Genomic DNA, 72,089 nt, shown 5'->3' on the forward strand with positions numbered 1-72,089 from the left:
ACTCCTCGTTTTGTAGATCCTGTGGGTTTTGACATATATGCACCATTACATTAGCACACAGAAGAGTTTAACTGCCCTAAAAATCACCTGTGCTCCACCTATTCATCTCTCCCTTCCCCCTGAACCTCTGGCACCATTAATCATTTTATTGTCTCCACAGTTGTGCCTTCTCCAGACTGTTGTATAGTTGGAACCATACAGCATGTAGTCATTTCAGATTGGCTTCTTCCACTTGGCCATAAGCAGTAAAGTTTCCTCCGTGTCTTTTCATGGCTCAAGAGCTCATTTCTTCTCACTGCTGAGTACTAGTCGGCTGTATGGATGTGCGACAATTTGTTTACCCACTCACCTCTGCTGCTTCCAAGTTTCAGCAATTATGAATAAAGCTCTATAAATATTTGTGTGCAGTTTTTTGAGTGAACTTAGGTTTGGGGTTTTTGTTTGTTTTTTAAAAAAGTATGTCTATTGATTTCAGAGAGAGGAAAGGAGAGGGAGAGAGAGAGAGATAGAAACATCAATGATGAGAGAGTCATTGATCGGCTGCCTCCTGCACGCCCCCGACTGGGAATCGAGCCCACAACCCAGGCATGTGCCGTGACAGGGAATCGAACCCCGATCGCCTGGATCCTAGGTGAACTCTCAACTGCTGAGCCACACTCAGCCGGGTTGAACTTAGGTTTTTAACTCATTTTTAGTTAACACTAAGAAGCTCAACTGTTCCTTGGTTGATAATATGGTAAGAGTATGTTTAGTTTGTTGATATCCATAAGTGGCATTTTGATTGGGATTGTGTTGAATTATGGATTAAATTGGAAAGAACTGACAACTTGAAAATATTGAGTCTTCCTATCTGTGTATATGGAATATCTCTCCATATATTTAAATGTTCCTTGATTTCTTTCATCAGAATTTTATTGTTTATCTCATATAGATCTTGTATATCTTGTTAAATTAATACTTAAGTATTTTTTGGTGCTAATATAAATGATTTTTTAAAAATTTCAAATTCCAATTTTTTTCTTGCCAGTATATGAGAAAGCGATTGACTTCTGTATATTAACCTTGTATCCTGCAACCTTGCTATAATTGCTTATCAGTTCCAGGATTTTTTGGTTTATTCTTTCTCACTTTTTATATAGCCAATCATGTCACCTGTGAACAAAGTTTTATTTCTTTCCAATCTGTATACTTTTTACTTCTTTTTCTTGTTCTACTGCAGTAGCTAGGGCTTCCAATATAATGTTGAATAGGAGTAGTAAGAGCAGACATTCTTGCCTTTTTCCTGATCTTAGGGAGAGAGGATCCAGTTTCTCACCATTAAATATGATGCTAGCTATAGGGTTATTGATGTTCTGTATCAAGATGAGGAAGTTCTCCCTCTATTCTTAGTTTGCTCAGAGGTTTGTTTGTTTTAAATCATAAATGGTACTAGATTTTGTCATTTATTTTTCTGAATCTATTGATATAATCACGTAATATTTCTTTTTTAACCTGCTGATATGGTTATGTTAATTTATTTTTTAATGTTAATCTTGCACACCTGAAATAAATCTCACTTGGTGATAGTGTATAATTCTTTTTATACATTGTCAGATTCAATTTATCAGTATTTTGTTGAAAATTTTTGCATCTATATTTTTGAAAGTTATTGTTCTGTAGTTTTCCTTTTTAGTAATGCATCTGTCTAGTTTTAGAGTAATACTGGTCTCATAGAATTAAGTAGTCTCTTTGCTTCTATTTTCTGAAAGAGATTATAAAGATTTGGTATCATTTCTTCCTTAAATGTTTGGTAGAATTCACCAGTGAACCCATCTAGGCCTGGTGCTTTCTGATCTGGCAGGTCATTAATTATTGATTTAATTTCCTTAATAGATATAGGCTTATTCAGGTAGCCTATTTCTCCTTGTGTAAATTTTGGCAGATTGTGTCTTTCATGAAATTGGTCCATTTCTTCCAGGTTGTGAAATTTGGGGGCATTCAGTTATTCACAATATTTTGTTGTTATTCTTCTAATGTCTATAGGATCAGAAGTGATGGCCCCTCTTTCCTTTCTGATATTAGTAATTTGTTTCTTCTCTCTTTTTTTCTTAGTTAACCTAGCTAGAGGTTTATTGATTTTATCAATCTTTTCAAAGGTTTGGTTTTGTTGACTTTTTCTCTATTGATTTCCTATTTTCAATTGGTTTACATTCTAGTTTTTATTAATTTTCTTCTGCTTACTTTTGGTTTAATTTTTTTCTTCTAGTTTCTCAAGGTAGAAGCTTAAATTATTAATTTTTAGATGTTTTCTCTCCTAAATACGCATTCAATGATATAAAAGTCCATCTAAGCACTGCTGTCACTGTACCCCACAAATCTTTGTAAGTTGTATTTTCACCTTCACTTAGTTCAAACTATTTCTAAGTTTCTCTTGAGATGTATTCTTTAATTCATGTGTTATTTGGAAGTGTGTTGTTTAATGTACAAATATTTTGGTGATTTTCCAGCTATCTTTTATTGATTTCTAGTGTAACTGATTGTGGTCTGAGAATATACTTTGTATGATTTCTATTTTTTAAGTATCTGTTACGTTGTGCCTTATGGCTCAGAATGCAGTCTGTCTTGGTGAATGTTCCAGATGAGCTTGAGAAGAAGTGTATTCTATTGTTAGATGGAGTATTTTATAAATGTCAACAATTAGATACAGTTGATAGTGCTATTCAGGTCAATTGTATCTTTACTTATCCCTGCTTGCTTGATCTCTCAATTACTTGAAAGAGGGGTGTCGAAGTATCCAACTATAAGAGTGAAGAAAATAGCGAACAAAAAGACTACACAAAAAATTGATAAAACAGAGATGGTTCTTTGAAAAGATTAATAAAACTGACAAACCCCTGGCTAAACTCACTAAAGAAAAAAAACGGAAAAAGAACCATATAAGCAAAATCAGAAATGAGAGAGAAGTTACCACAGACACCACAAATATACAAAGGATCATACTGGAATATTATGAAAGACTATATGCCACCAAATTCAATAACCTAGAGAAATGGATAAGTTCCTAGAAATATATAACTTTCGTAGGCTAAATCATGAAGAACTGGAAAATCTAAATAGACCACTCAGCAGTGAGGAAATTGGAACCACCATCAGAAACCTACCATAAAAGTCCAGGACCAGATGGCTTCACCAGTGAATTCTACCAAGTGTTCAAAGACGATTTAAAACCTATCCTTCTCAAAATCTCCAAAAAGTTGAAAACGAGGCAATACTTCCTAACACATTTTATGAGGCCAGTATAACCCTGATACCAAACCTGGCAGGGATAACACACACAAAAGAACACTATAGACCAATATCTCTGATGAATACAGATGCAAAAACCCTAAACAAAATACTAGCAAATTGAATACAGCAGTACATTTAAAAAACAAAACAAAACATGATCAAGTGGGGTTCATTCCAGGGGCACAAGGATGGTTCAATATACGTAAATCAAGCAATGTAACACCACATTAACAAAAGAAAGGATAAAAGTCATATGTTCTTATCTACAGATGCAGGAAAAGCATTTGATAAGATACAACATCCATTTATGATTAAAACATTCAATAAAATAGAAATAGAAGGAAAGTATCTTAACATAATAAAGGCCATATACAATGAAAACTCAGCTAATATCATACTCAATGGTGAAGAGCTGAAAGCTTTTCCTCAAAGATCAGGAACAAGACAAGGATGTCCACTCTCACCACTCTTATTCAATATAGTTCTGGAAGTCCTAGCCAGAGCAATAAGGCAAGAGAAAGAATAAAAGGCATCCAAATGGGGAAGGAAGAAGTAAAACTGCCACTTTTTGTGGACGGCATGATTCTGTATATAGAAAACCCTAAAGATTCCACCAAAAAACTTAGAAACAATAAACAAATACAGTAAAGTGCAGGATACAAAATCAATGTACAAAAATCCACTGCCTTCCTGTATACTAACAACAAAACTTCAGAAAAAAGAATGGGGGAAAAAATTCCTTTTGCAATTGCAACCAAAAGAATAAAATACCTAGGAATAAATTTAACAAAGAATGTGAAAGACCTATATACTGAAAATTACAAAGCATTATTAAAAGAGATTGAAAAAGACACAACAAAATGGAAAAATATCCCGTGTTCATGGATTGGAAGAATCAACATAGTTAAAATGGCCATATTACCCAAAGCAACATACAAATTTAATGCAATCCCCATCATAATACCAATGTCATTTTTTAAAGAAATAGAACAAGAAATCATCAGATTTGTATGAAACTGCAGAAGACCCCGAATAGCCAAAGCAATCCTGAGAAAAAAGAATGAACCTGGAGGTATCACCCTACCCGACTTCAAATTGTACTACAGAGCCACAATAATCAAAACGGCATGGTATTAGCATAGAAACAGACACATAGATCAGTGGAACAGAATAGAGAGCCCAGATATAAAACCACACGGATATGGGCAGATAATTTTCAACAAAAGATCCAGAAACACACAATGGAGTAAAGATAGTCTCTTCAATAAATGGTGCTGGGAAAACTAGAAAGCCACGTGCAAAAGAATGAAACTGGATTACAGTTTCTCCCCATGTACAAAAATTAACTTAAAATGGATCAAAGACCTAAATGTGAGACCCGAAATAATAAGTTACATAGAAGAAAACATAGTTATCAAACTTATGGACCTTGATTGTAGAGAATATTTTATGAACTCGATCCCAAAGGCAAGGGAAGTAAAGGCAAAAATAAATGAATGAGACTATACCAAACTCAAAAGCTTCTGCTCAGCAAAAGAAACTGACAACAAAACAAAGAGGAATTCAACAAGATGGGAGATGATATTTGCAAACAGTGGCTCTGACAAAGGTTTAATTTCCAAAATATATAAAGAACTCATAAAAATGCTAAACAAACAACCCAATCAAAAAGTGGACAGAGGACCTGAACAGACAGCTCTCCCAAGAAGACATGCAAACATCCAATAGATATATGAAAAGATGTTCAACCTCACTGGCAATTAGGGAAATGCAAATCAAAACTACAATGAGATACCACCTCACACCTGTTAGAGTGGCTATGATCAACAAGACAAGCAATAACGAGTACTGGAGAGGTTGTGGAGAAAAGGGAACCCTCATTCACTGCTAGTGGGAATGTAGACTGATACAGCCACTATGGAAAGCAGTCTGGTGATTTCTCAAAAAATTAAGAATAGAGCTACCATATGACCCAACAATCCCTTTCCTGGGTATATACCTGAAAAACTCGAAAACATGTATTCCCAAAGATATATGCACCCCTATGTTCACTGCAGCATTACGGTGGCCAAGACATGGAAACAACCAAAGTGTCTGGCAACAGACTGGATAAAGAAAATGTGGTACATGTATGTGAAGGAATACTACTCAGCCATAAAGAAAGGAAGAAATGCTGCCATTTGTAACAACATGGATGGACCTTGAGAATATTATGCTAAGTGAAATAAGTCAGTCAGAAAAAGCTAAGAACCATATGATTTCACTCATATATGGGATACAAAACTGAAACTCATGGACATAAGCAGCAGTGTGGTGGTTGTCAGAGGGAAGGGGGTGGGGGTGGTGGGTGAAGGAGGTCTTAATAAATGGAGATGAGAGAAGATATGACTTCGGGTGGTGGGCACACAGAGCAATATATAGATCTTATAAGATAGAAACCCACACCTGAAACCTATATGTTCATATTAACCACTGTCACCCAATAAATTTAATAAAGTGTTAAAAAATAAATAAATAAATAAATAATAAATAAATAAATAAATTAATTAAAGAACATCTTTTGGGTACTACTCTTTCCTTAACACCTTGTAAATTCTTATTTCTGTAAGAAGGACTTTAGGAAGAAGGGCCTTTGTAGACAGTTCCATTAGATAATAGATAGGAAAGGCTGAGACTGGAATAAGACAAGAAGCTACTAAACACATGATAGATTGAGAGCATATACTGTGACTATTTGAAACCACTATTCCTATGTACAAAATTCCAAAGGGCTTCCTATAGTTTCTACCACAAAATTACTGTGTAACAATATAGTTTTAAATGATGGCCAGAGAATGAAGGCACAACAGAGGTACAGGCACTCTGAAAAAAGTGCCATTTTACATTCCCACCAGCAATATTAGTGATTCACTTCCTTCACATTCTCACCAACGTTTGGTATTGTCATGAAAATTTTCTTAGCCGTTTTGATTGGTGTATTATATATTCTAGATACTGTAAAGAAACTTGGGAGTTTGGGGGAAACTTTGAGTTCAGAAATTAGGACAGTTTAGGCTTGTCCCCTTGGACTCTGTGCTCAGAATGCAAGGTGAAGGACGTATCTATTTTGGAGGAATTAGATGAACACAACAGGGAAGCAGTTAAGTTGGGTTTGGAATGGGTGTGGGTAGAACAGTATGAAATGGGATTGTGGAAGAACCTTGCTCTACAGTAACCAAGGAATATTAGAGCACTTGTTCTTATCCTGGACTCAGAAGTAAAAGAAAGCAGCACAATGTAGAATCAAAAGAGGAGTGAGGCTGCCAAACAGAAAGACAGGAGCAAGAGTCTGCTCTTAGAAACTTTCTCCAGGAGAAGATTCTTTTCCCCTAAGTCCGAAGTTTAGATCCAAAAGCATCAGCTATCCAAACACAGAATGGAGAACTACCTTGACAACAGCTGCATTCTCCCGTCCCTTCCTCTCTCCCGGCATCCAGTCTAGCACAAGGAAGCCCCACGCAGAGCTGAAGGCGCCGCTCAAACCCTTAAGACATAAATACATGCTTAAGTGGTTTTAGCAATAGTGTTCAGGGCAAAGAAAGAAAGTGCCCCGCTATATCCTCTATAAATCAGGCCGCGCCCACAGAAACCGATGCAGTGTGAGGCTCCACACTCGAGAAGGCCGTGACGATCCACCTTGACCTACACGGACTGGAAATTCTGCATAAGGAATTCAAAATCAAGTTGTATTCTGGTTGGAGAGCAGCAAATGCAGGAAGCAAGGATCTTTTTCCGAAGGAAGGGTGAGCGAGAACGGCCCCGGCGGCGGGGCCCCTGCCTCCTGAGCGGCCGGAAGGCGATCAGATCCGCCGGAAGCGCAGCAAGCGCGGCCGGAACACCGGAAGTGGCGCCGACGGAAGCGGTCGCGGAGGCGCGACGCGCAGAGTGGAGGCGGGACGCTGGCGGGCCCGCGTGTGTTCCAAAGCGCCAGGAGCGAGGCAGTCGTCCCTGCGCAGGTGACGAGCTGTGACGCCTGAGTGGTTGCCCGGGTGCGGGTGCGGCGCGGAGGGGTTCGGAAACCCGTGACTCCTTTCTTCGACGCCCCTCTAGTGGAGAGCAAGTGGCTGCGACTGAGCCGTGGGCGGCCGTAGGGCCGAGAACCATGAGGCCCGGGGGCGCGGGCTGCCCTGCCAGGCTGCTGCTGGCTGTTGGCTGGTTGTTCCTGGCCGGCCTCCAGTCCGCTTGCGGGGCGAACGTCACCTCCGAGCCGGATCCCGGCTTTGCCAGCCCAGGGGATGAAGAGGAGGGCGAGGTCCTGGGCCAGGGCGAGAGCATGGGCATGGGCCAGAGCAACGAAAACGACAGCGAAAGCGAACACGAGCATGCGGGCGAGACCGACGGGGAGGCCCAGAAGGAGGCGGAGCATTACACCGGCGAGGCGGAGCATTACACCGGAGAGGCTGAGCATTACACCGGCGAGGCGGAGCATTACACCAGCGAGGCTGAACACACGACCCAGCCTGAGGATGAATCTGAGGAGGATGGTGAAGGTGGGAGGCTCCTTGGTGGGGACAAAGGCACCTGTTGAGGGCAAAGCCCAGCCTTTTGTCCGAGGACACAGAATTATCCCTGTTAACATTTGTAGAGCTCTTTGGCGAACAGCCACAAGTTTATACCTTTTTCACTCACATAATAGCTTTGAAGAAATATATGTTAAATTTATAAGGCCACAGCAAGCTGAACAAGCCCATATCTAGAAGTTGCTACAGAAATACTGCTAAAAAGAAGCTTTATTTAGTTTTATTTTTTTAATTTATTTTTTGTTTAAAATATTACAGATGTCCCTTTTTCTCCCCAATGACCCGTTCTACCCCGTCCCATACCCCTCCCCAGTGCCTCTCCCCACCATTGTCCTTGTCCTTGGGTTGTGCATATATGCATATGAATTCTTTAGTTACTCTCTCCCCCTCCCCCACCCGCCCTTCTCCATCCCTCTGACATTAAGACGCTTTATTTTTTAAGTGGTAGGAGTCGGAAATAGTCTTCTACCAATTGGAATTATTTTGACGCACTTTGCAGTTGTTTTAACTTCCCATTGTAGGTTTTTGGTTTTTTTTAAAGTTCCAAATTGCTTGAGGTTTTCTTTCCATATTTGCACCGTGTTGGAACAAAATGGAATCAGAATTCCCCTCATTGTGACACATCTAGATAGATCAATATGCTAACAAAACTGCCCAGAAGCCCCATGGCAGCTTTTTGCAGCCCCAACGTTGAGCACCTCTGTAGCATGGTGGTGGTTTGTTTGCATGTTCAACTTCGAACCACAAAGAAACAGTGTGGCCTTGGAAAACACCTATCAAGGGATCCAACTAGTGCTTTTGTTAGATGATAACGTGTTAACCACGGGAGAATGAGCTTGTGCTTGGTACATAAATTTACCTTATTCTGCTGGCTCATTAAGCAATAAAACTTGACAAGCTGTTGTACATGTTATATTGATTAGAAACTCACATGCTGGTAGGTAAAAGGTCAGTTGCAGGTTTGCAGCCATCTAAAGGAGAATGATTCCCTTACCTCATAAATGACCCAGCTGAGATTCTTTTAATAACCTTAGCAGTCTCTCCTGTCTCCTATACATATAGAGTAGATACTATATTTATCAGCTTTTCCTTTATTTCCTGATGACAGATAGTGACCCTCAGTGACAGAAAGAAATTGACTATCTGAGGTTAATGATGGGATCTGAGGTTTGTTATTGCCTTGATAACATTACATTACAGAGAGCTTGGAGTGGTTCTTGACTTTGGAAATGTGAAAAAAAGGACTAGAAAGAGAAAAACATGCTCTAAAGCGTAGTAGCTATTGCTTCACTCCAGTTTTAGAAGTAATTGAATTGACATTTTTAGTATTAAACTGGTCAAGGGATAGTTCTAAGTGTAAAATGCTAAATAGAGTTTAGGGTAAACCTGGATGATGGAGTTATTTATAATGCCTTAGAGATTCAAATTCAAATGCAAGATATTTATTCTCTGTGTCTCCATTTCCTTATCTGTGAACTTCAGGGAGTCCGTGTACCTTCTGGAATTTTATATATACAATTTCATGCATAACTGCTTTTTCCTGGGGAAAGTGATAATCCAGAATTTTAAACAATCTGAGGTGTCTGAGATCTGGATATTTCCAGAGCTATTATTAAAATTTGCAAAGTCCTTAACCCTCAGTGGACCAGTGTAAAAATACTCAACACCATTTATGATCCACTGGACATTTTATTTTTTTACTTTTAAGGTATTTTACAAGTCATTTTAAAAGCAAGAATAAAAGGGTAGTGAAAACAACTTATTTGAAATTTTAATAATCTAAATATGGAAAATCCCAAAATTTTCCATTTTTCTGGTTTTGAACATGTATGGACAAAGTACTTTGAGTGCAATTAAAAGCTCACTGGTTGTTATGCATGAATCTCAAATATTTCCAGCTTATAAATACTGATTCCAGATTTCAAGTACATCGTGTAATAGATTCTAGTTATCATTATTCTTGTTCTTTTTGCACTTGCATTGTCAAGACGCAGTACTTTTGAAAATTATGAAGGCACATATTTTGTTGAAGAGAAGACCACCATATTCTTTATCCATATTTGCAAAACTATTTTATTTTAGATTTATAAAAAATTAGAATTATTGGTCCAATGAATTTATTAATTTCTACATCTGTTTTCTTTCAATCAGCGTTGTGTACACACCTGGTATTGATTTGTCTGTTTACAAACCTCCTCATGTAAATTTTTGTGTATAAACAGCTTTAAAAAGGAAAGGACACCCTCTCTATGTATCCTTTTAGCAAAACAGTATGGTCTCATTTTCACAAAGTAGTTCAAGATCAAGTCCTTCCTGTTGAAAGGGCTAACTGGATGAGAATGCCATATCTCTTTTTTATTTTTAGAAATATAATGTTCATTCATTGATTCTTGAGTTAGAGTGAATTCATCTAGGATATTCATCTAAGATATCATCTCTAATTTTGCTTATGCAGTCAATTTTAACATCACTATTAGCATCCAAAGTGCTGTTACCTGTTTCTCTATGTTCATCTTCTGATTCATCCAATAATTGTGAAAGTTTTCACTGTCAATTTTCTTCCTTTGTCATTATGGACAAAAATAAATAAAAGAAAAATTCTAAAATCTCAATTGTGTTCAATGAAAACTGAAAATAGGTTTTGAGAAAGGTGCCTCTAAACTTATATCTTTCTGAAAGATGATGTGATACTTTGGGCAAAGCAATAAGAAAACAAAGGATGATGTAAAGCTACAATTTATTTCACAATTATGTCATCTTTCTAGGCAATTCTAACCATTCTTCCATTTTATAGTCTTTTTTAAAAACATAGGAGTAATTGATAAGTAATACTGAAATCTGTTATTATGGATGATGAAATAAAATGTTTCAAAATATAGGAAAAATCACTAAGATACTATGTATACACTCTTAATCCTTTTATACCTCTATCCCTATGCCTTTTATACCTTTTATATACCCTTATACCCTTTATAAATCTAAGATTTGTAAATTTACTCTTAACCTATTCACCTTTAGATTTAGAAAAGGGACCAACAATAGACCTACATAATAATTGCAAGATAGAATGAGTTTTAGTCTATAAAATGAGGTTTATTCTATATATATATATATATAACTATACAGTATTTTCTCTTTTTCTTTGGAAGACTCTAAGACTAAAAATCATGAATACTGACTTTACAAATCAACTTTCAAAAAATAAACTCAAAAATTAAAATTGGACTGTGATGAAATATACTAACAGTTAAAGTGTCCTGTAAAAATTAAAGAGAACAATCCAGGATCTGGCCAGAACAGAAAAATAGGATCATTATCTGCATCATGGTAGATGCCAGACTTTTATTAGCACAGTCTTAAGACCCAGTAGATTTTTAGTGAAGCCTCATTACACTCTTGACTCCTATTAAATTCACTATTGAACTCTCCTTTTCACCTGTTCTAAAAAATTAAGACAGCCTATAAAGTATTTTGGGGACAGCTGACTTTTTAGCTTACATACAGGACTGTATTTCTACAAGGTTTCATTTTGTTAATTTTGCCCAGTTTTCTACCCTGTCATTATTAGATCAAGATTTATCTTCTAACATATTCACTATCCTTTCTAGTTTTCCAGAATCCCCAGATTCAGTCAGCATAAAATAAGTATTATCCAAGTCATTAATAAAAATTTTGAACAGTACAGAGTCCTGTGACACATGACTCCTACCACATTGACACCAACCAATTAATTAGCATCAGTAGATCTTATAGTTTAAGAAGTTATATGTAAAACTTTACTGACATGCAGACCATATTTTTCCTTTTTGCTCATAGGTATATAATGGGAAATTTTGACAAATATTACACTGAAGCCCAGATACATATAATCTCCCTGACGCATGATTATAAGATCCCCATCAAAAAGAAAGTCAGTGAATGACCTCATGGGCACTCATACTCAGGGCTAAAAGGAACTTTGGAGATAATCTGATTAATCTCGATTTTTTTTTTTTAAGTTAAGAGAACTTAAGTAATTTCCTAAAGTAGCATAGGTAGTAAATAGTAGAGTTGATTATGTATTTGTTTTATTGAATGGTTTTTGAAAAGAGGTTATATTTGAAAGTAGTCTAGTACTCATTCTCCTACCTATGTTTTCTGTGCTCAGGATTTGGCTTTTAATTTATATCTCATAATGTGCCAGCAGAAAGTATCCAAGCATTTCAAGCAAAAATGTTAATTCAAAATTGATCATGATAGTCTAAATAATTTATTTAACAAAGTCAATATTGATTAACATATTTACATCTAGTGCTTACTATGTATTCAAGGCGCTGTATTTGGTGCATATAAGTATATAAAAAGTTTATAAAAATATTGTCTTGCAGTAATAAAAATAGGAAAAAAACCCTTAGAATTATATGAAATCAGCAAGTACAAAATGAGTGTAAATGAGGTTATCTCTTAAGCATTTTTATAGTACTAAACAAGTGATAGAATGCTTTCACAGGCATTCTCTCATTTAATTCTTGCAATAATCAAATGAAATAGGCTCTCCTTTTCAAATTTTACAGAAAGGTTAACTAGGTCTGAAAGAGTTTTAAGTAATTTACTCAAACTCAAAGCAGCTAATTAGTGGTAGAAGCAGCAATTTGGCTCCAACTCTAATGCATTTTCCCATGTAACATTGTTGCCTCAGGATACAATGCCTTTTAAAAATTACATTCTAATACTTCATTTAATATTTTTATCCTTTGAGATCTTAGTCTTAATCTGAGCTATGAAGAATTGGTTATATACTGCAGCTAGTGGGATTCATGCCAAACTCCAGAATGATGAGAAAAAAGAAGCACTGTATTATGTGATTTGAAACCAATGATATTTAACTATTCAAATACACAAGTATTCCTAGATTATCCTGCTAATAAAGTGTTGACGTAAATTCTTAGAAATAGTAGAACCAAGCTATAACACATGATTTTAATGAACATTTGGTATAAAGACTTCTGTTTTGGATGAAGATGATATACTCAAATTTTCCAGAAAATACAGACTTGGGGGGGAGAGGGGGGGAAAGACCATTGGCTGGCTTTTTAATGTTTTTCTGACTTTCTGTAGCATTTTAAATTCATCATATATTAAACTAATGAAAAAATTATTTTTAAGTTATATACAAGGGTTAAGTATAAACTTTCTTTGCAAGTTATTTCTTAATTTATTACTTTAAAGGCTTAGGCTTCTTTTGTTGTAAACAATAAATGTACTAGGAATAGTATTGCTTTTCTGATTTAATAAAACTTTTAAAATGTCTGCTTCCCATATGATAAGTGCTTGTATCTCCATCCCCAAGTAAGAGCTTTTCACTGAGAAAAGTTTTCATGTGATTAAATAATGTGTCTTTGCATTTCATGTTTAGTTGCAAATACGAAAGTAGTCAAAGAAGTAGAATTTGGGATGTGCACCGTTACATGTGGTAAGTAGCGTAGGGTATATAAACAATATTGTAATTTAGGGGGAGGAAAGGTAAAAATAGTGTAGCAATTTTTATTTGTAATTTGTGTGCTCTCATTCATCTCTCATTGATTTCTATTTCTAATGACTATAATTTACACACAAAACACAAACATTGCTTTAAAAGGTTGGATATATCAATTTATAACCTCTAAGTCTTATTTTAAGCCAACTCCCTATATTTCTTGGCATATACACTGCCTTCACCAAAGTAAAACTTCCTCTATCTCACAGATGTTCAGAAGATGAAAAATCTTGAGATGCATCTTACAGATGTCTTCCCACACACTGTGTTGGCAAATCTATCAAGAAATTTGCTTATTCGTAATAGTCTATTCTAAATTCTACATTTGTCAATTTATATGTCATATCTTGGATAAAAGAGGTATTGACTTTGTGGGGAAGGTAATATTCAAGGATTATGACTTATTTTGATCATTCCATAAATAGAAATTGGACATAAAATCTTTTACATGGGGGTGGGATTAAGGCAACACATGCTCTACAACAGACCAGTGTTTCCCAAACTTAACTGTTCACCCCAAGTTCCTGAAGGATTTGTTAGAACACAGGTTTCTGGGCCTACCCCAGAGATTCTAACTCACCAGGCCTTCAGAGGGGCCTAAGAATTTATATTTCTAAACAAGTTCACAAACGAAGTTGATGCTGCTGGTTAGAAGACCATCTTTTCAGAACCACTATAAAGTATCATGCTGAGAAGATAATTCACAATGAAATTAAGTTTATTGTAAATAGAAACTGCCTTGGAAGAAAAAGACAATGATGAGAGGGAAAGAAAAAACCAGAGGGTAAGAAGACAGAAAAATTCATGCAGATCTAGATCAGAACAATTTTGTGTGTGTATGTGAGTGTGTGTGGTAAAATATACCTAACATAAAATTTACTATTTTAACCATTTTTAAATGTACAATTCAGTGACATTAAGCACATTCGCATTATTGTGTAACCATTACCACCATTCCCCCAGCCCCTGGCAACCACTGTTCCATTTTCTGTCTCTTGAGCCTGTTGTGTGTTTTTTTAAACCTTAACTTCTTAATGAATGAAAGAAAATGAGAAGAATCCATGTAATAAACCTGTGATTATTCACTTGCAATTTATATCTTTCTTCTATTGCTTGAGTCATTTTTGTAAGAGAATTATATTTATGACAATTCTAATAATTGATATATTGTCTTACTCTACTTCTTAAAGATGTGTTTCAGAAATTCTATATTTGTTCATTCAAGTGATTTTCTGTTTTGGGACTTTTAGAAGTTTTTTTTGTCTACAATGTGCCAGGCATTGTTCTAGGTGCTGGGAATAGAGCAGTGAACAAAGCAGAGGAAACTCTGCCTTTAAGGAGTATGTATTTTAATTGGGGCAAAGAGATAAATAAAAGTAAAATATGTACTATGTCAGATGGTGATAAGTCCTAAGGAGGAAAACAAGAAAAGATAGTGTTTCAGGTCTAAAATATTTTTTAAATATTTAAGTCTTTTCCATTTATAACAACTATTTAGAGGGGGAAAAATGCTTTTGTGAAAATCCTGTTGAACTCCCAAAACAATATTTTAGCAGTCAAATTTTTTCTTTTTCTGGAATACACAGGCAGATTTTTAAGTGTTACTTGGACTTCCAGAAAATTTTACCTATACACATCACTGAAATGAACTGTATTTGGCTAAATAAATACATAAAACACCTGTTTAAAATTTTTTTATGCATTTCAGAATAAGGGTGCACTTCTAGAGAGGGGCTTTTTATAAAGTTGAATCATGCTGTAGCCATTCTTAGGCATCTCTTTTAATCAAAAGACCTTTTCTCTTCCAACTTGCCATTTCCTTTCCCATATGGAGTCCTCTCCCTTGCTACTCAACGATTGGTCCAGAGACCAGCCACATAGCCTGGGAGCTTGTTAGAAAAGCAGACTCTCAGAACCTACTGAATCAGAATTTCATGTAATATCTCCAGGTGATCTGCATGCTTGCTGAACTTTGAGAAGCTTTACTGTAAGTCATCTCTAGATTTCAACTCTCCCCTGCCCTTGAGGATGGATTTTATGATTAACATCTTGTAGGGGTTAAAAGAGGGAATCTAGTAAACAAGGAAATCAAGGTGGATAGATCCTTAGCCTGTGACTATAAAGTCTTTTCATAGGTCATGTTGACACAAGGAACATCCAAACATAGAGAATTTTTATGAGTTTGAGCCAAACCGACAACAATTGCCAGGAAGCAAAATCTCAGCAGATTGAGAAAATGCTCCAGAGAATGCCAGTTTTGCAGCTTATTTTACAGAATAAATGGAGGATACTTCAGGAAAGTACATGAAATCCATTGCTGGTAGATTAAGGGGGCTGGAGAAAGCAATCCAGGGAAATCTCTGGGGCTGGATAGAAAGGCCAAACAGTGAAACATCTTTTACATAGGTGGGTACAGGATAGTTAGTAATTAACTGTAGAGACGGTAAGCGAGGAACGAGAGAACAATGACGGTTCTGTGGTTGTGCTCTCCCATGCCTGCGGTTGTCACTTGAGGGATCTGGAAAAGAGAGTTACTCTGACTTTTCAAATATATGTTATCTTAGATGCAAAAAGATAATAGGTAGGCTTACTTAAAGATTGACGTTTGTCAAGGAAGCTACAGGCCTAGGACATGTCTACCCACCGCGACTTGCTTTTAGTTAGGAATTTTTGTGTTCAGACCATCCTATGTCATTACTTGAGTTTGTAAGGCCCACCACGAAGGCCCCCCTGAGCTTGTCAGGTTTGGTATGTGGCCCCTTTTTCATCCACAGTTATTTATCATGGGACATGTTCAGCATGTTGCTGATCCAGCATTTTATTATCTCCATTGGTTCTGGTGATGAAAGGCAAACTCTGGAGACTTGAGATAGTAAAGGCTTGATTTCTTGTTATAAAAATGTGTGGCAATTCTAAAGAGTATGTTGTTAGAAATGGAGATTTGATCATTAATAGTTTGTCTTGCTATGTTTATTACCAATCTAAATATTAAAAAGCTTCATTTATGTTAAAATGTGATTTTGGAATTTCCTCCAGAAGCTCCAAGCCTCCCTACTGCTACTAAAATTCCATGGTCAAATAAATTTGGGGGATCCTGTGTACTACTGCATTTCATTAGATCTACCACTTTATTGGCTGTGAGAAGCACAATTTATGTACCTCCAAAAAGGAAAATGCTGCCAATTTGTGACATGCCATCAATTCTAAGATGCATTCTGATTTCAAAGATGTTAAAATGTAAAAATTTTACATGTTAGATCAATGAAAGTTTACACACAGTAGCATGTTAATTTATTAGCATATTAAAAATTCTCCTGCTTGGCTGGGCGTGGCTTAGCAGTTGAGCATAGATCTAGGATCCAGGAGATGACGGTTCGATTCCGGCATGCCGGGGTTGTGGGCTCGATCCCCAGTGAGGGGCTTGCAGGAGGCAGCTGATCAATGACTCTCTCATCATTGATGTTTCTCTCTCTCTCTCCTTTTCCCTTCCTCTCTCTGAAATCAATAAAGATGTATTAAAAAAAAATTCTCCCCAAATTCTGAAGAGGTCTTTTTAATTTTATTTAATATATTATTTTCAAATGTGTATAATCATGGAATTCTTTTTCTAATGGTAACAACCAGAAGGACTAGTGTTACATGTAACTCCCTTTGGGAAATGCTGTTTCACGAAATAATTCAAAATAAGGGGGTCTAAAAAATTCTACATGTTATAAACTTGAATTTGGGAATTTAATTTCTGAAATTAGGAGAAAAGTCTCAAAAAAGACTTAGATGGTAAAGAAAAAATCATGTGGAATTAATTTTTCCTAACATTTGCCAATTTCTTTTACCAAAGGTGTTGGTATTAGAGAAGTTATATTAACAAAGGGATGCCCTGGAAGTGAATCAAAGTGCATTGTACGGGTGGAAGAATGCCGCGGACCAGTAGACTGTGGCTGTGAGTCGGACTCTCTGTTGGAGGGAGACTGAGTGCAGAAGAGTTTACTCTGGGGAAATCTTTAACCTCAGGTTGTCATGAGTAGAACTGATAGACTGAAAGGAAATCATAAGAAAACTTAAAATACCACTCTTTTAGACAGTTATAGCTCTGAATAACTTCTGCTTTTGCTTTACATTTTCCAGTGATGTCTAAAATATATGTTCTCTGCAATACACTGTAACTTTATTGTACTCGGGGCCTGTGGTCAAGACTGTCCTATAGTGAAATGCTTTTGACACCTTGGTCATGACATTTTATCAGTAGATTGGTATACCCTAAATTTTAAGTGATGTTCTCTGTCAAAGTACATTACTATGAGATTTCATTATCTCTAATGGGGGTCCCTAACCAGTAAATTGGAAGCCACTAGTAGATCTCAAAGTCTATTAGATCACTGAGTTGGTCGCCCCTGCTATGGTTATGGTGCCTTCTACCTGCTTCTACCTGCTACTCCCCTTTGCTTTTCTACACTCAAACTCTCAATAAGTTTGATAACTTCCAGCATAGAATTGATTTTAAAATTGGAGGTGGCTTTTAAAAGTAGTATTATTTATAAAGCAATTTACAATGTTCAGTGGTATGTATGTATTTAATTTTCCCTTTTTTCAGGGGGTAAACCACTATCAGAGAGTTTTGACAGTGTTAAACTGGAATGTGTTCATACATTTCCTGAAAATCGGTTCAAATATATTTGGAAAATTCTAAGGCCAGAGCAAGTGAGTAATGAATGTATGTAATTTGGTGCTTTCTAGTGAGTGATAAAAATTGTTTCCCAGTGTTTGATGACTCCCAGAAAACTCTCTTTAAAAGCAGTTTGCAAAAATGAAGTTAATTGGGATTTAAAATTTTACATTATTTACACACTTATGTATGTTTTAGAATCAGCTATTATCAGAACTTAAAAATGTTCATTTTATATAAAGTATTTTATTTTGGAAGCAAGGTTTTCATTTGTATACATAGGAATTGTATTAATGATAACAGTAGCTAACATTAATTGAGGGCTTGTTCAGTGCCAGACATACACCGAATGCTAGTGTTTCTTTTAACCCACATAACAATCCTATGAGGTAATTCCTAATATTATACCCATTTCACAGATAAGAAACGGAAATGCAGAGAGTGACTTCTGGGTCACACAGGCAGGAAGTGGTAGAATTGGTACTTGATGTCTGGATTGTCTGACTCTAAAATCAATGTGCGTAATTAATTACTGTCCTAGACTGAGAAGCAATGGCTCTTTTTTTGTTACAGGATATAAAATTATTTCTTGATCTTAAGTTTATATGAAGAATGTTGATACTTTTTTCTTTTAAAATAGCAATCCATTATACTTTCAAATGATTCAGCAATCCTGGAAGTACATAGGCCAATTCACCCCTTGGATTTCGAGTGTAATACCGTGGAAAATAATGAAGTAGTAGCATCTATCAAATTCACAGTCTATGCATCAAGTGGTAAGTGCCTAACAATATTTTAGTTTGCTTGTCTCAAACTTTATGGAGAGCATCAAAATCACTTGGGCCCTAACCGGTTTGGCTCAGTGGTTAAAGTGTCAGCTGCAGACTAAAGGGACCAGGGTTCAATTCCAGCCAAGGGCATGTACCTCAGTTGCAGACTCAGTCCCAGGCCCCAGTTGGGGAGCCTGTGGGAGGCAACCAACCCATGTATCTCTCTCCTATTGATATTTCTCTCTCTCTTTTTCTTTCTCTCTCTCTCCCTTCCACTCTCTCTGAAAAGCAATAGAAAAAATATTCTCAGGTGAGGATTAAAAAAAAAAAAATTACTTGGAGGGCTTCTGGACACACAGATGGCTAGCCCCATCCACAGAATTTCCAATTCAATAGATCTTGGATGGGACTGACACACGAATTTACAATTTTAACAAGTTCCCAGGTGCTGCTGGCAGACACCACAGTTTGAGAACCACTGATTTATATCATTTAGACTTTTCCACAAGGTAGTGCTTCACTTCTTTTTCACGAAGTAGAGTCAGATGTGCCTCACTTTGGGAAACTAGTATATTCCTGAAATACCTCCAAAGAAAAATCCTCCAACTTGGATTATATTCTTACTTTTACTTCTATCACAAAAGTGAAAATGTATACATGGAATTCTCATGGATGCTTATAAAAATTTTGGTATAATAAAATAAAATTAAGAAGCATTATGTCAAGGCATGTCTTTTTAAAAATTACTCATTTGAAGAAAACATTTTTTGATGAAACAATAAAAGTCATCGATATGTGTCACAAAAGGCAAATCTTGTCCTGAACATAATTTCACACGTTAAAAACTGCTTCTCTTGTGAAATGGAACCATGTGCATATCCTTTTAATTTAAACTATGATATCTTCTTTATCCGAATAATTATTTCCTTTAGTTCAGTTGCTCTTAACCATTTTTATTGTCGTTGTTATCTTTGTTATTGGGGAAATGGGGGTTTGGTCACAGGATTGTTTAAGATCCAATTAAGGCTCAGGAGGCTTTTACCAGAAAAATTCCCACAAATACAATCATGCCAAAAGTTACCTATAATTTTAAAGGGATTTCATGGATTTCTTGAAGGTATTTCTTAATCCCAAGTAAACAATATATGCTGTAGTCTAGAGATACCATGCAACATCACACCTTTATTGAAATGAAAACAAGCTAAACTGCTTTGGGGATGGTTTTTAAAAATTAACTATTTATAACTTTCTTTGATATGTTGTATAGTGTCTTTAAAAAACATCTTTCTGGTGAAAGCTAATAATCTTACTACAATTGTTATTGAAAGGATAATTTTAAGAAAGTGCTATAAAAGGCAAAAAAGGACCAAACATCATCAAATTAAAAAATATCTCAATGCATCTAGTTCAGGATATTATAGGTTTCAGGGGGCATTCTTGGTCTTTGTCCCCATTCTTGAGGTGTTAGGGCATCTCAGTGGGTAGCTCTTCCCATGATTAGAAGGCGACATGCATTTGATAGTACATAAGCTAAGAGCTGGAACACAGGTCCCAAAATGTCAGCCCTTACTTACCTGTCATCACAGTTTAGGGCTGGTGGGGTAGCTCTGCTATCTCAGTACATGCACTGGTTAAGTGATAAAATATTTTCAGAACACTTAAGATTTAATAGTTTCTTTTAAAATAACAATTGGCTACACCACTGTGACAGACCCTTTGGGTTGTTTAGACATCAAACAAATGTGTTGACTATAAATGTCCACAATATGGTACTGGCTTGAAACAAATATATAACTGAAATCTTTTTAAGGTAAATATGATTTAGCTAATGAAAATTTCCCATCCATTCCCTTATATATCAGATTTTTCACATCCACAATAGTTGTCCTCCATAATTAGGCATTGTTTTGGATTGAGTTGTGTCCCCCTAAAAAGATACTTTCAAGTTCTAACTCCCAGAACTTCAGAATGTGACCATATTTGGAAATAGGGTCATTGCAGATATAATTAGTTCAGTTAAGATAAGGTCATTAGTTCAGTTAAGATAAGATAAAGTCCTGTTAGAGTGGTACTTCAATCCAATATGACTGGTGTCTTTATAAGAAGAGGAAAATTTGGACACAGACAGAGAGATACAGAGGAGAATGCCCTGTGAAGACACAAAGACACGTGGGAGAAGACAACCATGAGAAAACAATTAGAAGCTGGACTTATGCTGCCCCAGCCTGGGAATACAGGAGCTACCAAAAGCTGGAAGAAGACAGAACAGATCCTCTCTCAGAATCTTTGGAGGGAACATGGCTACACCCATACCTTGTATTCAGAATTTTAACCTCCAGAACTGTGAGACAATAAATTTCCTTTGTTTTTGAGTCAGCCACTGGTACTTTGCTATGGTGGCTCTGGGAAACTAATGAAAACATAAGCTTAGTTTTACTAAAAAGCTTAATTTTACCAAAAAAAAAGTCAGCCTATTTTTTCATTAGAAAATTTCAATAGGAAATGCAGCTTTTTTTGTTATTAGATATAAAAGCAACCTAAGTCACCCTTGCAGGAAGAGCACTATTGAAATGTGCTGAAACCTTCATGCCCTCATTCTCTACCCTTTCTTGGCCAGTATTGCAGGGCAGTAGATAAATGGAAAGGAATTTGGCATTTCTTCTCAGGTTTTAATCCTAAAAGGTGTCTTTGATTTGACCTTTAAAAATCCCACAGCTTCTATAAACTAAAATTATCAAAACTAAAAAGGTTTTTAAAGTCCAGCAATGATGGAAGATAAATATGATGTAATTCCTCTATCATTTTGGAACTATTTAGTGAGATCACTAAATTGAGTGTATAACTCTAGAATTACTAAGGAAAATGGAAAATTATACTCCATGGTGTTTAAAGAATGGAAAGAAAAATTCAGACAAATAAGCAGTTGAGATTGCCCATGTAGAAGACTACTTCCGGTAGAGTAGTACTTACCAAAATTAAAATATTAAAACACATAAAACATAGCTTGCAGAAATCATTAAACCTCGTTGGACATTGGTATGCTTATTGGTACGATTCAACAGTTGCTTCTGGTTCTTTCCCACATAAATCTTTTATGATTCTATGATTTAGGGACCAGAAAGAGCCAGAAGAAAGCTATATAATTCACAAAGTAAGCAATACTTGATGTAAATTGGCTTTGCACCAGTTTACACTGCATCAATGTTGTAACACATATGGCAGACTGACTTTGTCTCTTTAATAGCCTTATTTGCAAGAACAGCATCGGATATGGGAGGGAATGCCTGATTTAAAAGTGGTGAGTGACACAGACAGTGGTGTGGAGAGGGACTGGGGAGGGCATGGGGCAGGGTGAAATGGGTCATTGGGGAGAAAAAGGGACATCTGTAATATTTTGAACAGAAATTAAAAAAAAAAAAGTCGTGTGCGGATATTTGTCTGAAAAACAATGAACTTCAACCCCCTGTCTTACAACGTGTATAAAAATGAGAGATGTATCATAGTCCTAAAAGTAAAAGCTAAATCCATAAAGCTTTAAAAAGGAAACGAAGAACATCTGCGTGACTCAGGAGTAAGCAAGGGTTTCTTGGACATGACTCAGAAAACAATCACCATAAGAGGAAACATTGCTAAATTAGGCTTCACCAAAACGAAAAACTGCAGTTCACTAAAATAAATTATTAGAAAAATAAATAGGCAAGCCAAAATCTGAGAGGGAAAATTTATAAAACCTGTGCAATCAATACAATCAGTTTAAGAAAAAATCTTGCAGTGTCTTGGAAAACTAAGCATACCTCCACCTTACCACCCAGCAGTTCTACTCTTATGTATTTATCCAGAGAACACAAATGTGTGTTCACAGAATTTCTCCAAAAATGTTCACAGCAGTTTACTTATAATAGCCCCAAACAGGGACAGCCTAGATGTCCATCAATAAAAGAATGAATATGCCCGGCCGGGCATGGCTCAGCGGTTGAGCGTCGACCTGGGATCCAGGTGATCGGGGTTCGATTCCCGGTCAGGGCACATGCCCGGATTGCGGGCTCGATCAATGACTCTCTCATCATTGAAGTTTCTATCTCTCTCTCTCCCCTCCTGTCCTCTCTCTGAAATCAATAAAGATATATTTAAAAAAATAAAATAAAAAAATAAAAGAATGAATAAACAAACTGAGGGATACCACTCATTAATAAAAAAGGAAAAAGCCCGGCCAGCAAGGCTCAGCGGTTGAGCATCCGCCTATGATCCTAGAGATCACAGTTCGAGTCCCAGTCAGGGCACATGCCTGGTTGCGGGCTCGATCTCCAGTAGAGGGCGTGCAGGAGGCAGCGGATCAATGACTCTCTCATTGATATTTCTCTCTCTCCCTCTCTCTAAAATCAATAAAGATATATATATTTTTTAAATACAAGAATAAAAACCTATTAATACATTGCTAATATAGGTGAATCAACATATTGATTTTAAAAGTCTTACACAAAAGACTACATAATATATATTTCCATTCTTGTGAAGTTCTAGAACAGGCAGAACTAACATATGGTAGAAAAGAAAATCAGGACGGGTACGGCTTCTGGAAGACGGGGCAAGGATTAACTGGGAGGGGCTCACGGGCACTTTGTAGGATATAGTATTATTCTGTCTTGATATGGGTTTAAATTACATGTATGTGTTTGCATATGTCAAAACTAAACAAATGTGCATTTAAGATATTTGTGTGCCTGGCTGGGCGTGGCTCAGCTGTTGAGCGTTGACCTAAGATCCAGGAGATCAGGGTTCGAGTCCCGGTCAGGGCACATGCCCGGGTTGCGGGCTCCATCCCCAGCAGGGGGCGTGCAGGAGGCAGCCGATCAATGACTCTCATCATTGATGTTTCTCGCTCTCTCTTCCTCTCCCTTCCTCTCTCTGAAATCAATAAAGAGATATTTTTAAAAAAAAGATATTTGTGCAATTTATTGTTTGAAATTTTACTTCAAAAGAAAAAATATAAACAAATACTGAACTATAGTTAATAATACACCAGTTGGAGAATTTTGCTTGGAAGAATTTGCAGCATCAGCAGATTTAAAAAATGCATAAAAAAATATAAGATGGGCTGGAAGGATGGATAGATGGATAGCAAAATGTTGTTGGTAGTATCTAGGTGGTAGGAATACATGATGTTTATTGTCAAAGTCTTTCAGCTTTCTGCATGCTTGAAAAGGACATTTTAAATGTGCAAAGCAATTAATAACTTGCTGTCCACTAATTCTTTCTGTTATATGTCTAGAGTTGTCTTTCAGATATAAAGTTTCCATTTAAGTATCCATTTCCTTTTTCTTCAAGTAGTAATAATCATCAGGTATGTGTTTTCTTCTCTAGAATTGCAGATGAGAAAATCAGGACGAGCAGACACTGATGCAGTCCTAGTTTTTGTGCTGACCATAGGAGTTGTGATGTGTATATTTGTGATTTTTGTACTGATCTTCATAATTATAAACTGGTAGGTGAAGTACTGAAACTGAGTCTCACCCTTGATCGATGTCTTCCTCTCTGACCCTCCCTTGCCCCATGAATCCAAAGCCCTGTCCATGATGCCTCTCACATGTGTCTTCAAACTGCCCAACTCCTGCAACTCTCCTAATCCAAGCTACCTAATCTCATGACTTGTTTCCCAGCCATGAGAGAGCTTTTAAATGCAATTTTTACAATTTTACATAGTAGTTGCTTAAAAAAGTTTATTGAATGAATATTTGTGTTGTCCAGTTGTAGTTATGACAACCTCCAAAATTGGTTATTGTAATCTACCAGTGCATTTGTAGGAGAATATTTCTAATGCCTGCATGAGTATTACACCCTGTTACATCTGAGGGCTCTACTGTCACAGTGCAACTGATGCACCACAATCTAAAAATAAATTGTGACTAAGGAGGCACTACTATATAAAGAAAATGAAACATAAATCTAATTTTAGTTTTCATTTCACATAAGAGATTTTTTGTTTTTGTTTTTGTTTTATCTCCCAGGGCAGCAGTAAAGTCTCTCTGGGAGCCAAAAGCCACAGAAACTGAGGTACGTTCTGAGCTGACTGCAGTGAGACACAAAGTGTCAACTTCTATTGAACAGTCAACAAGAGTACATGGACGTGAAGATGATGCACTGAGCGAGTGGAATGATTAATGTATAATAGGCCAAAGGAGAGTAGAGCATACAAGATGCATTATTATAAAAATAAAATATATATTGAAATACTTTAATAATACTGTAAATGATTTACCACAGTCTGAAGGTAATTCAATATGAGAAGGACCTGTTTTAATCAGTACATCTTTGTGGTAGACTTATCAAAAACTTTTCAATTTGTTCTCAATATTTACCATTTCAGGTAATCACTTGGTAACATTTATCTAGAGGTACAAACACACAAAATCTTCCTAACACATTTTTGATCACTTTGATCACTTCTAAGATGATTTGCCTATTCTGTCCCCCCAAAAGAAAAAAATATAAAAGATGCCTTGCATATTATACTTTCTCTCTTCTGGGAGCCTTGGATTGAACTTGCTAAAGCCAACCATACTTTAGAATCTCTGCAGGGCATGAAACAGAGTACTAGTTGTCACACATGAAATAATAGCAATAATAACAAATGATAGCAAATCACATTTAGTGACTACCATGTGCCAAGCTTTTCTCAAAGCACTTTACATACATTAGGTAATTTAATTATGATTGTATATAGGAAACATGTAAAGAAGAACCCAGGAGGAACTGGAGGTGGCTGAGTAAAGGATGTGAATTTTTTTTTTTTTTTTTTGGTTAATTCTCACCCGAGGATATTTTTTTCCATTGATTTTTAGAGAGAGTGGAAGGGAGGGAAGGAGGAGAGTGAGAGAAACACCGGTGTAAGAGAGACACATCGATGGTTGGTTGCCTCCTGCACTCACCACAACCAGGGTGGGGATTGAACCTGCAACCCAGGTATGTGCCCTTGACCAGGAATCAAACCTGAGACCCTTTGGTCCACAAGCCGATGCTCTAACCACTGAGAACACTGGCCAGGGCTAAATGACATGAATTTAACATGTCCTGTATTTCTAACAGAAACTGAACTAAAAACTTTTAAATAACCACAAAGCACCTTCATTGTGTTTTGTATGCAGGAGATAACATCTAAAACCAAGGTACTATTTCTGAACATCATCACTGCCTTTTTGTCCTGTGTCATTATGTGATACAATTATGAACAACTTTCAAACAAGATACCAAGGCATTCGATAATTTGATTAGGTAGACTTCATCAGAAATTAATTTTCAAAGGTTATGAAAGTAGTAAAAAATGCACTTAATTTTTTGTTTAGATGAGTTCTATGCCAACTTCATTAACATTATGGGATTTTATCTGATGGCTGCATTAACTCTGCACATCTGTGAAGACATTGCACATGGGCATTTATACTTCCCTCTAGTAGCCTAGAAATAGGCTGAGTTGTGGAATTACCCATGCTTTCTATTATATAGCATTTGTATCGGGGAGAAGTAAAGAAAAATTGGCTGGGAAAAGATTTTGTTACCTGTTGTGGGAATTTACTAGAGACTAAGTGAGAAGTTGTTCTCATTCAATATTTCCAAAGAATTGTTCTTTTGACACTGTTCCTCGCCCCAGATAAGTGTGAAAAAAAATCAGCCTTCCCGTTTCTTATTCCTGATTAAGTATGGTCATGCAACTTTAGCAGAGGTGGTAAACATTCCTGAATAGTAATTATTATCAATTCTCATTTTTAAAACCACAAATAGCAGTGTTTTCCAACTGTATTTCAATGACCCTAGGTGTTCAGTCAGGTTAACAGGTGTAGTGGCCAGTGCTGTTCACTGACTATTTCTGGCCATCTCCTTTCCAGGCGTGTGGCAGGATAGCACCTCTCAGCCTCATGGTTGGGTGGGGCAATGTGACTAGTTCTAGCCACTGAGTTATGAGCCAAAATTTCAAGTGTGACTTTCAGACTAGAAACCTCCAGAGCTCACTGCTTGCAGACACGGACCCAGGGAAAAGCCCCAAGACTGAAAATGAAGAGAGGGCAGGGAAAGACAAAAGAAAGGGGCTGGCCACCCCAGTCTGGTGACAGAGTTTAACCTTGGGAGGCTGCAAGAGAACATGGCTCCCTGGGCCACTTCTCAGGTGCCAAAGAATTATACAGTGTGAAGACGGGGATAGTTACGGGCACTAGTGTACAGTGCTACCAGGTGCAGAAATTACATGCTTGACCAGGTCAGAACAACGGCTTGTTCCAGGAATCAGCACATAGGAGGCAGGTGAAAGGTGCTAACTTATGTCAGAATGACATACATCAATTACATCCAGACAGTATCTAAGAGGGATTTGTGGAAAGCAACCTCCATTCTGGCCCAGGCCCAGCTTATGGGACACAGTGGTCACATGCCAGAAGCCGTTCCATCCTTGCTGCTTGGCACATCCCGAGGAGGAGACATCCGCCCAGCCAGTGCTCCATGGGACTTGGTGTATGGCAGATCCTTCTTCCCATGCTTGTTCCCCTTCCTGACGCTCTGTGTCCTTACCCGAGTCACTGCACCAGAAAAGGGCATCGCCCTAGCTGGGAACTTTTCCCTGTCAGGGGAGTCGGATAGAACTGGAAAAGACAAAGATTCAGTAAAAGCCCCAAGGAGTACAGAAATATCATGTGGCGCCTATAAGGAACTCAGACTCAGGCTGTCAGCAGAGTTTAGGACTTGTTAGGCCACTGCCACAGGAAGCTCCCCACCGGGGGAGAGGCCTGGGTCCGGGCCCCTGCTGACTCGCCGCGCAGGGCCATCCACAGGGAGGCCACCAGGGAGTCCCCATTAGGAATGTATTACTGGGGGATGTTCATATTAATGGAAAACTCTGGGAATCCTCACAAGGAAAGAGCAGTCTAGGAAAGAGATTATTTCAATCTACACCTGGACCCTTATCATACACAGAATAATCACACACAGAATATTACAGTGAGGACGGACTGCTGCCGGGAATGTCAGCGGGGAGACTGAGGCTGGGTGCAGGACAGGTGGTCAAACCAGAGCTAAAAACAATCACGCGCAGGCTACAGAGCCCTTACTTAGGACTCAAATAGCCTTCACATAAGAAAAGCTGGCTGAGTTATTCTCCTTTTAGCTATATAGTAGAGCAATAAAATAGTAACTTCCGAATATAAATAACAAACTAGAGATTAACCTGTAGAATAGCCTATAGAAATATAAACAATACGTAAGACTAAAATTAACATACCTAAACAGATGTAAATTCTTTAGCAAAGGTCCGATAAGAAGGTATATTAACTGTGAAAGGCCAAAACAGAAACCGGAACAAAGCATGATGTCCTGTTGTTTCACCAGCAATAAAATCAAATAGTATAAATACAGTTGTAACGAGGCAATAAAAAAAAAGAAGCTGATTGTCCTGATGCTCTGAAGGCTGTCTCTGTGTCCTTCATTCTTCGCTGACACCGTCCACACCTTTGGGGACCCCTGGACCACCGGGGCTGGACCCCAGCAGTCACATAATGGAACAGTCCCTCCTCCCATTTACCTTCTCTGCTAGAGCACCTACAAATGCATAGATCCCAGCGTGAGGACTGCATGGCACAGGATCTCCAGTCGGCCACCAATGACTATGTAGCAGGAGAGAGGAATAAACTTTATTTTAAGCCACTGAGGGTTAGAGGCTCTTCAATACAACAGCCTTCTTAAGACTATCCTGACTGACACACAAATGTTTCCAAAATACAAGTTTTCATAGTCAAACGAGCTGAAGACTTACTTAGTTCAGGACTATCCATCAATGTGCTATGCACATTGCAACTCTCTTAGAAGGGGTTAGAGGTGAAATATTTCCCAAACTTACTAGTGGTCTGTGGGACAAAATGAAGCATGCACGAATATTAATACTACACCAACTCAGAAATACAGTTTTGAGCAGGACTGTCTGATAAGCCTGTCTACAAGGAGTCAGGTCTCAGTGAGCTAGTCTTTCATAACACAGCAAATCAGCAATGCGCCTTGACAATAGTAGCACTTTTCCTCTTAGATCTCTGGGCGTTACTTAGATCTTCCACTGGTCCAAACTCACCTTGATGGCCTTTGTTAAAATCATCCTACTCCTAAGACCAGGGGCTCCTCTCTCATAAATACTATGATCTTACTGCATTATGTTAAAATAATCAACAAACCTTATATTGAAGTAGATTATAGTATGCTCCAGGTTTCCATGAAATCATTCCAGGTCTCATGAAGACCCTTCGCCATTTGCCACTTACAGTCTATGTGTTGGGGGAAATCTCTTCCCTGCCATGGTCCATGAGATCTCCATTGCACATCAGTTAAGATCAGTGGGGCCAATCACTTCCTTCTCAAAGTAAACTAGGCCAGAGGCTTTTTCTAGTTCCCATCTAATCCTAAATTCCAGGCATCTGTTACTTTTCCTGCTCACCAAAATATTCATAGGGAAAGCCTTGACATTTGCATCTGTATCTCCAAGGTAAATAAAGCCAAGCAGTTAGATATCAAGACGAGGCTTTCCATTTGGACCCCAAGACATTAGTCTCTGCACATGCAGCAGCAGAACTTGGTAAAATATTCAAATAATACCTTAAAGAGAATCTTTCATTCATACTTTCATTCAACTAACATTCATTAGGCTATTCCTATACTAGGCACGAGGAAGACAGTTTGTGCAAAACACAAAAAAGAGAAGATCCCTCTTCTCTTAGAGGTTGTCTTTTACCCAAGACACAGACATTACAATTAATCGTAACTGGGATGACTATATTGAAAGAAACCCACAAGTTTCTGTGAAGTTGTAGTAGAGGAAATGACAAAGGAGACTTAAAGCCTGAACAGGAGTTACTCTGGTTAATGGGGAGGAGGGCCCAGGTAGAAGATGAGTCAGGATGGAGCATGACACATCCTGAGGGAAGACTGTCTGAGCTGGAGTGTAGAGAAAGGGAAAAAGAGTCGTGGGGAATGAAGATGGGGATGTATGCACGAGTAGGTGGGCTGTGTGTGTGTACATGTAAAATAATACAGCTAAAGGACCTGAGTATACATATCAAGAGGGTCAGTGTTGAGCAGGGACCTATGAACCAGGAGGTCACGGTTCCATCCCAGTAGGGGCTTATGCCAGGGTTGCGGGCTCCATTGCCAGTAGGGGGCGTGCAGGAGGCAGCTGATCAATGAATCTCTCATCATTGATGTTTCTCTCTCTCTCTCCCTCTCCCTTCCTCCCTCTGAAATCAATAAAAACATTTTAAAAAGAAAAAGAAGAAAAAAAAAGAGAGGGTTGAAATGAGCACTCCTGATTTTTTTTTGCTACACCATATTTGCCCACACCTTCCTGGAGTTCACTTGTTATTGGACTTTTGACAAATAATGACTGTCCATCCTTACTTAGATAGAGTAGTTCATACTTTAATCTGGATTCCTTTGAGTTTTACTGAAATGCAAGTTTGCATTAATTAGACCTTAATTCTCTTCCACAATTGTTCCAGCTAAGAGCTAGATACAGGAGATTAATGACCAGGCCTGGTGGGCATACCCTCTGGACCAGCGGCAAATGGTAAGGTGGTTGCTGGACATATTAGCTGCATTTTTTTACAATCTTGGACATGACATGGAATGAAAAGATAGCATTTCTCATCCTGTTGAAACACATTCCAATTCCCTTCAGTTACTATATGCATAATATCTCAACTCAAAATGGTTTTCTTCCCAGAGTAGTTTTAATACAATCTTTCTGTTCTTTGTTTCTGTCTTCTTGAACTCTTAAAAATTGATGTGATTTTTTTCTATTTTTGGTTCCACTTTATATTTTAAATGTACTTCTTCAGTCATTTTATGTTATGTTCTGGAGGACAATCTTTTTGGAATTCATAACCCATCATTGTTGTGATCCACCATCTGTTTCAAAAACTACAGAACCCATATACTTGGTTATTTAGGCTTTGAGGTTTGCGCAATTTTATTATCTGTGATCAAGTCATTTGTATGATGAAAAACAGTTTGTCTTTGACAATTTTCTTATTCTTCTTGAAAATGAATCTTGGATGTTGAGTATCAAGGGTTTCTCCTCCCCACCATTTAAAGGAAATAAAATGCAAAAAAAGAGCACATCTTTCTTTGATATTCAACTTCTACATTTCCTGAAAATATGAAGTGCATTTAAATAAATGATTCATATTCAAGTCTTTTTTCCTTGTTAGGAAGAAAACTTAAGAATAAGCAGCAATCATTTAAATCATGCCCTTAGAGACATGTATGCTACTTTATTATTTTTCATATCTACGTATTTATAAATACAGACCTTATTTGAAATTAATCCTCTAGGCTCTGTAGTGAGTGTTTTTACCAAAAATGAAGTACCTTAGTATCTCTGCTAAGGGAACCTTGCATGAGCAAAGGTTCAAAGGTAACAATGCAAATTGTTGCTTTATGTCACCACGGTAGGATATGTCCTTGAGAAAAATTTCCATAGCTATAGAAGAGTTATGCTGAGCTACCTATGATGCCCACAGAATTTCTCTTTCACGCAGATACACTTTTTTTAGTGTGCATTATTTGTTGAGGACAGTAGAAACAGCATAGTTTCCTTTCTGTACATTAATCTGCCTTTTTGAAACAGATATGATCTTCTTCCTGGTATTACTGAGACAAAACTCAAGGTGCTTCTGGACAAACAGGCTAGGCTTAAACCCTGTCATCAAAGAGGCATTATCAGATGTGTATTATTTATGCAGTACCCCGCGGTAACACCAATAAGGACTCTACAAGAAACAGAAATCATCTGACAGTAATGAAATCATGTTCTTCCAGAACGAACACTATAAGGCCCTAGAGGTAATAGGGACAGAATAGTACAGTACAAGCGATAGTCTTGTATACTCTGGGGGAAAGCAGCACACAACATAGAGTTATTAGAGCTAGCAAGCTTCATAAAGGAAGGGGATATGCTGGGATTCTTTGCGGCAGGAATAAGAGCTGTGTTGATGTGCATGGGTTGGGAGGTCTGCGTGGGAGGATGACGACAGTGTAGGGTGTTGGCCTGAAGTTATGAGGGCCTAGATCTAATAGCTACCGATGCCAGAGGAGATGACAGAGCCAGAGGAAGGAGTGGGGGTGAGGTATGGCCTGGGGGGCTGTAGGAAAGATGAGGAAGAACTGTAAGCAGGTGCAGAGTCATGGGGAGGCTGGAAGGTGAAGAGAAGCCAAAGCAGAGTGGGAGAAACATAGTCTGAACAGCAGGAAAGGAAAGTGGACTTGGCAGTAACATTTGGCAAAGACTAGAGTAGAAAACTGATGAGAAACAGGCCAATGAGAAGGAGTTTGTGTAAATCAAGGCAGGATGTGATGAGTGTTTTGGCAGCAGAGAGAAATAAAAAGAACATATTTTAGGGGGGTAAAAAGATTTTAAGTTAAACTAGATATGAGGATGTACAGATAAAGAGAATGTAAACCCAGGAGCCAATTTTAATCTCTCTTTATAGTTACCTTCCCTCTCCGTATTCCCATGTCAATTAGCCCCTATGTTGTCAAAAATCTTGCCTTGACTTTAGAGGACAGTTTTTTTCTTTTCCATCTACCTCTCTGTCATGCCTTTTCTTATGGCTTTAGTCTCTCTTTCAGATGCCTCTAATTATATGTCTCCAACTTGAACAGATCTTCAGAGCTTTAAAATTTTGCATTTCCTCTCTTGGACATTTCCTCATGGATGCACTGTTATCTCAGAGTATATAAGACTGAAGTTTTCTTTATATGCATGTTTTTAAAAAACACCTCCTCTGTGGAATCAATATCCTCCAGTCATCCAAGCTCAAAACCTCACCTCCACATATCCAAATAGTCACCAAAGTCAGCAAATGTCTCCCCTGAATCTGTTCTTCCCTCCCATCCCAGCTCAGGCTCACCTTTCCTTTACCCCCCTAGGGGTACCTCTGTAAGCTGCCTCTGGCCATTCAATGCCCTTCAGACAGGTTTTCTATTAAAACATGGTTTCCATTTCCAATGTGAAGAATTTTACTTTACTTAGCTTTTATTCAAGTGATTCCACAATTTAGCCCAAACCCAACTTGAACTTTGTTATCCCTCTTGGATGTATATCTTTAGTTTCAGCAAAATCAACCCATCAGCTCCCCCTCAGGCATGCCATGTACTACATCCACATCTTTGCTCTTATTTTTCTGCAGGTGGAAATTTTTATGTTAGAAATTGGGTGCTACCTAACAGAAGCTATATTGCAGTATTTTTATGCACATGGATTAATAATACTCCATTACTGCCCTGGCCAGGTGGCTCAGTTGGTTGCACCAAAAGACTGCGGTTTCAAATCCTGGTCAGGACACATGCTCAGGTTGAGGGCTCGATCCCTGGTAGGGGGTATGCAAGAGGCAGCTGATCTATGTTTCACTCTCAAATCAATGTTTCTCTCTCTCTTCCCCTCCCTTTCTCTCTCTCTAAAAAATCAACAAAAATCTTTAAAAAACAACAACCACCCATTACTTCAGAAGACTAATGGATCATGGCTCCCGATGCTATGCTCCTATTGACAAATTTCAGACCAATATATGACTCTTTTCAGCAATCTGAAAAGTGTTACAACTTCAAGGATTCCATCCCTCATTTAGTAGTCATGGCCCTTTTGGGGGACCTGGGGTGAACTTTATAAAAGATAAAAAACTTCCTTGGTGAGCTAACTCTTGTGAAATTTTATTGGCCAGATGGCATCTTCCATGCAATATTCTAGTTCAAGGGCAACTCAAGAAAGGAAAATCTTCTAAAATAATTGTTAGCCAAGAATGCCACTGTATTTTGCCTTGGCCTTCCAGCTTATGAGGGTGTTTACCAAAAGGGAACAGCAGAGGAGTGCTGTCTGATGCTACCTAGGGGAGGAGCTCCGTACTCTGTGATAATCTGTGGTTTACATCATCACAGATGGGTTTCTCACTGTACTTCAGAGAAACTCATTACGTAAATTTTACCCACCAGTGGGATTAGAAATCTAGAAAAGAAGAAATTTATTCTAAATCAATTACAGTGGCACCTCAGTTTTCGAACGTCTCCATTGATGAACATTTCAGTTTACAAACACCGTAAATCCAGAAGGAAATGCTTCAGTTTTTAAACACGCTTGAGAAGTCAAACATGCCCACGGCTCCTGCTGAGGGCAAGATCTGAGGCCCAGCTGTCGGCTGTGGATCCCTTGGTTTTCGAACGTTTCTGAACTTGAACTGTCTTCCAGAATGGATTACATTCGAAAACCCAGGTACCACTGTCGTTGAGATCAGCTAAAAGAAGAAGATGATGAGAGGAAAGTCATTATGCAAATATTAGGTAACCCAATAAATTTAAGTTTAAAAAAATCTTATATTAGGAAAGAAGGAGGCAGTCTCAAAAGTGTTGTTTTTTTTAAATTTACTTTCTATAATATAGTTGCTGTTGTTGTTGCTTTTAACATTTCCTGTTCTGTTTTGATAGTAGAAAACTTTTGAAACATTATTGATATTTATCAAGAGAAATGATATGGGATTTCAGGTTAGAGTGACATGGAAATTGTGTCTCTGCCACTTATTTTTGTGTCATCTTGGGCAAATTATGTACATTCTCTGAGCTTATCTTTTATTATCTATAACTATACCTACCTCCCTGGGTTTTGGAGAGGTGAGAGAGATCCAAGTATAGAGCACACATATTAACAAACTATAGAAATGATCCCCGAAAGAATGTCTTTAGAGCACCCATATTAAACACAATAAATGGCAGCTGTTACTATTACTACTACAATTTTTGTAACTGCTGTGGTACAAACACCACACTAACAAAATTAGAGCAGTGGAAATATAACATAATAAAATCTTGGAACCACATTTACCCACTATAGCAATTTATAAGTATCAATTTTATTTGCATGATTCTAGTTCTTAAGGAATACCAGAATTCCCAAAATATACTATTTAGACATTCATATTCACAATATAACTATCTAATCCCGACAACTGAGTAAGAGGACAGCAGCCTCTGACCATCAGGAGCTGACCTGGCACTCAGAACTAAGCCATGGTTTCTTCTCTTAAACAACTTCACAGAAAACAATTTTCAGACAAAAACATGAACATTGTCCAAACCACAAAAATGATCAGACATCCCTGTGTTCTGTCTAATGTGAAGGACTGATGATTCTTTGCCAATCATAACTTTAGCCTTGCTTTGTTCTCATGTTTTAAATAAGAATTATTAGGGTACCCAATTACAAAATTACTGCTGCTTTTTGACAGCATTCAATCTAAAAATAGCCCCACTTTCTTAAAACGTCCTCCAATTCTTGAGTATACTTTATTTCTTTTGGAAGTTAGACACTGATCTGCTATTTATGTCATTAATTGTAACTGAAGAGAAATCTCTGAGGTCAACCTATTTTTTGCCTCTTTGGAAACATTTTCCTAGCTGTGATTAAAATTAAAATTTATTTTTTTTATTCTTGAAGATCAGTAATTTTATCAGGATATAACTTGGTATTAATTATTTTATATCATCTTTTATGGACTGAAGTTTTTCTTTCAATTTGTAGATTCAACTATATCAATTATTCCCGAAGAGTTTTCTTCTATTGTATTATTGAATACTTTTCTCTATTTCATATGTTCTGTTTTATTCTTCAAGGATTCCACTCATCTGCACATCAGATCTTATATCTACCAACCTCTGTCAAATCACATTACTTGCATTTCCTGTAGCCACTCCCAGCTGCCTGACATGTAGCCAAATTTTGCTCTTCTGATCACAACATCCTTAAGTAGGCCTTTTTGCACAGTGACCTTTATTTTTAGCGCTCTGTTTTGCCAGAGGTCTGAGGAAGTACATGTTATCTCTCAATGTCCTCATTCATTTTGACCCAAGTTTTATAATATTTGGCAGATATTTTATAGTATGTGATACAGAGTTGTTGCCTTCTCCTTGTTGTAACCTTTTGCTATTTCGGGTATGCTTCTAAAGAAAGAAATTTCATCTTTAGCTAAAAGTAACAGAGTTGTTCACGATAATTGTTATGTAGTCCTGGCACAATGGTGGTGTGGTTGGAAATGATAGTTTTCTTTTTGACACTTGTTTCATGCCCTTACTTGGTATAGAAGTCATGTGTCTGGGAGCTGACCTCGGTTTCCAGGCATGTCCGTGAGTATGAGATTGTTTCAAGATTAGGCATGTGACAGTGAGATGTGAGATGAAGTTTGCAAAGCTTCTGGGAAATGTTTTCTCCATTGTAACAGCAAACACAGAGAAAAACAGCCCTTTGTTCCTCTGTTATTAGCCTGCATGCATGTGAGGCCCAGAAGTGATGCAACCACCTTGATTTCATCTTAAGGATGAGGCTAACATATGGTATCTTCAGAGACATGAAAAACTATGGGCAAAGAAATTGGATCCACTAAATCATGCTCTCAAGCTGCCCTGCCTTTGGACTTCTGTATTTTAGCCAATGACAACATATTTCATTATTGTTTAAACATATTGAGTTTTCTGGCAATTTCAGATTAAAACCATCCTAACTAAAAAATACTGTTATAGGTTCTTGTTCTATCTCCGTGGGGCCTGTATTGTGTGACTGGTGTTTTACCTAAGTAGAAAGTTCACCTAGAAATATGCCAGCCTGGCCGGGCATGGCTCAGCGGTTGAGCATCTACCTGGGATCCAGATGATCAGGGTTCGATTCCTGGTCAGGGCACATGCCAGGGTTGCGGGCTAGATCAATGACTCTCTCATCATTGATGTTTCTATCTCTGTCTCTCCCTCTTCTTTCCTCTCTCTAAAATCAATAAAGATATATCTAAAAAAATAAATAAAATGGCCAAAAAAAAATATATATATATATATATATATATATATATATATATATATATATATGCCAAAGTAGTTCAGGTAACTACAGTGGCAAAAAAATCCCAAGCTTACCTGTCCTTGTTTGATAGAAAGAGGGTCTATACTTTGTCTAAAAAGTGTTCTTTAGATGCCTTGGACCATGGTATACACACTGAAATGCCCCAGTGAAATTTTTAAATTTATTTCCATTATAACAATACAAGCAAAGTAATCATAGACCAAAGGCCTCATTGGCTCTATCTCTGTGATTTTTAGTAAGAGCTGTGATTTACTGCCTAAGAAAAGTAATACTTTCAGAATATATATATATATTTGTTCTCCTGACAATGTTTGATGGAAGTGCTGGTGTTCAATAGAGATATTTGGGAACTGTAGAATGATTGAAGAGTTATAGAATGAACCACATATGGCTAGAATAGGGTCTTTATTCCAATTCATTCCCTTCCATTATAACTAATCATACTGGGGATAATTTTGGTTTGAAATAAAATAATTTAATCTTAAATAAAATTGATTTTTCTGTGACAAAAAGGGGGAAAAAACTCTCGTAATTCCATCCTTGAATTTTTTTTATCCACTGGCTATATTTTTATATTGAATTATTAATCCTTTTATTCAATAACCATCTATTGAGCGCTATTTGCTTGTCACATTGCCAGACACCAGGGGGTGAAGGGGAAGTGGGACAAGAAGACAGGGGATTCTCAGTCTTTGAGGAGCTCCTAGTCTCTGAAGAAACAGACACAAAGAAACAATCCTCCTGGAAGTAGTAAGATCAATAACATAGTTAAAAACCCAAAGGTAAAAATTGTAACTAATCTAACAACTAATTTATGCTAATGCATTAATACTTTATACTGTGTTCACTCTCCCAAGGATACCCTTTTCTTTGTTTTAAAGTAGAACTTCTTGGGTAGCATCTTTTAGATCTTAGCAGTGGTGGACAGTGAAGAAGAATGTTAAAGAAAACAATCTTCAGGTAACATGATTCAGAGTCACCTCCTCTGTCCAGGTGTACTAAAGACTGGACAAATACATTTACATTTATTTTTAGCAAATGGCAATGATGGTGAGTTTGAATCATTATTTACAATAACAGACATTTTCAGCTAAAGTGAGTTTTCCTATTGCAAAACTTTTCTCAACCCTTAAATGAATGTGGAGGTTACATTCATTTCTTCAGGTTATTCAAGTGCTAATCATTAAATTAAGGCGGCAATGTCATATTTCAACACCAGGGACCCAAGGTGTTCTTTCCACTTCAAGATGTACCTGACTTGTATCCAGAAAGTAGCTCAGGATATCTAGTTCACATTTATGCTTGTGCTTTAAAGCTCTCTTTGACAGGTTAGAATATATCTTCAAACTCTATTCTCATAAACACAGGTGACTGTTAGAGTGGAATTTACAGGGCAAGGATCGTACGTCTAGCTTTGGGGTTATTTTTATCTTAGAAACTAGCACAGCTTTCCGTCCCATGATTAGCGATGGACATTAAGCAATAGTGTTCTGGAGCGGAATTAGCATATCTCTTGGTAACATCTTATAATGGTAATTGGCAGTCAGGGCAATTGATTCATCAATAAGTGATTTGTGGGAATTTTACCCTGGAGAAGTAGTTAGAGCTATCACTCTCAAGTCACAATGCCAAGTTTTCTTTGGGTGATGATTGTATGCTATTACAGAAATTTCAATCTTAACCCCAGATTTTTCTATTGAAAATGAAAACCCACAAAAGGAATGTAGAATTAAAGCTCAGAATAGCCAAAAAATATTTTTGCGAGAGTGCTGAATTTGCCTTTTTTGGAGGCTGAGCTCAAAAGCTTGCATTGTTCTTCCCTTCTGTGAAATTAGGTGCAAGGGAAGGGGAAGCTCTAGTTCGGGGGCTCAATGCACTTGTCTGCTGTCATATTTTCCAGTCTTTTCTACTAGATGTGATTTTTCAAATGCTTAATAATTTTGGGGCATATCCAGAGCCAATTCCAATCACAAAACCCTACAGGACATCTGTTAAATGTAGGCCATTTGCCACCTAAGGTGATCTGACACCGAGCTGTCTCCATCTTATCAGTAAGTCTTAAAGGGTCACTAATGAATTTGGTCTCCTACCGAGGCTTCACATGGAACACATTTGTTTTACCTTCAAACCTAGTGCCCTCCAGCTTCCTAGCTCTGGCCCCAAACCTCTTAAGAGGCACATGGCATTGACACCACTTATTTCCCCTCCATAATTCCAGTTGGGCTATCTCTGGGAATCTCTGTGTTCTGCTGAGGACTGACTCCCTCAGGCTACCTATGGTCACCAGGAACTCAATTTCATCAATAGATGCCCTCTTCATCATTACCCATCAGCCTTTTGATATAGAGACCCAAGGAAACTCAAAGTTTGTCTGAAGGACTCAGAAATACAAACAAACGAGCCTCTCTAGCCCACAGTTAGACTGAGCCTGTGTGCAGAAAGAACCCACATCTTCTGCTCTACATGGGAAGCATTACAGATATTACTTTCAACTTGATCAAAGGCTTGGGAATAGTCTTTTGAGCTGGTTGAGCCACAGATACCCCTGTTCATGGTTCATGCCAACTTGTAGACTATCCATCAAAGGCACGTCACCCAGGATATGCACCCTGGAGCCATACGGCCCTAGCTCATGCTTCCAATGTCCTGTTCCAATAGTACCAGGTTTTTGATGCTTCAGTGGACATGCAACTGACTATGAGAACTTTATGAACTCTATACCTTTGCCCCCCCCAAAATCCCCAATTTCTTACTTTTCACTACATTACACTGTGCTAATGTTACACTCTCCTTACTGAAGGCTACTCTGCTTCACCTCATTGAAATGAACTACTCTTCTCTCTGTGTTCTCTGTAGTACTTTTGCCAAGGTTACTACACAAATGGTTTTATGAGAAATCCCTCTTCATTATCTATAAAGCTTTGGCTAAAAATATCCACTGAACCATGCCCTGCTTTCTAGACAGTGCCCCAGTAAAACATTTCTCTCAGCTGGATAGGAGGATATGCTTTATCTCTTATAATGAGTTGGTATGTTTCCTTCTCCCAAGTGTTATAGTCCTAGTTTTGCCTTTACTGCCAGGAAACTTAAAGCTAAGTTTTATATTCCTTCTCAGTAATGGGAGCTGTTTCGATATCTGCTTTGCTCCTCATAATCTATTCATTCTCTATTTTTATTTCCATTGTGTCAGATTTTTTTTGTATTTATCATTTTTGTGAACAAACTCAGATTATTTTTATAAATAGAGCATAAACAAAGACCAGGACAAAGTGTTACTTTAGAATGATACTTGGAGAAGGTATTTATGTGAATGGGTATAGGAATTAGGTCCAAGTGAACAACCTTCCCAGGACTGAACTGAACTTAGCCCACTAATGAAGTGCTGAGTGCCTAGGAAAGAAAGAGAATCTCTCTCAAATTATTTTCCGTACAAAACCATCCTCTTAAATGATTTTTGGATAAAGGCTAAATGTGAGGTAATTTAAATGAAGGTAGGGAGCTTTAGCAAGATGAGTGGAAGAGAATATGAATCTATGACTTTGGGCCAAAGGGAAGAGAAGGGACCTAATTTGGGAAAGTTTCTGAGCCAAGTGATTTGATAGAGTGGGTCCACACTGAAGCATCTCTGGATGAGCCCTCGCTCTGTGGGGAGAGAGGCTTATGCTGCAAAATTCTTCTTGCCTTAAACCCAGCAGTAGGTGCTGAGTCAAGTGAGAGTCATCAGGGTAGGGTGGGATGGGGAGAGGAAGAACTCAGTGGGTTCCACTCTGGAGGGTGGAGACAGAGGGAAGAAAAGCAAGACTGGGGTTAGACATATAGACTCCATGCTCATGTTTTCTAATGACCAGTACCTACTTTCAGTCCAGTCCAGCCTTTCTTAGTCGGTCCCTTCATCACCATTTTTAGCAGAAGATAATTCTGAGACTGAAAGAAACCAAGAGCCAGTGGACCCTAGGGGTGTCCTCATGAAGCCCCATTTAAACTGGCAACAGCCCTCATACCACCCCATTCTCGCCACGATCAACTTATCCCTATCAGCCACCTCCAAACTCCTTGTCAGGAGAAGTTGGGAGGGGAGAGATGTAAATCTAAGGATTCCTTTTCTCTTCAGGGCTGTGGTCTCAAAGGTAGGTGGAAAAATGGGAGGCAGAGAAAGTAGAGGCAAGTCCGATTCCTAGTAACACTTTAAGGTTAGGCATAAATTTTTTAGGCATAAATCTTCTGAGAATGCCAAATACTTATCAGAAAAGTAAGCAAAACTATTATGTTTTTCTTTTAAAAAAATTATTTTTAAATTAAAATTGATTTCAGAGTCAGAGCAAGGAAAAGACAGAGAGAGAGAGAGAGAGAGAAACATTGATTTTTTTGTTCTACTTCTTTGTGCATTCATTGGTCGATTCTTGTATGTGCCTTGACCAGAGATCGAACCCATAACCTTGGTGTATTAGGACGATGCTCTAACCAACTGAGCTACCTGGTCAGGGTTATTTTAATTTTCTTAATAACTTTCCCAGACTTAAAGCAGTGGACTCCCCAGCCAGGAATGTCACTTTCTCAATAGAACTATCATTCTCTTGTCACCATCAATGACAGGAACTGCCAGCTTCCTCAACCCTCAATTTCTGTTTCAAGTTCTTGTCTCTAAACAGGACTCCAACACTCACTGTTCGCTCATTTCTAACCCAGGAGGGGTCCTCCCACTGGAGAGACTGCCAGAGAAGATGACTGTTTCAACTGCAGCTTCTGACCAGGAAGGCAACAATCGTTCCCTGAAGGATTCCATTTCTGACTTTCCTCTGCTTGTGTGTCTGTCTGTCTCTACCACTGGCTCTGTTCTCTCGCTGTCTCTGTAAGTGACCCTTTCCCTGACAGCTACTGGGTTTCTCATCAAAAGACAAGCAAGATATTTTTGTCTGCCACAGAGGGTACCTGGAACTCTCTTCTATTCTTTTCTTACCCTTTCCTTTCCTCAATATCAATGAATATTTAAATGAATTATTTCCAAAATCAGCCCTGGTAGAAAACCTCTATAAAGCATTTATTATCTTGATAGTGATGCATAGTTCACAGGTCAACTTTTTTCATTAACCTCACCATGTTTGTTTGTTTTTAAAGTTTCCTTCAATATCTGAAATTAGAAAAAGTTCCAAATTAAAATTTACATGTGTTTATTTCATTAAATTAGCTTTCAGGTTTACTTTGGATAAAAGAAAACAGCAGCATCCTAAAAATGTACCATCTACTTAATTGAATAGCCTGAAGACAGTCCTCTTTCCTCTTCCCTATTAAACTCAACCAAAGCAAGCAACTTAAGGTGAGAGAATAGATAAGAGAAACAACAAGGCCTAATTACATAACAGGTAGATTGAAGATCACCTTCAAGTTTAATATTTATTGCCAACTCTTTGTTGTCTACCCTTGTGTGTTTTTTCTGAATTGCATCTTGACATTTTTGCCCAATATGAATGCAAATAGTAGCGATGAGGCATGTACATAGTAATGCTCAAAAATGTCATTGTGACTTGGTCTGAAAAGCAAAATAAAGATAAGGGAGAAAAAGAAACTAAATATATATTTACTCTTTGAACCATGGTGCATTTCAGTGAAGGCTTTAGAATGAGTCTCGGGGTCATCCTTCACTGGTTTATCTGTTTTTCCCTGAGACTATCTAGAAAGTATTATAATAGATTTTAATAATGAGAAGCTACTCTAGTTTAACATATTGACATCAATAAAGTTTACTTTGAATATAACAGGAATGTAAAAGACCTGAGAGGAAGGAAAGAAATAAACATGTAATCCTTAAGTATATATTTGTAGTACGTCTCTGACAATATGACAGATGATTAGGCAAGTTTGATTTCTTTTCTTATATTGTAAACATCCCCCCCACTAGTATAATTTTCTTTCTCATATACAGTTTTCCACAGTTACAGCATATAATTAATTATATAGTTAAATACAACTATAATTAAATACACAGGAGGACATTTTAATAGGCTCAAAATCTGCTGTTCTCAACTCGTTGCACTGAGTGAGCACAACGAGTCATTTTTGCAAACACTCTAGTCTCATCAACATGATATTCATTTACTACATATTCAGTTTTCACTAAGATCCTTCTTGTTCTAAAGCAATACTCTTAGCCCACACCATGCTACTGATGGATACATTCATGGCATACTATGGCAGATAGAAGAATGTCAAGAATTTGGGAAATATGGACTACATGTGTGTTTTCACTTATTATTTAGAGTAGGTTTGAAATATTTTAATTTGTTAAAGAAATAACTTCTCAGTTCCCCTTTTTATAATCATCTGGGGCCGGTCACTGAACTGGCAATCCCAGGAGGGTTGTTCAATCCCATGCAAAAATCAGACATAGTCTGGTCATGTATGTATTTGGCGTTGTGTTGGAATGGGAAGAGGGAGTTGGATGGGTAATAAGGGGGAAGGAAACTTGCCTACTATAGTGAGGATGTCATATTCACTACTATTAGTTCCATACATCACTCCTTCTAATGTCTTATTAGTGAAGAGCATGCACATAAAGCCAATATAAGGATGGAGTAACCAGCAAAAAGTACTTTCTTCAATTCTAGGATGTTCAATTAGTGTTCTTAGAAAATGTTAAGAATATTACATTAAATGAATATATGGATTATAAGATCTATCCTTATTTCAAAATGTTAAAATATAAAATAAAATAAAAGATTTTTTTAGAATCCAAAAGACATATTACCAATTCAGTGCTTGGCATTGCACTAAATGATATGGAGATATAAGAAACATAAAATCTATTTGAGTAGATAAGACATAAGCAATGAATCAATTAGAAAAATAAAGACTCATCTGGCTGTTATACCAAAAAAAACAGTTATACAGGTTGTATCATTGAAACTGTGATTAATGAAGAAAATGAAAATAATTTGAGGAGTGACTAGAGAAACAAGAGATTAGAGAAGTTATTTACATTTGAAAAGGTAAATTAAGAAAAACAAACCCACTGAAGTATCTTTACTTTATCTGTGTACATATTTCTGACTTTCAAGTTTGGAGCTCTTTTGACATAATTTTAGAGAAAACATTTTCCTTAGTCTCTCACTTATATGGGGAGAAAGACTTAGTTCCTCAAAGTCACATGGCAAGTCTGATAAGACATCCCATAAAATAATTTTGGTCCCCAAAATAAGATTTAAAGGGAATATGTTGAATAATAAAAACTCATTATTCTCTCTCTCTCTTTGTGAAAACTGATTAATTTTCAGGACTTTCTGATGGTTCGTAATAAGTATACATCTACATATGTTCCCTTGTGATTAGGCCATCTGGGAAACTCGAATATGTTCTTGGGACACTGTATCTCAGCTCTAGTCTAAAGTATTTCTGTTTCTCTATAACCTACATTTTAAAGTTATAATTGCTAAACTATTCAGCATATTGCCTAATGGTTTTGAAAATACACTTGGCAAAGCAACCAGGTGGCGGAGTGAGGTTGGGAACAATAATGCTGCCAAATTAGCTCCATTTAAACTGAGAAAGAAAAAAAAAAGCAGTGCAATTTCAGCGTGTAGTGTTAGCAGACATTTTTGAATTCTAGTTTAGTTTAAGAGCATCAGATGAACTGTCAGAACCTGTGGAGGTGGGGTCTGGGCTTTAATATTTATAGAGAGCTGCCTAGATGACTCTAAAGTGCAGCCAGGATGGAGAATCACTGATCTGGCTCAGTGTTCTTCCCTGTGCATGAATTCCTGTTACAGCATCTATGATAAATAAACTTCCATTCTTTCATTGTAGTAGTATTTTTTTAGTTAGCTTTATTGATGTGAAATTTACATATAATAAAAGTTACCAATTATAAGTAGTTTGATGAGTTTTGACAAATGATTGCAGTTTTGTACCCATCACCAAATCATGATACAGGTTATTTTTATAATCCCCAAAATTTCTTTAGTGCTCCTTTGCAGTGAGTTCCTTACAGTCTCCTTTGGTTCCTAGAACTACTGGTCTACTTTCCATAGAACTGACTTGTGAAACCAACCTAGCCAGAAGTTTTCTTTGTAGGAAAGTTTTTAACTATGAATTCAAGTTATATTTATATAGCTATAAAGCTATTCAAGTTCAACAGATCTTCGTAAATGAACTTAGGTAGTTTGTGTCTTTCAAGGAATTTGCTCATTTCATCTAAGATTTTGAATTTATGAACACAAGATTTTTTAAATAACACTTTCTTATTGTTCTTTTAATGCTTGTATTATCTTTAGTGAATGGTCCCTTGGAGGTTAGCAATTTTACTTATCTCTTCAAAGGCCTATCTTTTGATTTCACTGATTTTTTTTCTATATTATTTTTCCACTTTCTATTTCACTGATATTTTTATCTTATTTTTATTATTTCCTTTCTTCTGTTTACTCTGGGTTTAATTTTCTCTTTTTATTCTAGTTTAGGTGGAAATTTATTTCACTCATTTTGGTCGTTCTACTTTTGTAATATAAACACTTAGAGCTATAAATTTTTTTCTAAACACTGTTTTAGTTACATCCCACACATTTTTAATTTTCAGTTAGTTAAAACATTTTTCCTAATTTCCCTTGTGAGTTTTTCTTTGACCTAAGGGTTATTTAGAAGTGTATTCCATATATTTGGTGTGTTTTTAAGGTATTTTCTATTATTGATTTCTAGTCTAATTACATTGTGGTCAGAAACATACCTACTGATCCACTATAACTGCAATAAGTTTATTGAGACTTGCTTTATCACCCACAATGTTCTATCTTGGTAACTTTTCCATATACACTTGAAAAGAATATGGACCCTTATGAAAATATTGGCTAATCAAATCCAGAAGTATATAAAAGAGGATAATATATCATGAGAAAGTGGGGTTGATCCAAGGAATCCAAAGTTGATTTAACATTTAAAAAGCAATTGATAGATCATATTGGTTGAAAGTATTGGTAAAGTCTTTTCAAATGATTTTCTATCTGTTCTATTAATTACTAAGAGAGGAGTGTTGAAACAATCTTATTTGTAGATTTTTCTATTTTTCTTATCTGTTCTATAAGTTTTTGCTCATGTATTTTGAAGCCCTGTTATTAGGTGCATGAACAGTTAGGATTATTATGTTCTCTTGGTGAACTGACACCACTTCTATCATCATGAAATGTCTTTATCTGTTATATTCCCTGTTTTGAAATCTAATTTATATGGTATCAATATAGCCACTCTTACTTTGCTTTGATTAGTGTTCTCATTGTATGCCTTTTCTATCCTCTAAAATGGATTCTATGTCTTTCTGTTGATTTCTTGTAAAAATTTAATTTTTTAATTGTTACTTTAGGGTTTAAAATATACATCTTTAACTTATCATAATCTATTCAAATAATGTTACAGCACTTCACATGTAGTGTAAGAACCTTACAGCAGTATACTTTCACATTCTTCTCTCCTTTATGCTTCTGTTGTCATATATTTTACTTCTATGTATGTTATAGACTTGGAAATACATTGTTATTTTTTTTTTGTTTACTTTATATTTTTAATGTTTACTGATTTTTAGAGAGAGAGGAAGGGAGAGAGATAGATAGAAACATCAATGAGAGAGAAACATCATCGCTTGGCTGCCTTCTGCATGCCCTCTACTGGGGATGGAGCCCACAACTTGAGCCTGTGCCCTGACCAGGAATTGAACCGTGACTCCTTGGTGCCTGGGTCGACGCTCAACCAGTGAACCACACCCAGGTGGGCTATTCTTTTTAGTTTAAACAATGAATTATCTATTAAAGAGATATATACATGGAAAAAGCCTGTTATATTTATCCATGTATTTGCCATTCTTCTGTGTGGATCAATCTTGTATCATTTTTCTTCTGCCCAAAGAATGTCCTTTTATCATTCTTTGCAATGCACATTTGGTCCTAATAAATTATCTCAAATTTAGTCTGAAAAAGTCTTTATTTTGCCTTCACATTTGAAAGATATGTTCTGTGATATAATAATCTCATCTGACAGGTTTTTTCAATACTTCAAAGATGTTGCTCCATTATCTCCTAGTTTAATTAGCTCCTGACAAGACATCTGTTGTCTTTCTTAAGCTTGTTCTTCTGTACATAATGTGTCTTTTTCCTCTGTGTGAATTTAAGACTTTCTCTTTAGCACTGATGTTTAGCAATTTGATTATGATGTTACAGTGTGGTTTTCTGTATATTTCTTCTGCTTAGGTTTATTGTCTTATTGTCTTTTGATCTTTGGGTTTACTGTTTTCAAGACATTTGGAAAATTCTCAGCCATTATTGCTTAAAATATTTTTTACCCCTATATTCCCTTTCCCCTCCCCCTTTTTAAATTCTAATTACATGTATATTTGACTACTTGATACTGTCCGACAGGTAATTTTAAAGATTTATTTTTCTCTGTGTGTTTTGTGTTGGATAGTTTCTATTGTTATGTTTTTAACTTCACTGATCTTGTCTTGGGAAGTGTCTAACCTACAGTGTTTACCTTATCAAGTTGTTTTTTTATTTCAGATACTATATTTTTCATTTTTACAATTTACATTTGTTTTTTAATCTTCCTACAGAACGCTCTAAATCATGAGACTTAATAAAACATATGGAACATCTAAATAAATACACACATTTGTTCATCAAATAGGTCTAAATCTTAGGGAGTTTATCCTATTATGAGTCAGAGACACATCAAAACCTTTTAAAGGTTTGAAGATAATTATTATGGCTGATCGAAAGCTTCCTTGCTTCCATCTAAACAATTATCCTCTCCTTATGCATCCCCTGTTCCGGATTCGTTGTCCTCTTTTTCCTAGGCACTCTAGGTATCCCTCCAGGTTATTGGCAGCAACTTAAAGTGAAGCCTTGACCTTGAACACAAAGCTACAGAGCTCATTCTGATCATACCCAAGCAGAGTATGTCTTCTTTCATATTCCAGACTCTGGTTACATATAAATGTAATTCAGGATTCCATTGATTTTATTTGCTTACTTTTTCAATCTTGTCATATCATGGATCACACTGCACTTAAAATAAACTAAAACCCTTTATCCTTTTACACACATGTAGTTATTTAGTAATTTCTCTTGTATCCTGTACTTGTATTTTTAGGGTTTGTTTGTTTTCATTAAATTTCAACCTCTATAATAGGTCCTTATCATTTCTGTTTCTGTCTAAACCAACTTGATCTCCAGAAAATTCATCTAAGGTTGATTTCTATTATTTGCGATCCCTCAAAAGTCAAATACTCCTAACAGCTCAGCAAAATGGAATGTCATCTCAGTGTCTAATAATCTGCAAAATCCCTGAGATCAGAGACTGTGCCCTGACTCTCTCTTTTTACTAAATCCCCAGTGCCTGTGAATGTGCCAGACACATAGTATGTGCTCCATAGATGTTGTTTGTTTATAAACCTTGAAAGTTGAGTGGATCAAGGCAGGGGAAAATACCATTCAGAGGAGTTAAATTTATTTCTTTGTATCTTTTTGCATATCTTGGGCTGCAATTCCCTCATATCAATGTTAATTTTGCCCTTTCCCATCTGACTGGCATTTCTTCTTGACAGAGAAGACAGAAGCAAAATAGGAGTTGGAACATTTTACTTTCTTTCTGTCATTCAGGATTTTTCATGCCATTCATCCAAATCAATGAAACAATGTTTTATTTTATCTTCTTGCTCCAAACACAACTTTAAAAAGTATTTTTGGTTGTCATAAGCAATGTCTGCAAGACTCAACTCATTCCAATATTTTGCCCTCTTTTTATTTGTGATAGGTTAAAAATGGCTGTAAATTCTTGGTCAGTCCCACGAAGATGTGGGATTTCTTTCTCAAACCCCTTGAAACTGGGCTTGACTTGTGACTGCTTAGATCATAGGATCCCCAGGGAGATGATAGAATACAAAACTGGAGATGCCTTGGGTCCCTGAAAATCTTATGGAGCCGATTCATATGCCCTCAAGCCTTTGGACTTTTAATCTGGAGTGAAGCAGACTTCTATTTTGTTAAAGCTACTGTTATTTTGAGCCTCTGTTACATGGAGCTGAACTTAACCTAATGGACAGAACATCTTTGTTAATCAACATTCTATCTAGGGTAGCAATTTCTAAGAAAATTTCTTAATTTTGAATATAATTGCTCTTCTTTTATTTTGTTTGTCCTTTAAGCATTGGAAAGGGCACAGAGGTGAGATGCAGAATTAACTCAGACAACAACCTGGCAAGCAGTATGCCTATGGAACGCAGGACTTTAGTTCTACTGTAAGAGTTGTAAGGGTTTCCTAATTTTCTAATAAGAGAATTAAGATTTTTATGTTCACTTTCTTTTAACCTCACTCTAGAAACCATTAAATCTTATGTAGAGCACTAGACCCAATAGCACAGGGATTCAGTGTTACATTTTCCTCAAATTATTTCTTATGTGTTAGTCTTGTTTCTCTGATATAGTAATAGAAGGAAGGAGAATATATCTTGTACTTTCTGTAGTATTCATACCATTGAGACCCCTGCAAGGTACATAATAAAACTGAATTATGTTCAGATATATGATATAGTCATTGGAAATTTTGTCATTAAGATGGCTTATGTATTTTCCTTTACATATCTCATTCTAATGTTCAATAATTTTTGTTTATGACCTATTTGTCATTTGTAGAAATCTTTTCCAAAGAGCATCATACATTTATTATGCATTTGAATATTTTTCTATTATTCTTATTATATTTTCCCCTCTAAAATTGTGAACATGGTAAATAGCTACAAAAAGGAAATCATATGTTGGTTAAAAATTATATTTCCTTGAGAGAGGAATTACATTTGTCTAAGAATTTTTTTAAAATCTCATATAAAGTCATACATTTTTAAAGCACCAAGCAACATTAGTAACTATCTAATCTAAACTCTGTAACAAACAGGCCAATAAATGGAGACTTGTTATATTTTCCTCCTGCAAAATAAAATATGTAGTTCAGGATATATGAAAATCATGTCCTAATAAAAATTATGCATCATCAATAAATATTTATTTATGTAACTTTGAATTCATTCAAAATCTTAAAGAAAACCTCAATAGAATAAAACAAAGTGTTGAAAAATAAGTTCATAAATGCTTTGGGTTGCTTCTGGCAAATACTAATAATCAGATCCTGGTTCATGATTAATATGTTAAAGCGTACGGCAGTAATGTTAACATTATATCAAAAGCAAGCTTAGATCACTTTCCTGGTTATTTTCTTTTTTTTCTTCTTTTAATCAACCTCACATCAAAAATAGGTAGTGTGCTAGAAGGTATTGTGGAAATATATATAGGCACTGTGTTTGCAGTCAAGTAAAATATAACCTGGTCTACAGATTTAAGCCTACTAGATATAAATGATAACTGTCAAGCAACAGAAATATAAAAAGTAAAGAAAGTTTAAGCTTTGGCTGCCTTTTCCTTTTCATATTAAAATTTTTCTCTTTATGAGCACTGTCTTAGGAATGTAGTTGGGCAATTCTTTCAAGCAACAGATTGTACCCCAGAGCCGTAAGGTTAAAAAAGTTAGGTTACTCTTTTCCCTTCTCTTCTTTTGAGGCCACAAGAAATTTTTGACTCAATTTCTCTCTGTGCTTCTATTTAATTTCTACCATCCTTCACTTCCTGCTTCCCCATCCCCATCTCCTGGGTCTTCCTCTGCTCCAACTGCACAAACCCTGTCCTGGCTGCTCCAAGACAGTGCTATCCTAACCCTTACGATTTTGCGATCTGCCAAGAAAAATGCTTGCAGCTGACAAGAATCTATGCTGTGACTCCAGGCACAATTCAGTTCATTAAATAAATAAAAGTTTAACATGTAGTTTCTGCCTCTTTTATTTCCTCTTCTCCCTCCCTGGTATCTCTCCTAACTATTTCCCCATAGAGAATGTAGGTCTTCAGTGTCTTGCTACAGTATAGACTCTCTTTCTATTCAAACAGGAACAGGTATCAAGTTATTACATCTTGAACATTTCATTCACACCAATGGTCACATAGTTTTGCATATTAAACACTTTATCCATGGAATAAACAATTCTGGCCTTGGTTAAAGAAATTCTGCCTCCTGGGGAAGTGCCAACATGTCTTTTCAAGCCAATCAATCCAATAAGCTGGAGAATTTTAGAGGGACCGAGGAAGCCAAGCAGATAGACCAATCAGCTCCCGTTCTCTCTGTTTTCTTGATTCCTTCTTACTGCTTTTACCCTGTGCTCAGTTCTGACATCTGGGTAGCTATCCCTCCAAGCCCAGCCTCGCTGAACCTCCCGGCTTTCATTGTGTCTCTTCTGGTCAGCTTCGCACCACAATCTTCCCATCTCACATGCGAGATCACCTTTTAGCTAGTGCACTGCCCTGCCTGGGACACCTAACTTCATGCCATCTAGTCCCGAAGTCTCCCTGTAGGACTGAACACAGAGGCTACAGAATCTGTTAGAAAAGGAGCAGTTCTGGAGAAAGGGAAGCATGGGGACCTGTACCTGACCAGTGTCAATGGTGGTGACAGTGGTGGGATGATAAAAGGAGGATGATTATTGATAATAATTGATGATCATCATGATCATTATACTGAAAACCAGCATAATACCGGGAACCATCTAATAATAAGGCAGGGTAACTGAAAACATGAGACTAGAAAAAGGAAACTAAAGCAAACACTATGAGGTATAAGAATACAACAAAAACTCAGCTATCTGGAGCCTTTAAGGATTAATAATAACAGCTACTTAGTGAGCAACTGCCAATGTGGCAGACATTTTGCCGCCTTCAGGATAGAGCAATAAAGGTTAACTATGCCTGCCTATAGTAGCATCTCTCCTGCTAATGTGCTAGTAGTAATGCTAATAACAATGATAGTTGTTTGATTTTAATTTACTGAACTTTTATTATGGCATTTGAGTTAAGTATTGTGCATTTTTTTATTTAATCATAACACCACAACCTTCATCTGCCAGTATGGCAGGTACTATTATTATCTCCTCTTTGCAAATGAAGAAACTGAGGCTTGGAGATGCTTAATAAATTACCTAACATTCTGCAGCTAATAAATAGTAGACCAGAACTTGAACCCAAGGTCTATTTTTAAAAAAATCCTCACCCAAGGATATTTTCTCCATTGATTTTTAAAGAAAGTGAAAGGGAGGGAGTAGGGAGAGAGAGACAGACAGACAGAAAGAGAGAGAGAGAGAGATTGATGTGAGAAAGACCAGGGCCTGGGATTGAGCCTGCAACCCTTGGGTCTGAAGGCGGACGCTCTAACCATTGAGCAGCACTGGCCAGGGGAAACCCAATGTCTATTTGATTGCAAAGCCCACTCTACACTGCTTCCAACTGTCACAGGGTTATATGTAAAACAACAGGCTCCTGGTGAGTTATACTGGAGTTAAAGAACAGGAGTTACTTGATGAAAATGGTGGGGGTGAAAATAAGATGTGTGGTTAGAAACCTTGGTCTAAGATCAGGTACTGCAATGAAGACAAACATAAAATTTAAACTTACCAGAAATGAAGTAAAGAAGGAACCATAATTTTTTTTGAGGGGGAGCTCTCTTTAATTGATAAAAACACACAAAGTGCATTACAAATTTACTCATTTAAATATATTTTCTGTGAGCCTGCATCATGCCTATTATTTTGTGGGGCAATGGGAATAAAAATAATAAGACCAAGTTCTCTGCTGTGAAAGAATTTATAGATTAAAGAAAAGATAGCTATGTAAACAAACAATATCGACATAGTGTGATAAGGCAAGTACTGGTGTTTTGGGAACATGGAATAGGAGGTCATAGGCCATCCTGGAAGAGTCAGGAAGGTGAATTTCAGGAACATGCAATTCCTGAATTGAATTATGAATGACCAGTTGGGTGTTCCAAGAAAAGAATGAAGGGAAGAACATTCCAAGCAGAAAAGCCCAAGAGGGAAGATCTGGATATGAGACTGTGGCTTATTCTAGAACACGGCAGAAGCAAGGTATGAGATGAGAAAGGGGAGGTATATGGGAAACAGTTTATAATGAGCTTTTTTTAATCCAGAAAATATAGATCTTACCCTAAAGACCCTCAAGGAGCCATTGGAAAGTCACAAGGAAGTGAATAATCCCCTTTCTGCTTTACAAAGCTGTTTTGGAAATAGTGTGGACATAGATGAAAGAGAATGGAGCCATAAAAAGCCAGTGAGAAGTCTTTTGCAGGAATCCAGGTGAGAAGTGATGAGCCTGACTCAGGAGACAGAAGTAGGTAGAGTGAGGGGTGGATGTGAGAGTTTAGCAAAGAAGCAAAACTCGCAGACCTTACTGCTTGTGGGGGTGAGAGTGTGGAAGGTGTTGAGGATGGTTCTGTCTTGGATAATTGGAGATGCCATTCACTGAATTGAAAGGAACACCAGATCCGGGAGAGTGGGAGTATTAACAATGAGTTTGATTTGCATATGTTGGGCTTGAGGTGCCTGTGACACAACCAGGTCAAGCTGTGCTATAGGCTCAGGAGAGAGACCTGGGCCCAAGGCAGGAATTTGAGAGTCATTAATGTGCAGGTGGCAGCTGAATCCATGTGAGCAACTCCTGGTGAATTTAAACTGCCCTTTGTATGAGCAATATTGACGTGCATGATGAACAATATTGCCAAAAATGGTTTCACAGATGATATAAAACCATTGGTCACTCTTGAATTCCTACATTCACCTTTAATAAAAGGTGACAGCAGAATATTAAATCATAGTTATGTGGAGATATTTCTCCCAAGAGCTAAAATAATATAATGTAGATGTGTAGTTTTCTAGTCATCTAAAAGTATGAATCATTAGAATAGCCACAAGTGCTTCCGAAAAATTCCAGTGTTCAAATTCAATTAGCCTAGGGGAGGGGCCCAAGTTTATTGTATATATTCTTTCTACCAAATGTAACTTTACCGTGCAACTAGAAATAAACAATTGGCATGATATCCCTAGATAATTTCTCCTGAATATTAGTTGTCTCAGATAGCTTTTGGACAAGAGCTCTAAAGCAAGCAATTCAAGACTAGGTGAGTCATACACTTTAGATTCTAAGCATCTTGTTAGCCAAGATGATATTTTTGCATAAAAATTAAATTTAGCCAGATGGAAAGTGTCCCTCTTTTGCATAGAAGTTCTGGAGTGCAGAGAGAAAGACCAAGACATTTCTTAGGAAGCAGCTTTAGATGTCCTCAAATGCTCATATAGCGGAACTGATGCTTCAGAGTTGTGCCACATAAAACAAATGAGAGAAGACCTGACAGGAATATTTTGAAGGCAAATTCTCATATATATTATTTATAGATTACTTGTGAAATGAATTAAACATCATTAAATATACTAAACACTAAAATTATCCTGATTTTAATTTCATCTCTGATGATTCAGAAGACACATTGGGATCAGAATGTCACAAGGTTGGTAGCAATTATATTAAAACTGCATGAGAATGCTGGTTAAAAATATCTATTAACAAAGTTTGCTATATAAAATACCACTGAAACTTTTGCTTCTAGCCATATGGAACTGGCTTGTAGGAGATCAATTCTTCCACCAAGAACAAATAGAAAAGCTGGATAAAATAACCCCCACCCCCCTCCAAAAAAACCAACAACCACCAAAAAGCAAAAAGCAAACAATTTGAAAGTCACCAGAAAGGTACCAAGGTAGACCCAGGACTTAAGGATCAAGATTCCGGAGAAAAGTGAAACTTAAGTGAATTCAACATTCTACACTGTTTCCCCCTTCAGGAATTTGCTGACTCATAAGTGGCATTGGTAGAGAGAATGAAAAGATAAATAGAAAGTAGCTGCTTGAGGACAGATAATATGAGAGCTTTCAGCAATTTTAAGAACTAAGGAGATAAAAGTTGGAGTTCAAGACTAGACTGGGAGGAGAAGCCCTTTTAGAACAACCCTGAAGGAGTAGAAATAGAAATAGACCAAGCCTCATCAAGGGTAAAACCTAGTCTCAATTAGCTTCGACCCTGACTGGATTAAGACTATTGTCTCTGGGTCTAACTGCCTACCAGAAGCTACAAGAAAATCCTCTGCAGATGTAAATAACAGCAGCTAGGCTTGCAGTGTCGATATAAGGTAAATACAAAGAAAACTATGCTCTTAAGCACATCACAGGAAAATTGCTGAAAACCAAAGATAGAGATAATATTAAAAGCAGCTAGCCCGGCCAGGCGTGGCTCAGCTATTGAGCATTGTCCTAGGATCCAGGAGATCACGGTTCGATTCCCGGTCAGGGCACATGCCCGGGTTGCAGCTCGACCCCCAGTTGGGGGCGTGCAGGAGGCAGCCGATCAGTGACTCATCACTGATGTTCCTCTCTCTCTCTCCCTCTCCCTTCCTCTCTCTGAAATCAATAAAGACACATTTAAAAATAAAAACAGCTAGAGAAAAAAAGACATTACCTTGAAAAGTGCAAAATGTAAGGCTACTTTCAACTTTCCAATAGGAAAGATGAAATCCAGAAAGCAGTGCAAAGATATCAGTAAAGTGATAAAAGAAAACAACTGCCAACCAGAATTTCTTAAACTATAGGTGAGGACAGTGGAAGAAAGAATGGTCTTTTCAGTAAATGCTGCTGGCCAGTTTGGATGCCTAAACAGAAAAAGTCAATTTTGACCCCTTCCTCGTACCATGTATAAAAATTCCTTCCAGGTGGACTACAGATCTAAACATAAACAGGAAACTTTTTCATGACTTTTGAGTAAGCACATATTTTTAAAAGAGGACACAAAGTGCACGTACCATAAAAGAAACAATTTCACTAAGTTAAAATTAAGAACTTCTGTTCATCAAAAACCACCATTAAGAAAGTGAAAGGTAAGTCACAAAGTAAGTAAAGATATTTGTGATACATATGACTAAGAGGGACTTATATCCAGAAAATACAAAAAATTCTTTGAAATCAACAGTAACAGCCCAATAGAAAAAATAAGCAAATGACTTGATTGTAACTTCACATTAGTGGATATCCAGTGGTCGATACTCATATGAAAAGGTTCTCTACCTCCTTAGTCATTGTCAGGGAAATACAAAATAAAGGCTCAGTAATATACCAACCACCACCAAATAGAATATCTAAAATGAAAGAAGGGGGACATGGAACGCTTTACCCAGCTGGTGGGGGGGTGAACTATTTGGTAGCATAGAGCACACTGTTGGTGCCTGCCTGTGTCTTCCCAGCAGTCACTCCCCCACACAGTAGCCTGATAGTTTTCAACAGCAAACACCCATAGACTGTCTGAGGACTTCCTCTGGATGTCAGAATTTATTTGGCCTGCATGTGGAGCAGATCAAAGAGCTGGGTAGTTAAAATCCCTTGGAGACAGCCTCAATAAATGACTGATGAAAGTTAATAGATAAATATCCCTTCACCCCTCAGTTGGGATAACTCTGAGGTTTGTTCCAGACTTTCAGAGTGGGATTGAGCCTCTGTTTTTTGTAGCAGGGTTCAGCTCATACCTCTAGGGTAATTTCAAACTCACTTCTGCAAGGGGTCCAAGGAGTTTCACTGATCCTGTACCAGTTTCTTTTTTTGTTGTTTTTGTTTTGTTTTGTTTTAATTTATCTTTAGTGTTGAAAATATTACAGATGTCTCCTTTTCCCCCATTAAACCCTTTCACTCTGTCCCCCATTTCCCGCCCCAGGCCTTCACCACACTACTGTCTGCGTTCATGGGTTATGCATACGTGCATACAAATTCTTTGGTTAATCTCTCCCCACCCACCCACCCCCAGTTTCTGATGCAAACTTTTTGGCTTAATATTCCTGTACCATAGAGAATTAATCCAGACCCCAGCTCTACATGTGGCATGGGCCTGGGATTTTCATTTCTCATGGATAACTTCTATCCCTCCTTAGCTAAAGCCCTGGACAAACAGCAGGCTTCTTTTTGTTTCTCTGTGCTAGTGGACACAGTTTTTTAGAGCCCATCTTATGTAACAAGGCAGCGTTTCAGGCTAAGGGCTCTATGCAAGGTATTCATTTCCAGCTTCACACAGGCCCACACTTACATCTTTTGTTCCCTGCCTCTAGATTTTAAAGCCCATATCTGATTTGAAACTCATTTGGCAGTGATATTTACTTCTGATTACTGCTTTGGCTTTGATTTCTCAATTTGTCTCTGCCACATAGAGATTTTACTTTCTGTTTTTGAGCTCAGCTATTACAGTAGATGCTGGTGGCCTGTATCTTTTTAGCCACTAGCTCTACATGAGAAAGGCTACCATTGCCTTCACCTCTGACTCTCTGCCTGAGAGCTTTAATATTGGCTGGGAGCACACTTAGCATCCAGTCAGAGCATGCTGGAAGTGCCAGAGAATCAGTGCCTGCCCCCTGCCCCCCCCCAATGTACTCAGCCAATGACAGAAGGGAATTTGGTAGATAACTATCTTTGTCCTTTCACCCACTAGTTGGGCTAACTCAGGTATGTTCGGTTAAGCTCCAGTTGCTCACAGTGATAACTTGCTTAATAATGCCCTCTTTAAGGGCTTTATTTTATTTCCTATGTCTCCATTTCTACTACCAGTGCTTTCTGGGATTACTGCTTAAATAAACTATTGGCACTGAAATCTTTATCTTGGGGACTGATTCTGGGGCATGGGCACCATCAGCTAAAGCTAATTTTATGTATAACATGTGACCCAGCATTCTTCTTTTGAGCATATATACAGTATGGGGCGAAAGTAGGTTTACAGTTGTCTGTATGGAAAATAATACAATAATTCATAAATAATAATACAAAAATAAACTGTGTTTTGTGTACTCACAATTGTAACCCTACTTTTGCCCCACCCTATACAATGAAAACACATATAAATATATACCAAATAACATGTACAATAATATCTATAGATGCATATTCATAATGCTCCAAGCTAAAAACAACTGTCCATCAGCCATAAAGTGGATAAATTGTACTATGCTTTGAAAAAATAAGGAATAGTTAATTTGAGTTTTTATCCCCTTAAAAATTATCTAAATTGTTATCGTGTATATGAGGCGATTTATTATTTTACAGTTTGAGCTTGAAAATCCACACTATTCCCTTACTTATTGATGTACATTTTAATGCTAATACCTTAGTGACCTTTTTTCCCCCAGCCTCTGATTAATTAAATGCATACAATGACATCCTGCTATGTATGTGACTCTCATTTTAATTGATGCAATTAAAAATAATATGGCATTCATTTTTCAAGTATAACAAGCAGAAATTAATAAATGGATGGTTCACATTTTAAGTCATCAACATATCAAAAAGCAACCAGGGCAATTGCAGGCAACTTTTGGTTGAGATAATTGGTTTGCTGTTCCAAATCGAATCCTTTGGGTCAACAATTTCTTTAGTAACCATATTAGCATATTTAATACCTGTTGAATCTGGAGACTCACTAATAAGCTCAGTAAATGGAATTGCTATTTAAAGTTATTAGCATGTTCAATCTTCATTCCAGCAATACGATTCTGAAAGCATTATTAAAATCCCATTGCAGTAACATAATCTCTGCTATAGAGCAAGCAGGAAAATATAATCCCTCTTTTTAAATGAACCTTTTCCTTTTAGGCCTAGGCTCACATGTGGGCTTCTTGCGAGCCAGTTCAGTATGGGCTCTGGAATCACATTGTATGGCTTTGAATTCTGGCCCCATTACTTAGTATAGCCTTGGGCTAGACACTAACCTCGCTGTGCCTCAGTTTCCTCATCTATAAACTCAGGATAATAACAGTACAAGTTATTAAGATATTTAAATAAATGTAATGCTCTTTGAACAGTACCTGGCATAAAGTTAGGTACCTTCATTTATTCAACTATTTATTGAGCATCCACTATGTGCCAAGGAATATCTAAGCACTTGGATACATCAGTAAATAAAACAAAGATTTCTGCTCTAATGGAATTTATTTATATTCTAGCCAAGGAAACAAACAATAAACATAATAAATAAGTCATGTATATAATGTGTTAGAAGATAATAGAACTATAGAAAAAGGCACATGCACTAGGTAAGGGTGATCAGGCAGGTTGCAACAACTGAAGTGGTCAGGGTGGGTCTACTGAGAAGGTGAAATTTGAGCAAAGACTTGAAGGAGGCAAGGGGGCTCAGCTAGTGGATATCTGGGGGAAGAGAGCTTTAGGAAGAGGAAACAGCTGGGCCAAATGTGCTTGCTGTATTCAAAGAACAGCAAGGAGGCCAGTGTGGTTGGCCATGGCTCCTTTCAAGGTTTCAGCACTTGCCAAAATTGCGAAGGGTAAAAGTCATGAGTTGTTTCACTTAGCATGATAATCTCCAGGTCCCTCCATGCTGTCTCAAAGGGTAAGAGATCCTTCTTTTTCACAGCTGCATAGAATTCAATTGTGTAACTATACCACAGTTTTCTTTTTTGTTTTTCTACTCTCACTCCCTCTTTCTCACCACCCATATTCATTTTTTTAAATTTACCTTATTGTTGAAAGTATTACAGATATCCCCCTTTTTTCCCTCCATCCTGCATTCACACCCCCCCCCCCCCGCCTTCACCACACTATTGTCTGTGTCAGTGGGTTATGCATATATGCATATAAGTTCTTTAATTAATCTCTCCACCCCACTCCCCCACCCCCACCTTTTCCCTGAAATTCATCAGTCTGTTCCATGCTTCTCTGTCTCTGGATCTATTTTGTTTCTCAGTCTATTTTGTTTATTAGATTCCACATGTGAGTGAGACCATGTAAAACTGAATCAGGAAGAATCAGAAAACCTGAATAGGACAATAACAACTGATGAAATAGAAGCAGAAATAAAAAAAACTCCCAGGAAACAAAAGCCTTGGTCTGGGCAGCTTTACAGGGGAACTTTCTAATTCTTTAAGTTGTAGGGTTAGATAGTTTACTAAAAATTTTTCTTGCTTTTTGAGATAGGTCTGTAGTGCTATGAACTTCTCTCTTAGGACTGCTTTCACTGTGTTCCCTAGATTATTGGGTTGTTGTGTATTCATTTTCATTTGTTTCCAAGAAGCTTTTGATTTCTCTCTTGATCTTATTGGTACCCATTCATTGTTTAATAACATGCTATTTAGCTTCCATGTGTTTGAATGTTTTTGAGTGTTTTTACTGTAGCTGATTTCTAATTTCTTGCCCTTGTGATCTGAGATGCTTGATATGATTTCAGTCTTCTTGAACTTGTAGAGACTTGTTTTGTGTCCTAATATGTGGTCTGCCTTTAAGAATGACCTATGTGTACTTGAGAGGAACCTATATTTTGCAGCTTTGGGGTGAAATGTTCTGTAAATATCAATTAAACCCATCTGATCTAGTGTGCCATTTAGAGTCACTGTTTCTGTGTTGACTTTTTGTATGGAAGATATATCTAGTGAAGTCAGTGGAGTGTTAAAGTCCATGACTATGACTGTATTGCTGTTGATCAATCCTTTAAAGTCATTAAGGTTATTATTGATAGGTCCTTATTTATTAGCATTTTAATTATTTATGCCTATGCTTCTCTCTCTCTTTTTTCTAATTATTACAGCAGTTCCTTTAACATTTCCTGCAATGCTGGTTTGATAGTCATAAAATCCTTTAGCCTTTTTTTGTCCGGGAAGCTCTTTATTTCACCATCCATTTTGAATGATAGCCTTGCTGGATAGAGTAGTTTTGGTTTCAGATCCTTGTTTTGCATTACCTTGAATACTTCATGCCATCCCCTTCTGGCCTGTAGAGTTTCTGTTGAAAAGTCAGCTGACAACTTTATGGGAGCTCCTTTGTAGGTAATAGGTTGCTTTTTTCTTGCTGCCTTTAAGATTCTCTCTTTGTCTTAAATTTTTGGCATTTTAATTATGATGTATCTTGGCATGGGCCTCTTTGGATTCTTCTTGCTCGGGATATGCCTCCTGAACTCTTGTGACTTTTTCCTTCACAAAGTTAGGGAAATTTTCTGCCATTATTTCTTCAAACAGGTTCTCTAACCCTTGCTTACTTTTGACCTCTTATGGCACTCCTATGATGCAAATATTGTTACATTTCATGTTGTCCCACAGCTCCCTTAAACTGCCCTCCTGTTTTTTAATTGTTTTTTCTTTTTGGATCTCTGAATGAGTGATTTTTTTCTACCCTGTCTTCTAATTCACTGATACGACCCTCAGCTTCTTCTAATCTGCTGTGTATTCCTTCCAATGTATTCTTTATTTTTGCTATGTCATTCTTCATTTCTGACTGGTCATTTTTCATAGTTTACATATATATTTTTTATGCTGTTGAGCATCCTTACAATCAGTATTCTGAACCCTATATCTGATAGATTGCTTATCTCCATTTCATTTAGCTCTTTTTCTGGAGACTTCTCTTGTTCTTTCATTTGGGGCTTGTTTTTTTGTATCCCCATTTTGGCTGCCTGTTTGGGTTTGTTTCTATGTATTAGGTAGGCTTGCTAGGATTCTCAGTCTTTTTGGAACGTCTCTGGTCACAGGCCAATGTCAGAAGCTGTTTGTGACTGGCCCTGAGTACCCTGTTTGGAGCTATAAACAACCCTTGGCTTGAGGTCTCCTCTGTTGGTGCTAGGTGTGTTTGGACAGGACCAAGATGCGTACCAAAGTCTGCTTTTCCAAGGGCCAAGGCCAGAAGCAGATCAAGCAAAGACTCAAAGCACTCTGAAGTGTGCCTCTGCCTGCAGGCTGGTTAATCTGATTCTCTTAATGAGCCTCAGGCTGTAGAAACTCCAGGGGGTAGGGAAAGAGATTTCCCAGGAGGCTGGGGCAGTTGCTTCCTCCTCAGGCAAAATGTCTGCCTGTGAAAGATGGTTTTTGCAGTAAGGGGAAATGAATCAGCACAGGAATCCAGAGGGGTGACCTCTGAGCTCTATCTCCAGAGGCCACAACCCTAGATTCTCCTCACACAGCTCCAGTCCACTCTATCCTTCCTCTGCTGGAGTCCAAGGTGAGTGGCTGCACATGAAACTTTTTGTGTCGGCTCTTTAAGAGGGTGCCTGCATTTTCAGCTGTCTCTCCCTGGCAGAGAGAAATCCAGCTGTTTATCACAGCCAGATGTTATGTGAGCACCTTTCTCAGTCCTGGTGCTCTTTGCTGGGAAGCCCAGCCTGAGGTTTAGGCCCCAGAGTCCTCAGTGGGAACCCCCCCTTCCCCAGCTGAGATCTCCCTCTGGACCTTTAGCTGCTGCCTGTGGGAGCCCAGCCAGCCCTCTCATGCCTCCACACTTCCTCCCAGTCTCTATGTGGTCTCCACTTTTCCTCCTTGGTTATGAGAGTGCTCTACAGTTCATCTTCAGTTGCAGTTGGTTATTCAGGATGGTTTTTCTATATTTTAGTTGTAATTCCATTTTGGTCTGGGCAGAGTGTCAGTATAGCTTCCACTCAGTCGACTGCCATCTTTAATCCTCCCTGTACCACAGTTTTTAATCCATTCATTTGTTGATGCCCACTTGGGCTGTTTGCAGATCTTAGCTATTATAAATAATGTTACTATGAACATAGGGGTACATATATTCTTTCTGATTGTAGTTTCAGGCTTCTTAGGATATATTCCTAGAAGTAGAATAAGCCAGTTAGAGAAAGACAAGTATCACATGATCTCACTTATATGTGGAATCTAATGAACAAAATAAACAAACAAAATAGGTCCAGAGACATTGAAACATGCAACAGACTGATGTATTTCAGAGGGAAGGGGTGGGGGTCAGAAGAGATTAACCAAAGAACTTAGATGCATATATGCATAGCCAATGGACAGACAATAGTGTGGGAAAGGACTGGGGAGGGGGCAGAAGTGCGGTGGAGGGGGTCAATGGGGCAAAAGAGGGGACATCTGTAATACTTTCAACAATAAAGATGAATTACGTGTGTGTGTGTGTGTGTACACACACAAAAAATAAAACAAAAAGTCCTGAGTTGTTTGCCCAATCCAGGTTGTGTTAGATCCAGCCTATGTGAATATATGTCCCACAGAACAATCAGCACTGTCACTTAGGAGTGGAGGCAGTGGTGGAGGATGTTGGCTGAATTTTTCTGTCTTCAGAATCATTTCTGTATTGGTGTGAGTAGGCCAGTCATTAGCCCTGTGGCTAGCAGGAATTCAATGAGGAAGGTCATCTAGACACTGCCATACCTCACCAAACCACTTCCTTAAACCAATTGGTAGGGATAGAAAATCCTCTTAAATGGAGAAGAGGGATATGGTGTGAGAAAAAGGAGGAAAGTTCTTTGTTCTGTCTTCTCTCTGTGCATCCCAAATCCCTGCCCCATCTTTCCAAAGCATATCTCTAGCATACATATGGTGTGCATGGGTTGTATATGAGTGTGCAATTTAGTTTATGTCTGTGTGCCTGTGTGAGTTTTAAGCAATGCCCACTGTTGGAGCTATGATGTCTTTGGTCAGTTATAAATGAAATAATTAGCAGTGGTTTCAGCAAATTATAGGCATAAATTAGCCAAAAAGTTCACAGGACACTCCAGAGGGCATAGGAAAAATTTAATTGCCTCTTCTCGCCTGTGCCTGGCTTTTGGAGAATAACCTCAGCTGCTATCTGAAGCACACCTCACTTCTTGATTTTCCAGGTCACTGGCCAGCTTCCACTGCTGAATTGATTTTGTGCCCAGTTTTCTGTGCATATTAAACAGGATGCGATGACTCATTGTCTCCCAAGTTCTTTGAGGTTCATAACCAAGATAGATTCTTTAGCCCAAATCAATTTGATTCTACTCCCTGTCTCTCTATGTTCACTGCTATTATTCTTTTTGTGCCTTGGGGGCCACACATCTGGAAAACTGTAATCTTCCTCTCAGAACCTCTCTGCCTACATCCTGCTCTCCTTCAGGAAGTTGTGGAGAGTTTGGCAAATGCACATAAACAAAAGCACCAAAATGTTTTTGTTGTTTCAGTCATTTACAAATAATTTAATAGCCTACAAATTATTTAAAAGCAATCTAGCCAGAGTTCTCAGAACTTCCAATCATATTTTAGTACTTGCTGCTATGACAATCTTTGGGCATATTTTTCCATTCCTCTGGGTCTTTTTCTATTAAGTCAAATTTTTGTTTGCCCACCCTTACTTTTGTGGAAAACATGACCTTTTTTTCTCTCCTCTGGCTTTTCTGTTCCAACCAGCAGAATTCCATTGAAGAAGCTTTCCTTTTGCATTCTGTCATCTTTTTCTTGGCTGCCTCCTGCCCCCAGCCTTTCCCTCCCAAATAATTACTGAGCTTCCACTATGTGACTGGTGTTCTTCCTTCTGATCCTCAGAACAACTTATCCAGGGAGGTTAGGCAATATTAACCCTTTATTACCAATGAGGAAACTGAAGTGTGAAGCAGGCAAGTTATTGGCTCAAGGTCACTCAACCTTCAAGACAAAGAGCTAGGATTTAAATCTAGATCTGCCCCATAGCCCCATTCCTGCTTTCCTTTCTCAATAGATGGCTTCTTATTCTCAGAACATCCTCTATAATATAGCTATTTGCTTTGTCTGGATCTCTAGATTCTTCCAGAGGCTACTCTAGCCTGTCCCAACCATATTTGTGAGTGGAATAAAGGGAAGGAGTACTTAGACAGCCTTACAGATGCAATACCAATCAACTCCCCTCTAGTGAAAATTCTGGAATATCTTGATGTGGCTACACAGACAGTGTTTATTAGAGAAGGTAGACCATTCAGATCTCAGGGACTGGATCCTCTCCTTCACATCAGAACAGGATTAGCTTGGCACTCTGGAGTACAGGAGGAAACCAGTTTTCCTTTGTTTCCTAAGCCAAGGTCTTAGGACTTTAGCAGTGCTGAAGGACAAGAGGGAGAGAGGGTGGCATTTATACCAGTTGGAAGTTAACAGCAGTCTTTAAATGAAGGACAGCCAGGGGACCAGAAATCTAATTTCTCATCTTCTACACCAAGCTGCCAAAGCACCCTCTCTTTTGGAATTACATATATTTTAATGGGAGCTGGTCTCTATGGGGCATACATGTGTGTATGTATGAGTGTGTGAGGGTGTGTGTGTGTACATAGTGGTAGCTCCCTCCCCAATAAATTTGTGCAAGTTCAATAAAAACTGGGCAAACTCAGATCAGATCTGCAGTGCCTATCTCTCCACCCATGCTCTTTACTTTCTGTTGACGCAGAGGATTGGGATTTTGTTTCCAAGGCACCTTTCTTTCCCCCGTGCTCTGGCTGAACTTGATTGACTCACCCCCCTTTCGATCTCTAGCACCTTCTTCTCTCTTCCTTGTACATGTTTCTCTACCTTGAATGTGCCTTTATTTGTGTACTTGTCACTTTCTTACCACCACATTCTCTCATGTTATTTTCATAGCCAAACTTAAAAAGAAAGCTGTATACAACTCACAACACCTCTCTTTTTTCTCCCCTCAGATCAATTCAAATTGTTCTTTTAAAGATTATCAAAATCTCTTCGTCACCCTCCTGATGATTTCTGCTTATTCTTCCTGAAGGTTTCAGTACGTTGACAACTGTTTTTCATTACTCTTGCCTTGTTTTGAGAGTCTTCCTCCTCACCTTGTAACACTCCCCTTCCCCACCTCAGGTTCATCTGTCTCCCTCTTCCATTCTCTGAAATGCTAGCTCTGTGTGAATGTCTCTCCAAGAGGCTCATTCCTTCTTAAGAACTCAAATAGGACTGCTATGCAGACGGCTCTGAGACTTGCATGTCTAGTTCTATTCTTTCTCTTGACTGCAGCCCTGCACGTATAACTATTAAATATGTCCACCTAGATGTCCCATGATCACTCTAAAGTCAAAATGTCAGAACAAAGACATCATCATTTTCTCCAGAGATAGGCCTTCCTGATGTCCTCATATTTGGTGATAGCACCGAGTCCATGACTTCACTGCAGCATAAAACCCAGTCCTGTGGTGTTTTCCCTTATTCTACAGATGATATAGATTTTCTGTGACATCTCTTCTATGAATGTTTTTCTGTCTCTTCTCACTCATGTCTCCTAGTTCTTCCTTGTTCAGTCGCCAATCTATTTTCCTTTTAGTGCTAAATTCTTTGTACTCTGGGTACAATTTCTATCCACATTCTTTGCTTGTTGCTACCAGAGTAATCTTCCTGAAAGACTCCCACTCATCTCCTCCAAACCCTTTTCTGGCTCCTCATCATCAACATCCCTTAGCCTTGCATCCGGAGTGTCCTCACCAATGTGAGACTGCCTCCCCTACCTTTCCAGCCTTACCTGCTACTTCTTTCTTACATAAACCTACAAAGCTGAAGATTCTTTGGCCTTCACTTTCCAAAGCTACTTTGCACCTTCCTTGCCTATCTTCTTTTCTTCTTGAAATGCCTACCCTTCGTCCTTATTATTTCCTTTAGAAATACTACCACCCCCTTTCATCCTACTTCCTCGGGGAAACATTTTAATTTCTCAACTGTCGTGGCCTCAGCTGCCATGGATAATACCCTACTGTATTTGGTGTTTCTGTCTCTTATGTGTTATTGCCCACATGCCTCGATTCCTCCCTATGCAATTCTGTAGATCTGTACATTGGTTACTTCTAAAAATTTTTTCTCTCCCCAACTGCATTGTTTACATCCTCTGTGACACTTAAGATAGAATCTTTCACTTATTAATTGAACAAGACCAGACTCCTCTGTGTGTGTGTGTGTGTGTGTGTGTGTGTGTGTGTGTGTGTAAAGTTAGATGAAAAGGTTGCACAAAACAGTTCATTGAGATGTTAGAAAAAAAAAATTAAAACTCCAACTTGTATATATTTTTTCCACATTTATTTTAAATATCTATTTTGTCAAAGTTTTATAGTAAAATATTTGAATACAGTATGTATATATTCAACATTTATATGCAGTATTCATTATAAAAATATACCCAAGGGTTGTCTTAGATTCGATTCACTAGAAACAGTCTCTGAGGTAAAGAGTTACATTAAAAAGTTGAGTGAGAGAGGTCTTGGAAGATATACCTGCCAGGAAGGGAGGAGGCAGGACCAGGCAGTGGGATAAGGTGACCTGTGATGTGTTTGTTCCTGAGGCCTCAGTAGATCCTACTGCCAGCTCTGGAGCTGGGAAGAACCTTTGGAGTTCTCCTGAATTAAGGTAAGGGGCTAGCCTTACACCTCCACACTGGCCAGTCATTAGCCATGGGCTGCCCCTTGGGAGGAGTGTGCCTTGAATGAGACAGTACCCTCTAGCTGAAGGCAATTACCAGTGAAGGATGCAACTGTGACATTAGCAACAGATATTTCCATCAGCTGGGATTATGCTCATCAGCCCTGAAGAGGGGCTGTAAGGGGAGCACCACAGTAGCCACTACAATGGCCAATGGCACATTCTCAAATTTTTCATTCTTTCCTTCTCTCTCTCTCTCTCAAAAAAAAAAAAAAAAAAATCTTTGGAGACCAGAAGAATGATGAGGGAAAGCAGAGTAGAAAAACTAACATTGCCTAAGGCCTCTCTGCTTTTAGGCACTTGGCCAAATACTTAACATACTCTTCTTCTCCATTTCAAAACATAAAGGGCAAAGAATAAAAAGTGATTAACATCCTTCATGCATGTTTCATGCTGCCAGGAAAGTGAACTATGCATTGAATTTAGTTTTCTAAAGATGGAGCTATATGATTCACATGGGGATGACTCAAGAATGAATAGTATTTAAAGAAATATGGGCCCAGCTGGTGTTGCTCAGTGGTTGAGCATTGACCCATGAACCTGGAGGTCATGGTTCAATTCTCAGTTAGGGCACATGCCCAGGTTTAGGGGTTCGACCCCAGTAGGGGGCATGCAGGAGGCAGCCAATAGATGATTCTCTCTCATCATTGATGCTTCTATCTCTCCCTCTCTCCCTTCCTCTCTCTTAAATTAATAAAAACATATTTAAGAGTACAATACATTAAAAATAAAAATAAAGAAAGGTGGTACCTATTTCCATCAATGGCCACCATTGAAGTTGTGAGGAGACAATTCTACTCAATTATATTCCCTCTAATATTAAGTAAAGGCATCATTCAACAAAGCCTGTTATTTTCACATTTGGGGGAAGAGATATTGAGCTGAAAAATATTTTCCCTGTGAGTTTGCTTTGCAGAATTATGGGATCCTTTCTTATTGATGAATAACATCTCACTTTATCTCATATCTGCAATCTCTGCTAAGACTCTCAGAGACTGAGAACATTCACCTCCTAATCCTTTTCTCTCTGGTTCTTTTCAACTTATGTTACTCTTCAATTCCTTTTCCAGTCTATACTGGAGGAGACAGTGCAGCATTTGGTGGTGGGAGTGAAGACTCCAGTGTGGGACAGATTCAGGTTTGTCTGTCTAGCTGCATACACTGGGGCTAGTGACTTACTTCCTTTTAGCACCAGTTCCCTAATCTGCAACAAGGAGAGAAGATTAGTACCTATCTCATGGGTACTTTATCATTAAAGATCCACTCTCCTGGGGTCGTGGTAAGAATTCAAGAATAAAAATACTGTAAAGTCCTTAGCCAAGTGCCTGGTGTGTAGAACTTGCAAATTATTAGCTATTTTTAAATTTCTGACTTTTTTCTTTGCTTTTCTCATACTTTTTAATATTTATCTCCTTATTGCCCAGGAAACTGTAACATTATAAAATCTCAGAGCAGAAGAGACCAAAAGGGTAAGCAAGTTGTGCAGCCCATCTCCATCTTTAATTGCCCTTTCAGCACCCTTTATAGCTGGCTCTCAGATTCCCCTTCCCAACTCCATTTTTAATAGCCTTCTCTTTCACATTTTCGACATGAACATCAGATGGCACTAAGGATACATTTCTGTTTCTTGATGCCCAGAGGACACTCAAAGGCTGGCCCACTGGGCAGTGTCGTGCCCTGGGCATGGCAGCCTGTGAGGGCCCAGCCTGCTCACTCAGCAGCTTGGTGTGGATTAAAGCCCATCAGTGTCTGACTGCCGTGCTTGGAGCCATGCCAAGTGTTAATCCAAAGTGAAATAATTGGTGATCAATGTGACCAGGTTTTCTAATGCAAAAACAGCACAGGCTCAGGCCAGCCAAAGGGGAGCCGTTTTACCCAAATGCAAAGAGAAAGGGTTAGGGGACAACTACATGAGCCAATAACTCTATGTTGCCTTGTGACCCTGAAGCTATTGGTATACATTTATTCAGCCTTTTAAAAATCCTGGTTATCGATTTATTGTCTCGGTTGCTGACAGCTGCTGAACTCCTGGCTCTACAAATACCCCGACTGGCTCCTCCTCCACATTCAACTTTATGCTTTAGCTTCTTGGTTTCAACTTTTCTTCTTCATGAAATGAACAGGCCAAATATCCCCTCACGTTGTTCTTAAGCCACGTTTCCAAGGAAGGCAAGTTCCTACCAAAATGCCACAGTTCACATCACTCACACACACACACACACACACAGAGAGAGAGAGAGAGAGAGAGAGAGAGAGGGAGGGAGAGGAACAATCCTGAAATCATACTTTTCTCCAAAGGCAAAAATGCTTTTCTGTCCACTTGCCACCCTGGGAGCCCTTCCCACCTGTCTCTGTATCTATATTCTGCACCCTGATCATTTTGTCTTCTTGCTGCTTTATTTTTGGAGATTTACTCTCAGAGCCCATTCCAGGGGATCAGATTCTTTCCAAAGTCTTTCAAAGCCCAGATTCTAGGAGTCTACAAGAGTTTCCCTTTTGAGTCTCCTCAAGTGAGCAGCAGCCCAGTGACACTGACAAGATTTCCTGTCCTTCTGGTGCTTTATCAGAATCCCTTTCAGTTTCATTCTGGTGCTTGGCAGGAGGTAGAAAAATTCCAGTGTGAAGAACAACTGTTCACCAGTTCTCTCTGACCTCTTCTGGCCCTAACTGACCTCAGAGCGCAGTCCGTAGAGACTCATGGTGCAGAAATGCATGTGCATTGCCATTCTCCCAGACACTTGAGACCCTTTGAACAAGGAAACTATCATCTGTGTCCATTTCTTTTTTTTCTTACATGGTAGCTTTCTCATATTCCCATTCCCATGGAGCATGGGGACCTTTTTTCATTTGTGGTCATTTTAGCCTTAACCAGAACTATAAAAATATACAGTTTTACAGCGCACTTCATCCAGGAACCTCACTGCACTTTATAGACAGTAGCTAATTGGAGAGGGACTGCTGTGTATTTATTTAATAATACAGTTGTATCTTCTGTTTTAACAAAATGTTTGGTTCTCTAATGTTTATTGTCAATGTAATTTCCTTCACGTAATACAAATTAATGAGGAGAGAAAAAAGCAAATTTGTTTTTCATCAGTTACTAATCTAAGTATTTCCAAGCTGATTAATCAGAGTTCTTCCAGCCCATCCCCCTGGCTCCCATGCACTCAACTGATCAACCATTTTTCTTCCTAAGAATACTGTTTGCAGTTAAATGTTTGATTTCTTAATCTATAGTAATTTTCCATTTGTTTATACATCATTTTTCACAGTTCTCTTTTTCTCTCCCTCCCTCTCCCACAAAACCCATGTGCACATGATACAAACCCATATGTACCCTTTCTTTCTCGTTGCTCCAGCAACTCCCTCTTCCTTTTCGTCTAGTCTCTCAAAACTGTGCCTTTTTCTTCTCCCCTTCCTTCCTTCCTCCCTTCCTTCCTTCCTTCCTTCCTTCCTTCCTTCCTTCCTTCCTTCCTTCCTTCCTCCCTCCCTCCCTCCCTCCCTCCCTCCCTCCCTCCCTTCCTTCCTTCCTCTTTGCCTCCCTCCCTCCTTTCCTTCCTTTCTTTTTCCTGTCTTTTTTTCTTTACTAGTTTTGAATTTAACTCAGTGGCCTCAAGGGTGATATCTTTCGATCTGGAGTTACTCCAAATACACACAGACAGATGATAGCTTTCTGCTGCTGGGGAGAATATTAACTGCTCATTTGATTTTATCACAGATTTTTTTGTGTGTCTAACAATTGCTTGTGAAATTTATATTTTTCCTCCAAAAGTTCTTCTACCATCATCACACATCTTCTCCTTTATCGGGCTTATGGGAAACACCCAATTACTAATTGTGAAATAAACAGCTCTTCAGCAGGAGAGACCTTCTCTCTTTTCACAGCAACTTCCTTGCCGGGCTGTGTTCATGGGCATGTGGCCCGTGAAGCTGCACAGGGTCCTGTGCTTAGAAGGGTCCCATTCTTTGTTTAATGCTTTGTTGTCATGGTCTTAAAATTGTTAGTAACTTTTACCAAGGGGAAATGTATTTTCATTTTGTAATAGCACCAATTATGTAGTCAGTCCTGCTGCCTCAGTAGTATCTGCTTCTTTCTTCTATTTAGAGGTTCTGGGACCCCAAGAAAAGTCAAGGGAGTCAGACTGGTCCCTGGGTGTGTATTATCATCACCAGTGGGAACTTTCCACCATCCTGTTTACCTCCACGGAGAGAATCTCCTCTTAGTCTTCTAGATGCTCTGGAGACTTTTCCTCGGACACATTCTTTTCCGCAGTCTTAGGCCTCAGTTTTTCTCCTCCTAGGACTCCTAATCTGAACTTTGCCTCATCCCTTCCACCTTCAGGCCACTCATCCTGATCAGGTAATTGGGTTGCTGACACAGCTCAGTGATTCGATGGCAGAGTGACCGATCCTGGTACCTAAGAACTTGTACAGCCGAAGTCGGAAGTCAAATATTCAGCACAGCCTGAAAAAGGCTTTCCTGATAGTGACTAAAGTGCTGTCCAGAAGCAACAGGCACCAAGAGGTAGGCTGAGGGAAAAAAGGAAACAACCACTTTGAAAGAAAACGATTAAAGGTTGATAAGAAAATCCACAGGAATAAAAAAATATATAACTGGGTCTAAGGAAGAGGCACACGCTCATCACTTATGAAGATATATGCAAACAAGTATGCAATATTATGTGAGAGGAGACAGGGCAGATCTCCCCATGGGTATAAAACTGATTGAAATGTCAACCGTCATCTCTTACTTAAGGTTCCACAGTTAAGTAAAAGCTGAGACTCTACTGGAAAACAAACCTGACAAGAACTGGACCGCTTCTTTCTGTTTTAAACATGCAAACACACACACATACACACACAAAAACGACAACAACAATCACGACAATATTCTATTCTACCCAACTTAAATTCCATTAGCCGCTCTTAGAGATCAAGGTCTTTATCTTTTTTCTTAGGCACTGCCATTTATCACAGCATCTAGGGTTTAGTGTGTGTTTTCAGAATACTAGCTCCTTCTTTTTACTACCTGTGTGTTCTGCATGACATTGACATTCAATGCAGATTCAATAAGATTTGAAAAGTAATGAGCATGGGAATACTGCTGGGCCTCAAATCTCCGTTTTGCAGTTGCCAGCTCTGCAGCCTTGGACGCATGTCAAAAATGTCTTTATGCCTCAGTTGCTTTATCTGTAGACAGGTTGTTGTGAGGATTAGATGGGTTAATATACTTAAAGCACTTAGAATGCCTGGTACTCAGCACTCA

At 38.0% G+C, this 72,089-nt stretch overlaps 1 protein-coding gene across 1 annotated transcript; it reads left to right on the forward strand.

The window, feature by feature from the left end:
• Nucleotides 1-7,408: 7,408 nt before the first annotated feature.
• On the forward strand, nucleotides 7,409-24,933 carry SPACA1 (sperm acrosome associated 1; the record flags this gene model as incomplete). The annotated part of the gene is made up of 7 exons (XM_081141425.1): nucleotides 7,409-7,796; nucleotides 13,222-13,278; nucleotides 17,180-17,281; nucleotides 17,933-18,039; nucleotides 18,645-18,780; nucleotides 24,136-24,256; nucleotides 24,780-24,933. 7 exons carry the CDS (start codon nucleotides 7,409-7,411, stop codon nucleotides 24,931-24,933), a joined length of 1,065 nt encoding a protein of 354 aa, XP_080997551.1.
• Nucleotides 24,934-72,089: the final 47,156 nt, after the last annotated feature.

The sequence above is a fragment of the Miniopterus schreibersii genome (assembly GCF_964146895.1).
Source record: "Miniopterus schreibersii genome assembly, chromosome: 6".
NCBI lineage: Eukaryota > Metazoa > Chordata > Mammalia > Chiroptera > Miniopteridae > Miniopterus > Miniopterus schreibersii.